Source organism: Panicum virgatum, chromosome 8K (genome assembly GCF_016808335.1).
Source record: "Panicum virgatum strain AP13 chromosome 8K, P.virgatum_v5, whole genome shotgun sequence".
Lineage (NCBI taxonomy): Eukaryota > Viridiplantae > Streptophyta > Magnoliopsida > Poales > Poaceae > Panicum > Panicum virgatum.
The window spans coordinates 21,086,064-21,157,740 of NC_053143.1; the positions used below are offsets into that span (position 1 = coordinate 21,086,064).

General features: G+C 46.3%; 3 protein-coding genes, 2 long non-coding RNA genes and 1 pseudogene across 11 annotated transcripts; 2 read left to right on the top strand and 4 right to left on the bottom strand.

The window, feature by feature from the left end:
- The first annotated feature begins 8,989 nt into the window (after positions 1–8,989).
- Positions 8,990–9,908, top strand: LOC120644185 (GTP-binding protein SAR1A-like). The gene is made up of 2 exons (XM_039920752.1): positions 8,990–9,181; positions 9,300–9,908. Exons 1-2 carry the CDS (start codon positions 9,050–9,052, stop codon positions 9,750–9,752), a joined length of 585 nt encoding a protein of 194 aa, XP_039776686.1. The 5' UTR covers positions 8,990–9,049; the 3' UTR covers positions 9,753–9,908.
- A 9,031-nt stretch (positions 9,909–18,939) lies between these two features.
- Positions 18,940–23,749, bottom strand: LOC120644186. Of its 5 annotated transcripts, none has more exons than XR_005663488.1 (6): positions 23,463–23,749; positions 23,063–23,388; positions 22,099–22,239; positions 21,873–21,937; positions 19,634–19,874; positions 18,940–19,490 (listed from the first exon to the last, which is right to left on the bottom strand). It is a non-coding gene; the product is annotated as an uncharacterized LOC120644186 (long non-coding RNA). The 5 variants fall into 5 exon arrangements; XR_005663490.1 differs by having other exon boundaries at positions 21,873–22,009; XR_005663489.1 differs by having other exon boundaries at positions 22,099–22,373.
- Positions 23,750–32,672: 8,923 nt separating this feature from the next.
- LOC120644188 lies at positions 32,673–34,752 on the top strand. 2 transcript variants are annotated; one of them, XR_005663492.1, is made up of 4 exons: positions 32,673–33,003; positions 33,080–33,289; positions 33,428–34,365; positions 34,483–34,752. It is a non-coding gene; the product is annotated as an uncharacterized LOC120644188 (long non-coding RNA). The 2 variants fall into 2 exon arrangements; XR_005663491.1 differs by having other exon boundaries at positions 33,084–33,289.
- Positions 34,753–39,808: 5,056 nt separating this feature from the next.
- Positions 39,809–56,709, bottom strand: LOC120644191. 2 transcript variants are annotated; one of them, XR_005663493.1, is made up of 2 exons: positions 56,249–56,709; positions 39,809–39,869 (listed from the first exon to the last, which is right to left on the bottom strand). XR_005663493.1 is itself a non-coding variant. In XM_039920755.1 (2 exons), the coding sequence occupies exons 1-2, from the start codon at positions 56,258–56,260 to the stop codon at positions 52,350–52,352; spliced, it is 435 nt and encodes a 144-aa protein (XP_039776689.1). In that variant the 5' UTR covers positions 56,261–56,709; the 3' UTR covers positions 52,229–52,349. The 2 variants fall into 2 exon arrangements, 1 of the variants encoding a protein (XP_039776689.1); XM_039920755.1 differs by lacking the exon at positions 39,809–39,869 and adding an exon at positions 52,229–52,772.
- Positions 41,994–43,254, bottom strand: LOC120644190 (benzyl alcohol O-benzoyltransferase-like). The gene has a single exon (XM_039920754.1). The coding sequence runs from the start codon at positions 43,213–43,215 to the stop codon at positions 42,649–42,651; it is 567 nt and encodes a 188-aa protein (XP_039776688.1). The 5' UTR covers positions 43,216–43,254; the 3' UTR covers positions 41,994–42,648.
- LOC120644189 lies at positions 43,723–45,690 on the bottom strand (annotated as a pseudogene).
- Positions 56,710–71,677: the final 14,968 nt, after the last annotated feature.

Genomic DNA, 71,677 nt, shown 5'->3' on the forward strand with positions numbered 1-71,677 from the left:
GATTACTATAATTTCGCCTGGCTATTATTTGCACTGTCAACCATCTCCCTTCAGTCTGGTTTGGAACATGCATTGTTTGCTTTTGAATTCCAATCTTGTAAACTTAAGAAGTTGCTAGAGGAGCATATAGTATAAGGAGAGACTTTTCTCTGCCATTCTGCAGCAAATTCGACATTATTATAATATTATTTCAGATTTTCAGTTCATGATGCCTCATCAGCACTAATGCTAGGTAGCCTCCAACTCATCCATTGGCACGGATAGGATGTAGGGTGCTGTTTGGCACCCTGGCATGGTCTGACACGGGAGTCGCGGCTCAGGCGTCCAGAATCGATCACTGTGGCAAAATTTGGCCATAAACTTAGGTCTTGTTTAGATCTCAAAAATTTTTCAGCGTTTGACCACAAATTAGGAGTATTAAATGTGGATAACTGATAAAATCTATTTCATAACTCTCGGATGTAATTGTGAGACGAATATTTTAAGTCTAATTGGACCATAATTAGACAATATCGTGCTACAGTAAACAACCTCTAATGATGGATTAATTAGGCTTAATGGATTCGCCTCGTGATTTCCCGTCCATCCGTATAATTAGTTTTATAATTAAATCATATTTAGTTCTTCTAATCTTCGGTAAAAAATTGCTACAGTGAATTTCTTTTAAAATTTAATGCATCTAAACACACTCTAAACATGCCCGGATAAGTTAGGGGTGCTCGGTACAGCTGCTGCAGTAGCCGCTGCAGCTGCAGCCAACCAGCTGGGCTGTGCAGATGCAGCCGATAGATAGCTATGCAGGCGGTCAATAATATAATTTATGAAAATGGTTATGTTTCATGAACTAAATTTAAATTTATTTTTACTTTGTACTCCATACTCCATACGTTTGAAACTGTAATTCATTTTGGCGAATCCAAATTATAATTATACGGTTAGAAGAAATATACAATTCACCATAACACAGATAGTAATTTAAAAGGAAAAAAATCTCGCTCCATGCATGGCTGTTTGTCGACTTTGATTGCTTGATTAATGAGTTTTATAGTTTCTAGTTGCAACGTACACTATAGTTTCTGACTGTTTCTTTTTTCTCAAATAGTCAAGGAAATTATTCTTTATATCATTTTTCATCAAATGGCTGAGTTTGGTACTCCCTCCATTTCAAATTATAGGTTGTTTGACTTTTTGGCCCCCAAATTTAACCACTCATTTTGTTCAAAAATTTGAGCAAAATATCACTTAGCTAACTCGTACTCCCTAGTTGCAAAATATCACTTAGCAAAATATCCCTCCGTTGAGTTGTGGGTGTGGGTGCTCTTGTTGCTGCGCGCTAAGGCGAAGCTGGCCTGAAGCTTCGCCTTTAGCCTGATGCCGGATGATGACATGAAGAAAGGATTGGTGCATAAGAGTGGGCCGGCCGGTAGAATCTTTTACTTTGCTTGTTTCTTCAGCAGGCTGCCAGGCTGGTGGTGATGCTAACGCTCCCTTGGTCGCCAAGGCTCTGCTTCATTTGACCAGGAACATAATTAATCTCGTCAGTGGCCAGTCAAACAAGAGTGTGTTTTTTGAAGCGATTTTCACAATCAAGTGAGTAGCTTTCTTCTGTGGTGTGATGGAAGAAAGAAACCAAAACGGCCGCTTCCGAATGAGACTAAACGGCCGATTATATCCCATCTCATCTCACTACTAAAAAGAACGAATTGGCTACTCGTCAGTCATGTAGAGGTGGTAAAGGGCCCAAAATTTTGAACTAGAAAATCTAAGAGTCGTGTTTTAAAAAGGCTGGGCTCTAATCTTATACAATTTTGAGCTAAATAATTTAAAGATCTTATTGGGCTGTGAAGAGGCTATTAGGGTCATGGCCCATTACCACCCCTACGGTCATGTGATTCGTCCGTGATGCTAGTCAGTATGCCATCCGCGGATTACAGCCGTCGTCTTGTTGCCCTGCACCCGAGAATCTAATTTTTACCGTTGATCTGTTTTGTCGCTCGGCGCTGGAGGCGCCGTCAGTTTCATCTCACACCTGTCACATTCTATTAGATATATTAGAGCAACTTCAGCAGGAGCCCTATTCGGATCCCTAATTTTAAAATAGGGACCGAGAGCAAAAAAAAAATACAGTCCAGCAGGACCCTACTCAAGTGCATAGAGCAGGGAGGCACCCAAATTTCCTCTACCAGCCCCATCTCCCACGGGTGCCAAGGAGTCCCCTACTCGGTCGTACCCAAGCCCCGAGCGTCGCCCTTGCCGAGCCGAATCCGTCGGCGCCAGTGCCACTGCTCCTCCACGCCTTTGTCGCGAGCTCGATCGCCACCGTTGCCCCTGCTCCTCGGCGAATCGGCCGTAGGCTGGGTCGGCGGTGCCGCCGCTCTTCCTCCTCCTCGGTTGCTCCCACCTCTGTGCACCTCCGGCTCGCCCCGACCGCAAACCCGCCCGCGCGCGGTGGAGCTCCCACACCAGTGCGGCCGGCCGGAGCTGCGACCCGGCGGAGCTCCCACACTCGCGCGGCCGCCCGGAGCTGCAGGCGCACGTGGCGGAGCTCCCGCCCGCACGGCCGGTCGGAACCGCACCACAACGCAGCGGAGCTCCCGCCCGCACAGTCGGTCGGAGGTGCACCCCTACGCGGCGGAGCTCCCGCCCGCACGGCCCGCCGGGAGCATCGGTGGAGGAGCGCCGCTCTCATGCTCCAGAGCAGGGCGGAGGCGCAAGATTCAAGCTCAACGCCGGAGCAGGGCTGAGGGGGAGGAGCAGGCGCAAGATTCAAGGACCTTCTCTCGGAGCTCCGCAGCCGGAGGTCCGCCGTCGGAGGTCGGCCGCCTCCGCCCTGATCTACATCGCTACTGGCGGTATGGACTGGGGAAGAGGAAGAAAGTAGGGGGGCGGGAGGAGAGAGAGAGAAGGCCCCACCTCCAAGCAGTAGCAGCAACAGGAATCGACAAGTCGTCGAGCCAAATCGCAGCCGCAGGCCGGCAGCACCTCCGCCGTTCTATAGTCTGTTCACTGCGCCGGCGATGCCTGACTGTCTGTAACGACGATCCGGCGAGGCGGCAAGCAACAGGAGGCACGCTGGCCGTCGGCTGCTGCGCCGCCGCCTAGACCTTGTGCGACTGTCCCGGCCGATAGTTCAAGCTCGGCATCGGCCTTTGACCCCGAAGCAGCGGTCGTCGGGACTGTTTGGAGCAGCGGCCATCGGGCCTGTTCTTGACGAGGCCTGGAAAGAGAAGGGGCCCACATGTCCTGAAAAAAGAAAAAAGCTAAACACTGATATATGGGTCCCACCTATACTAAATAAAAGTAGAGGCCCAATATAGGGAGTATTGCTGGAGTTGAATATAAAAATAAAATTCCAAAAAATTGGGACTAACCCCTATTTAAGAAAGTAGGGACTCTAGGTAAGAGTTGTCGCCGGAGATGCTCTTACACGTCATGGATGTTTAAAAGCAAGTTTTCCCGTATGGAGTACCTAGAAAATTGTGTCTAGTTCCTATTTAACACATGGCCGGTGCCCTAGTCATATTAGTATGATATTATTCACGAAACTAGGATTATTGTTTGTGAATCTAGATAGCCTCTCAATGTTATTTCTTATACGTGCCGTCCATTTATCTCATCCTTAAATTGACATTATTCAGAAGTTATTGGAAAACTAAGTTAATTTATAATTGTAATAAGTCCATTTTATTCCCTGAACTTGTCAAGGAGTCCAGAATACCCCCGAACTACAAAACCAAGAATGGATGGTTCCTGAACTTTCGAAACCGGGCAAATTACCCCCTGCCTGATTTTCACTGTAGTTTCGCTGACGTGGCGGTGGGCCCCACAAGTCAGTCCTCCCTCTCCCTCTCCCTCTCCCCTCTCCTGCTCTGGTTAGCTGCCGCGAAGCCTCTCTTCCTCCACCGCAGCCATCATACCGGCGCTCCGGCTCACTGCCTCCATGGGAGCCGCCGGGTAGAGCTTTGCGATGCCGTAAAATTCGCCCACTACGGGTCGTCGCACGCCGATTCAGCTAGCGGGAGGTTCCTCGCGACGTCGTCAAGCACCTATGCCCCTCACCCTGGCCTACTCTCCTCTGAAATCGACCACCCGGCAGCCCACCTCTGTTCCACTGCTGCCGCCCGCCTCCTCTGGTGACAGCACTCCTCCCGGCCTCCTCGCCGAACTCGTGCGCTCGCCACCTTAGCGCGCAAGGCCCCGCCTCACCAGAGCCCAAGTCGCGCCGCCACCAGGCCAAGCCGCCTCCGCCCCCCCTTCGCCGCCGAGGCACTCTGACTGCCGCCTTGCCTCGCAAGCGCCCGCACCACATGCAACCCGCCGCGCCTCACCCTTCTGCGCCGCTCCCTGCCGCCGGTCGGGTCACTATCGGCCGGGGAAGCCGGTATCCGCCGCGCCTCTCCTGCTCTGTGCCCGTAAGGAAGCAGGGAAGGGGTCGTCGCCCGCCGCCGGGATCTAGGGGGCCGGGGGCCGCCGCCTTGCGCTGCCAGGTGGACCGAGCCCCGCCGCCGGCTGCTGCTGGTGAAGCTGGCCAGCCGAGGACTGGCGGTTGATTGGGCCGTGGTAGCAAAGGAGGAGAAGACTAAACCTCCCTTGGTGGTGATGCATCTGTTCCCCTTTTACTGTCGATCTGGAATGCTGTGACTTTGTTTGGCTTTTTGGCGTCGTCATCAGCATGTCTCGGTCTCGTTTTATAAAATACATGGTTCAGATGTTTTATAGGTGAATGGTTTACCGAGAATCAAGAATAATAGGCACTGCCTCTCTATAGCAAAGTTCTTGCGTAGTTTCCTTTTTAATAAAAAGAAATGGTCTCCTTTGTTTCCGTTCTTCAAGCTTCAATGGTCGTAAAAGTATATATAACTAGGTGACACCTCGCGCATTGCTGTAGGAGTCTAAGCAATTGTATTTAAAATAGCTTATGGAAACATCTATTTTGAAAAGCATACAATAGTAATTGTTCATGTCCATGCCACATATGGATGAGCACATGAGTTGATGAGCATATATAATCTAAATTTCTAATCCTCTTTTGGACAGTGAACCAAATCCATATGTGACAGTGCAACTCAAAATAGGATTCGAATCAAACATGTGGATAATAAAAATCATACATAACCTGTTGATGTAGCGGTAGTTAAATTTGCAGCAACTCATTATATAATATGTAAATATTGACGCATATAGTAGATAGTGTGACGCTAGAATCAGGTAAAAGGAGAAAAAAGGAAGGTGTACAACATAGTAGTACAACACACTTGGTGATTTGGATAACATAAAATACCTACTGCAGTAGATGATGACTAATGGAACCCAAAGAAAATTGGGATCCACCATGTGTTTGAGCTCTGGACCACAGAGAAGCAATAATGACCATGCCAAAGCAACACCAGATTATTCTATGTAGCTAAATCAAGAAGAGGTGCCCTCAGCGCAAGGGCATGACCACCTGGTTGCCTCTTCGTTTTGTATATATAGACCATGGGAGAGAGTTTCCACAAAACTTAATGTTTGTATAATGCGCAAACTTAACTGCTATATGCGAGTGTGGCCTCTTGATTGCGAGGTAGTGGAGTGAGTTTCCATTCCACATGAGTTAATGTTACTAGTTACCCACAGTGGTGGAGGGACATGCTGGATGGGCATGGGGTTAGAGATCCAAATAAACGGGTAGATGCCAACAAAAGGTAATGTTCTAACAGTGATAATAATGTGAGGTGACGTGGCTCAACCTGGTTGCAGAGAAATAGAAGTTAATGCTTCCTAGTGGGGATCATCTTTATAAGAGTTATAGATTCCCTCTACAAGACACAGACCCTGTGCATTCCTACAGATTAGTTGTAAAATGCTACCTTTTATCTTCTATGCCACTGACATAATAATATGTGAATGTTATTGTTATGTCAAATAAACTACAAATATGTGTTTTTTGAGCTCTTTTACAATGATTGTAAAGTACCAATGAGTACTTTCAGATACTTTTATCTTGATTTTTTTCTAGTCCTTGATCTATGAAAAGTATTTATAAAAATTAAATTAAATTAGTATTCGGTCCTACTTTTTGGTACTTGGTCCCACATTTTAGAAGTACCAGGTACTTTATTCTAGATACTTCGGGGTACTTTCTACTTTCACTGCCATATAATTTCATTAGATTCTAGTACTTGGCTCCTATTTTTTCAATCATTGTAAAATTTCTCATATTTTTACTGTAAATTCGTTGGTAAAAGTTATGAAACAATGGAATAATTATAGTAGATGTGTATAATTTCCGGAGTGTTTTGTCAAGTGGCCGAGTGTTATTGGTTTTAAATTGTTTTCTCACATAGCTGAGAATTTTGTTGTCTAATTTTCGATATCTCTGAGGAGGAAAACAAATAATTAAACTGTATTTTCCAACCCAGAAGACCATCATGCATCTAGCAGATCTTAATTGGGCTAGAAAAATCATTGACTATTAAGAAAGAAGATCAATAACCATTGGCCATTCATAACAAACAATTTGGTAGATGTTTTAAATGTAGTTTATGTACACAGTAGGAAGGGAACATATCAGGTGCAAACCAACATTTTCGTGCAAACCATGCAAACTTTAATTTGGACCACCGGATCAACATCCAATAGGTGCACGGGGGGAGTGGGAGGAGGGATTTGCAAAAGTGTGATTCGAGGTGAGGGGTTAATTGTAAAATTATCCAATCTCCCATACCCCTTGGATGTTGATCCAGTGGTTCAGATTGAAGTTTGCACGGAGTTGCACCTGATATGTTCCCCTGCAGGAAAATGTTCCTCACTGGTAATCGCTATGGAACCCGGTTTCTTGGGTTACAGTGATGCTGATTAGGGTCAAATGCAACTAATTGAGCGCAAAATTGGTCTAGACTCTAATACTTTAAAATTATTAAAATGTAAAGAAAAAACTGAAAACTTCATCCATAGAAACTGAAAAATTTAGGAAAACGGTTATCGTTTTTTACCGGTAGACTACGTGTTATTTTTGTAAACAGTAAATCTAAACTGTCGTGGTGCTGCAAACCACAGCCGGGTGGCGGAAGGCACCCGCCCTAGCCCAGAGGGTGTGTACTCGGGGGTTAGCTAGTCCCAATTAGATCTCACTCAAGAACACAATGAACACAGCAAGATTTAGAGTGGTTCGGGCCACCGGAGCGTAATACCCTACGTCCACTGTGTGTTGTATTTCCCTCCCACGAGAGTGAGAGAGTTCGCGAGAGCTTGTGTGTCTGGAGAGCCTATAGTGCGCAGCGAGCGCCTCCCTTTTATATCTCAAGTGAGGCGCGTACATGGCTGTTGGGTCTCCGACAGGCGGGCCCAACGATGTAGTATAAAATAACGTACTGTTCATACATTATGGCGTCTCAGGCAAAGGAGGTCTCTCTCCTGGAATCCCTTGCCTGCTCCTGGAGTCCCTCGTTCATCATGTCCAGGCGCTGTCTTGTCGGGACGATGCCAGGCGTAGCTAGTGGCGTCGCCTGCCACGTAGCTGAACGGGCTGTGTAGCTTGCGGCGTAAGCGGCATGATGGAAAAGTGCCGTGCCGTCGTATCCATTTAATGCTGCAGACGGGCTCTGCGCGGGTGTGGCACAGGCGGCTGCACTGTGTACCTTGGTAATACGCGGTGCACAGTGAGGCCTGACAAAGGCTATCCCGCGTCCCGCGGCGATAGAGCACGCCTCAATCATCCGCATTAAATGCGGTGGGTGGGTGAGTCTCCTAGCGGAGGACTCGCGCACGAGCCTGCGCCCGTGCCTCCGGGACACGTGGCGGCTCCGGACCCCATGCGGTAAGGGGGGGTCCGGATGGACGCAGGAGGTCCCGGACCCCTATGGGGGGTCCGAGGCCTCGGCTGTCAGCTCGGAGCTTCCCTTTCTTAGAGACACGTGGCGTCTCCGGACCCATCCCCAGGCGGAGAACAGGTCCGGGGCCGTTGGCCTGGTGAGGAAAGAGCCTGACCCGTGGGGCCTGGCTACTCCGTCCTTTGCGCGCAGCTACGGATAACTACGCGGGTCCTGCCTTGCTGCAATAAGATTGGGTATCCCTGCTACAGGGTACCGACATAAACCTTTGGACTTGACCAAGGGGAAGAAGTCCAACTATAATATAAACATTTTCCTGTGCTTATTAATATAGATAGAACAAAAAATGATTGCCGAATAAAATGGTGTGTTCTTGTAGTTTGTGGTACATGCAGATAAATTTTTAGTCTGTTCCATTTTCCTACGGAGTGCCATCCTGTGATCATGTGCTCAATAGATAGCTCAAATCCGTCGCAATCTGAATCCAAGTAAACCAGCACCGCCTTGGAAGGTTCCCAAAAAAAAAAGCACCGCCTTGGAAGTTTTCTTGAATATACTGACAATTTTTTTTTAGGATACAGGAGGGGTTATCCCTATCAGCGACTCGAACTGCATGTGCAAGGAAGCTTCCTTCAGCCAGTGACTCAGTGTTACTATTACCAGCTGAAAAGAGCTGATGAATGGCAATTGCAAAGTAAAATTGGAAACCACAAGCCGTCACTAGTTTCTAGAAAAGAAAGAAAAGCAAGAAGCAAAAAAGTGGATGATGTGGCAGGGCAAGACGTGGCAACTGCCAGCTTGGCATGCCGCTGGACGAAGGCAACGACTTGATCGACCTCATCACCGGGACATGTCTACGGCCAACCGATCGGAAATCGACGCACTAGATCGCCCCGGTGATGTGTCACGAACCCCATCGATCTCCCTCACGCACGCGACATCGACTTTTTCTTTCCCCCCTCCTGTCATCTATGGATTGAGATCCGCTGCAGTTGGGGTGGCTGACTTTGAGCCACTGCATGTGGGGCCCACTAGCGCTGGGGCCCGCTGGCAGTGACCCAATGTCAGCAGCCCCAACGTCAGCTGATCCGGTTCCGTCATCTATATGCTTGGATCATGGAGCCATCACCTATATAAGCCTGGAATCCTTGTCAGTTCCAGGGCAAACAGTCGAACACCTCTCGATCGACCAAGATCTATCACCTTGCATTGCCATCCTCCTCGTCTCGTCGCCGGCGATGTCGTTCCTGGTGGACTGGCTCTTCGACGTGCTGGCGTCCCTGGGGCTCTGGCACAAGGAGGCCAAGATCCTCTTCCTCGGCCTCGACAACTCCGGCAAGACCACCCTGCTCCACATGCTCAAGGACGAGGTAGTCCTGCGCCTGCCTCCTGTTTCCTACATTCCTGCTTCCCTACTCCTGGTTGCTTCTTCAATTCGTGGTGCTTGCGGTGCGGGCCGCGGCAGGGGCTGACACATGCACTACGCAGAGGCTGACCCAGCACGCGCCGACGCAGCACCCGACGGCGGAGGAGCTGAGGATCGGGCGGATCAACATCCGGGCCTTCGACCTCGGCGGCCACCGCATCGCGCGCCGCGTCTGGAGGGACTACTACGCCAGCGTCGACGCGGTGGTGTACATGGTGGACGCCGCCGACGGCGCCCGCCTCCCCGAGTCCAGGGCGGAGCTGGGCGCGCTCCTGTCGGACGACGCGCTGGCCGGCGTGCCGTTCCTCGTGCTCGGGAACAAGATCGACGTCCCGCAAGCGGCGCCCGAGAACGTGCTCGCCTACTACCTCGGGCTCGCCGGATGCACCACCGGCAAGGGCGCCGTCGACCTTGCCGGCACCGGCGTGCGGCCCCTCGAGGTCTTCATGTGCAGCATCGTGCGCAAGATGGGCTACGGCGAGGGGTTCAGGTGGATGTCGCAGTACATCAAGTAGGCCTGTGTGGGGGTTCTTGGTATCTCTCAATCGGTGTGTGTGTGCAGGTTATTGCAGTAGTGTTGTGCTATTTCTAGTGTTATCGACCACTAGATATTTGTCTCCATGTTCTTATGAGTTACAGCATAATCTTGCCCCCTTTGGCACTGATCAACACATTCAGATATAATGCTTTAATATGCAAAGATTTACCTATGTAGAATGATTAATTCATTTGGATTGATATGAGGACTCATGTAAGTTGCATTCCATATTCCATTCGAGGAGCATTAACCTCTTTGCTTCTCTCTCATCATGATACATTGTTTGAGTCCTCCGTAGACAAAAACGAAAGACTGTGCTATATAAAATCTCATAAAAAAACTCGGACTAAAATGCACCGCCGGTTTTCGAACTTGGTTCAGGGTGGCATCCAAATCCCCAAACTCCCAAAATGCACATTCAAATCCTCGAATTTGCTAATCAGCTTACGTGTGGTCCAAATTATTGTTACTAAAGTTAAATCGCCATGTCCATGGACCGTTAGAATTTTCCTAATCAACATTAGCAGCACAGAAATATAGAATCTTTACACAAATCTAATACATGATAGATCCATCTAATGCAGAATAGAACAGTGGCACACCATTATACCATTGTTAGCCGTAGCCATGGAAGTAGAGGCGGATCGCATCGGTGGAGATGTTGATGCAAGGTAGCGCAACCTTATCTTCGGGCGCCAACGGTACTGACCCAGACATGAGCTAGCACTCGTGCACCTCTCCAGCGCCTTTAGCGACCAGACTTGCCACTAGTGGCTAGCAGTAGGGTTTTGAACGTGGGCAATGGCTTAGCCATGTCCTCGTCTTTATTGACACTGTGGAGGCAGGGCAGCTCTGTTTGAAAAGAGATTAAAGGGCTGGCTGGTCGTAACCCATTAATCTCATTAGTAACTTTCTTAATCGCTATTGGGTGGTTCAAAAACTTTTCTTAGTGTTTTTATTCGTTAACAGTGAAGATCAGCTTTCTAAAATTTCAACCTTTTCATACTTGATCGAATGGTTAATAGCTAATGTTTTCATCACACTAATATTCACCCTTAGTATGAAAGTAAGTACCTGAACAATGCTTATTCATTACTAGCAATCTCACTTAGACACCTTGTTAGAATGCTTATTCATTAATTAGGAGTTAATAATGGCCCTTAAATTTAGAATCTAAAGATGACCCATCAAACCCATATCAGTATAATGGCCCTTAAATTAGGAACTAAAGACGATCCATCAAACCCATATCTGTAACATGCTCCTCAAACACGTTCGGTGGTAAGTCTTTAGTGAGCGGATCCGCTAACATAGCATTAGTTCTTATGTACTCAATCTTAATGGTTCGATCCTGACATCATTATTTCACAACACGATACTTAAGGATGATATGTTTGGAAGCACCACTCGACTTGTTGCTACTTGAAAATAATACTGTGGATTGATTATCGCAGTATAACGTTATTGGTTCCGTAATACTGTCAGTTACCTTAAGGCCTTGGAACACAATTCTTATGCCACACAGCATGTCCGATTGCTTCATAGCATGCCACAAACTCAGCTTGCATCATGAACGCCACAAACTAAACTCTGCTTATAGCTTTTCCATGAAATTTCTCCTCCAGGTAATGTGCAGATACAACCTAATGTAGATTTTCTATTATCCACACACACCCATCAAAGTCAGCATCAGTATAAAACTTCTGTATGTGGACCTTCCTATGTGAGCATGAAGTCTTTGGTACCATAGTAGTAACGTCATGCCTTCTTATACCTACCTAGTGGACCTTCTTAGGGTTTTTCTAATATATTCCAAACATTCCAGTAGAAAAAGCCAGAGCTAAATGCCTATAGAGTTGTGCATACCTCAAGCTTCCAACAGCTGGAGCATAAGGGATGTCCTCATTTCATCTAATTCAAATTGGTTGTTAGGATATTGGGCTTTACTAAACTTATCGCCCTTGGCTAATGGAACAGGTATGGCCTTACTCCTATCCATATTAAATCTCTTAAGCATTTTCTCAATATAAGCCTTTTGAGACAATCCTAGTACTCCCTTGGTCCTATCTCGGTGTATCTCGATCTCCAGAGCATAAGAGGCCTGACCAAGATCCTTCATATCGAGATTGGATAAAAGAAAACCCTTTGTCTCATGCAGCATACGCTTATCACTGCTAGCTAATAGGATAACATCCACATAAAGCACTAGAATTATAAATTTACCACCCTTTATCTTAGTGTAGATGCAGTTATCTACGTCATTTTCTTTAATACCAAATTTCTTAATCACTTGATCAAATTTAAGGTTTCATTGTCTAGATGCTTGCTTAAGCCCATAAATAGATTTCTTTAGTTCCTAATTTAGCAGAGTTTTCATGTGATACTACTTCCTTGAATAAGTTAGGATTATCAACCTTCCCAACATCATACATGTCCTCAGTTATGTATGTCTGATAACCTGTGAAAAGTGCTGGTACAATAGATTGAGGTGTTGGTTGAGGTACATTCTCAGGTTCCTAAACTGGGGTTTCAAATTTAACATTAGGCACCACTTGCTCAGCTTGTGGTTCGCTCGCATGCTCAAAAGCTACTTTAGCTAGAATAGTAGGGCTAGTACTCTAACAGCAGGACTAACTGAGGTGTTACTATCTCATGAATTGCCAGGATGGGAAGCTGAGCCCGTATTTCTTCAAGATTAATTTCCCTTGTAAAGCTCCCACTGATTCATACATCCTCTAAGAACAAATCTTGTCTGGTCTCAACAAACTTAGTGAAGTGATCAGGATAGTAGAAACAATATCCATTAGACTTGTTAGGGTTTCCGATGAAATGGTAGCTCATCATGTTATTATCCAATTTCTTTGTCGCGGATTAAATGTTTTAGCTTCAGTAGGGCAGTCCCCACACACTCGCAAAAAATTAAGCACTGGTTTCTTCCCAAACCACAATTCATATTGTGCCTATAGTATTAACTTAGTAGGAACCCGATGTTGATGCGAAAATCCCACCAGATGGATCTCCACGCTCCATGTATGCTACGGCTGGCGGGAGATCTGCTGTGCTCCATCATACCGAACCCAATCAGCGCGTGTGTGGTGTGCTCAACGTGCCAGTCAATTTGAGCTGCAATTGACAAGGGGGATAAATGTTAAATTTCATGGGCTATCGGCTAGCCAGTCGATATTGATGGCGTCAGGGAATCGGCTATCGCACAGCCGATTCAGGAGGAGGCAAACTACGCTAATGATGTTGTAACCTGCAGACAACACCTAGATCTGGATCCAATTAGCTATGGTTAGGACGACACGAGAGAAGCCGATAGCGAGCAGATCTAGGCTGGATAACTTGTGAAAAGACTTAAAACAAACTAGATTAAACAGATTAACCTAGCAAGATCTAAGCAGATATTGATAACTTGTGGTAAAAATAATAACAAGCTAGATTAATGGATCAATTAATCTATGAAATTAATAACTTCTACCAGTAAATTGGTGAGCAAGCTAAACCCCGCCGGACGGATTGAACGAGCTTGATAACTAGTGAATAGTTAGACCTTGCCGGACAGATCTAACGTGCTCGATAACTGGTGAACAATTAAACCCCGCCGGACGGATTTAGCGTGCTTGATAACTTTGAGCACTATAGACAGAGGAAGAAGTGATGCTAATGGGGACGTGGGTTCCCGATCTTCCGTCAGGTTCTGCATAACTATTGTTGTGTTCGTAGAGTGACACACCGATCCGGCTTCAGATCAATAAGATCCGACCCTGCAATCGTAGCACCACAACTCCTCTGGTTATCAACAGTGTCACAACCCAGTTGACCTCGCCATGAAAGCTAATCCCTGGAAGCGCAACGAAGAACACAAGCAAGAACTCGAAAGAACGCAGCTCAATTGAAGTGACTCTGCAGATGAATAATTAATCTCACAAGTTGGGGTCTCACAAACCGATCTAGCGGCGAACTGTTCTTGACAGAATAAACTAAGCAAAACCCAAACCCTAACATGTTGTCGGTAGTATCCAATATTGCTCCCCTTCTTGAAATTTATCATGTATATTTAAAACAAAATCTGGGTTTCTCCACATGACATTATTATAGATATTGCATCCCTCAAGTTGATCATATTGTCGCATAGAAAAAGAAGAATTCAGATTTGAACAAATATAAACTCGGTGTACCATATAGTCTCCTTTACAAATATATTTGCCAATAAAATGATATGTACATCTAGACAACTAAGGCAATTCAGCATATTTAAATTTCTCTTCTAAACTACTAAGAGTACAAAGAGTATCAAACTCAAAATAACCCAAAGTATTTAAAGAAGATAACAATTTTAATTCATCTTTTTCAGAGGCAATGGGAAGCAATGTCTTATTTTCAGCACAAGTATTTTGATCCAAAACAAATGAATCAGTTTCCTTCACAAGTTGTGTCATGGTAATAATCATAGCACTTTGTTTGTCACAAAGATCAATAAAACATTCATCGTCTGACAAAGAATAATCAATAGATGGTTCTAGTACTTTATTAGCATCATTGGTGGACAAATTCAGCACATCAAGAAAGCTCTTACCTGAGACAATTGCGTGTTCTTTCTCAATCACCTTGTCCTCTTTTTTTGATACACGGTGCAAAATATTAGTTCCAACAAAAGACAAAGCAATATCTCCATTTTGGACAAAACAAAATTTAGATGAAAGTGTTAAAACATTCGAAACAACCCATTCTCTCCTAAACGGTTCACTCTTTCTTCTCTCATCCCTTTCAAGATTAGCTTCTAAAATTTTAGTAGCATTCATAGGTATAAGAGTAATTTTTCTACCATGGTATTTGAAAGAATATTTATTAGTAATTGTATTTTGCACAATATTATTTTCAGATATGCAAGGCTTGCCTAGCAACAATTGACATACTTGCAGTAGTACAGTATCAAAATCTAAACTACCCTTATAAAAACCAATGGAGAATTCAATATGTGCAATTTCAGTTACCTTTATCCTATCATAAGAATTTACCCATAGGATGTAGTATGAATGAGGGTGTGATCTTGTCGTCAAACCAAGCTTCTCGACCAATTCTAAGCTTGCCAGGTTGTTGCAACTCTCGTTGTTGATGATGACACGACAACGCCGCTCCTTCACAGCAAAATATGTTTGGAACAAGTTGTTGAACTGGTTTTGCTCTGCTTTCTCCATTTGAGAACTGAGTACTTGATGCGCTACATTACTCATGTTGTACTACAAAATGTTAGTAATACGAGAAAGGACAACAAAGGATGATACCTATCAATTGCTATGAAAGTGGATAGTGGTGCCTCTCAACACAGCAAAAGGAAGCGTCTTACCAAGCTCGTACAAGGTTCTTACTACCGCAAAGCACAGGATGTCAACCGGTGGCTGGTTCTTACCTTAAGAGAGTGGTACAACGATTGCAATGCTCAAATTCTTGCAAAAACCAAAGATAAATGTGGAGCTTAGGAAGGCAAATATATATATATATATATATATATATATATATATATATATAGGAAAATTCTATTCTACACTCGCTTGTAGCTACTCTCACATGTGTATCTCATCATATATGATGTATCTGACCCAATAAAGAGTATGTACATGGAGTATGTGATCATACTTGAACATCTGTGATCGTATATATATTAGGTATGTAACCATACATAAAGTATGTAGACATACTTATTTTATATAGTAATAATAAGGTATAATCATATAATATTTTAAAAATAGGGTTGCTTTTGAAATTTTTCATGTATATACATTTGAAGTATGTTAGAATAAGTATACGAACATACTCAAAGTGGTAAATGAGTATGCGGACATACACACGGTGGTATACTGACGATGAGAGTAGCTACAAGCGAGTGTAAAAAAACTCGTGTGTATATATATATATATATATATATATATATATATATATATATATATATATATATATATATATATATACACATGTGTATATATATATATATGTATATATATATGTATGTATATATATGTATATATGTATGTATGTATATATATATGTGTATATATATTAGGTCTATTTAGTACCTTGGGTATGGAATAAGTTGTTCCATACCCGAGCCAGCGCGCACCCGATCCGCCTGGTCCCGGTCGCCGCTTCCGGTTTTCTCCAACCGGTTCGCCCCGGTCTGCGTGGACATCGCCACCACCTCCACCTCCGTCCCCACGCCCAACCGCCCAGCTCCCGTCCGCACCTCCCTGCCGGTCGCAGCTTCCTTCCACTCACGCGGCCCCAATCCCTCCAGGCGCCGCACCCTACCGCGACATCGCTCTCCTTCCCGGCGCCGCTCCCCTCCATCGACGGCGCGGAGATGGGGGGTCGACACCACTCCCCTCCGACGGATCCAATCCCTCCCGGTGACCCCCCCCCCCCCGGCGACGTCGCTCTCCTTCCCGGCGCCGCTCCCCTCCTCCGACGGCGTGGGGACGGGGGTCGACGCCACTCCCCTCCTCCAACAGTGCTCCCTCATCCCTCCCCATTCCGCAAGGCCGTCCTCCCGACCCTGTTCCGCGAGGCCGTCCTCCCGTCGCCGTTCCCGTCTCCGGAGGACGTCTCGACTGCGGCGTCCAATATCGGCGGTGACGATGAATGAAGATTTCCCCCTGCTGCGTGAGGTGCTCACTCATACTCCACTCCGAATCTCCGATTCGATCTGTCTAGCTTTCCCTCGATTTCCCGACCCGACCCGACCTTGCTCGCGTACGTCATCGTCGTTTCAGGTTGTGCTTGCAACATTCTAGCCGGAAGTAGCGGTGGGCACAGAAGCGGCCTCGGCTGCAGTGGCGGCGGCGTTGTTCAGCATGCGGATGTGGGGAATCAGTCAGCTGTGACGGCATGGAGCTGGCAGCTGTGGGGGATCCAATGGCAACGGCATTGAGCAAGCTGCTACGAGGTTTCTGGAGGTGGACAACGAGTTTCACATCACCGAATCGGCAAGTGCAGCAGCGCACAGTGGTGTAATTCCAGGTATAATACAGACAAATCCCATCCAGTTCTTTGATTTTGTGAGTGATTTATTTGATTTTCGATCCCAAGTTTCTGCATCACCTACCTGTTCAACGTGGCTGTAGCTCTTAATCGATTTGATTGAGCCTAATGACTTCACGTGTACATCCAAAGTTTGTAGAGATTGGACTAGCCAACCAAATATTTGGTACTAGGCCAAATCCTGGATCGTTTAATTGCCTAATGCCTTATATATGAGATCATATGTTCGGATCAATATACTTTGCTAATCTAACTCAAGAGAGGAAATAATGGTTCATTGTACTATATTTTGTCCGACAAATATGCCTTGTTCCATCTATATGCTTGTGATACATGCACTATGCCTTTGATTGATACATTCAATGTTCTGCCAGGGGACGGAAGGAAAAATAATTAAAATCTGGGCAGAAGCAGTTTGCACTATCAAACTCTGCAGCTAATGGAGGCATTGCCAGTTCATCAGGTCAAGGGAGATAACTACAATTGTATTTGGGCATTAGTGGATTAGCCTGTATCTCATTCCCATCTTTCTCGTGAACCAATTGCCAGTTTCTGCTGTAACTGTGCAGTCTCACATCCAATATTTTGAGGTACGATGCATCTTAGTCAGTTTAGCAATATGAGCCACGTTTGGTCCACCAGTGTGTGGTGGTTTAGAAATGCAATGCGCACACATTTAGTTCTAGAAAATTCAAGGGAAAATTAGATCATACCATTAAAAGATCCGGACTTTGGAAAAATACCATCAAAAAATTCATCTTTAGAGATGTAGCATTGAAAGTTACTCCGTTATTGATTTCTACCATTCCCGTGAACTCACCGTTAAAACTAGTACAACACAGAGCTTCAGGCCTCATCCGACAGCAGCTCGTCGCCCACCCCAAGTACACATCCTCCATGGACGAGGACAAGAGGTGCCCCCCTCCTCTCGGCGAGCAAGTGGGGAGCAAGCGGCAAGCTGCAAAACCTCTGCTCTCTGCTTAATCCCCTCACTCAAGCACGGCCAATCTCCTTTCTCCTCTCCTCTCAATCCATTTTCCCCAGCGAGATGCAAAGAAGCTAGAAGCTTTTTTTCCTTCCTACTCTCTCCATCGAGTAGTCCAACAGCATGTTTCCTTCTCCACTTCACTTCACGCCAAGCACCGGAACTACCACGCCAAGAATCTCTGCTCCTCCCTGACCCTGCTTGCTCCTGTCGAGGCGTCAAGCTCTCCTTGCCTGTTGCCTCCCTTATCACAAGCAGCTGGAGGTTAGGGATGACAAGTGGGGTCCAGTGTCATAGGGAGAGTGAAGTGTTGGATGAGGCCTGAAGCTCACCGTGAGTTCACGGAAATGGTAGAAATCAACAACGGAGGAACTTTCAATGCTACATCTTTAAAGATGAATTTTTTTATGGTATTTTTCCAAAGTTCGGATCTTTTAATGGTATGGATCCAATTTTCCCAAAATTCAACATTGCCTGGATATATTTGCCTTCAAAGGTTGCAAGTTTCAACGTAATAAATGGAGAATCTTCATCCAAGTCAAACTTGAATGGCTCTTTGTAAGTTGGGGATTCTTCAAGAAATACTTATATATTTTACTTGTTAATATTACTACGTGTGATGCTGCAGATACCAGAGAGAGCTGATGTGGTGCATGCAGATCAGTGACTGGAGAGGACAATTGATTTCCATAAATGCGTATGGAGCGTATGGAATAACTATTCCATACCCGAGCCAGCCAGCCCACCATCACGATCCCGCCTGGCGCGCGAGAGCAATTGGTTTTTCTCCCTCACGGTTTTCCTCACGTGCTGATTTTCCGCGGTCGCTGGTTTTCTCCCTCTCTCGCGCATGTCCGGATCGTCAGTTGCAAAAACTCGCATCAATTCTGAAACTGATCGCTGGTTTTCCTAGCTTTCTGCGATCTGCGCTTTGTATGTGATCGAGGGTCCGGCTACATGTCCCTCAAGAGCGCGACCTGACAGCAGCAATCCGCTCATCTGGATGCTCAAGACCTGCGTGACGGCTTGCGAGCTGACGCCGCTAAGTGCTTGACACTCAAGTGACATTGCGCTATGCAATAATATACACACAAAATAATCTGAAATTGACCTGCTCTCTTACACCCATTTCTGAACAAAAAAAATAAAAAATGGATTTTAGTGCGTACAAGCGACATCGGTTCCTGTGGTTCTCCAGAATTTCTGGTAGAGCTTAGGACATCTTGCATTCTTACATCTTGCATTCCAAACATGCCCTACAAGGTTAACAACACTAACAAAACTTTGCCTGCCATATCACTACTACATGTTACCACTAGACAGTTCCATCAGGCCAACAGCACTTGAAACAACATAGCTAAGAGAGGTTTAATTTCTCTATGCACTTTTACAAAATCATGACGCCATCAAGATATGTTACAAGTACAAAAATACAGCGAATACTATATCTATCCCTCTTGATCTTGCTGACTGCCTCAAGTTTTGCTTCCAATTCGGTTTCCCCAATCGACCTGGATGCCAGAATTAGCTGCTGCAGAGCCTCTTCCAGCCTCCTGATGGCCCTGTTCAAGCTGCCTTCAAACACTTGAGTCATCCCCATGATTTGGTAGATCGACCCTATGGCCCATGAATACACCGCTTCCATTATGTCAGGTCAGAAATAATTCAGAAAGCTTTCCAGTCAATTTGGATCTGTCATTATCAGTTAGAACAAAACATCACTTTTCAGAACCCTAATTCAATATATACGCAGCACATGCCCACATATCTTTCCAAAAAAGGAAAAATAAAACAAGGACAAGCATTTGCTATGATGAATTACTAGTATTAGCTACCTTGCACTCTAGCTGAAGGTTATCAACCCTTCTCGCTGTTTCCTGCAATTGGTAGAAGAGCAAATCAAGCTCCTCCCTAGGCTTCTGGGCATCCTGGAGCTTCTGCCAAACCATATCTTATATGGTAGCATCCTTCAAAGTGCCACAAAACATAAGCTCTGTCAATTTTATCTCATCAGCTGAGCTTATCTCGCAGGCCACCTTGCCTTTCACTTCCACAACATCATCACTCATAACATATCTGAAATAAAGATATACATTCTTGAGAAATTGCAAGGTTGGTGTGACTATATAATATCCCTGACACAATATTCTTTTGAATTGACAATGACAGTTTAGTACTCATGATATAGGACTTGTAAACTTCCAATTCGATTCAAAATGAAAGAAATATCCAACATGACAGTGGAAGATGCTTCTAATTGGTAAATTAGCCTACCGATCATGTTCTGTGTCTGTATTTTGACATCACAATATTAGATGCCAAACATTATACTCTACACAACAAAAATTTGGATTCAATACAGCAAATTTGTTGTCAGAAACATCGTACACTTGTAACAAGTCAAGCATTTGATATGTATGTAGGCACCATCTCAAAAGTTTCAAATCAACACACTCTGAAAAAAAATCACATCAGATTCTTTTCCTGTCTCCAACTCTTAGCATTTAGATGTATTTTTACAAATCTTAAAGAAGTAATTTTCCATCAATCTGAGAACAAGAAAATATTTGAACTCAGAACCACTGTAAGTACTCACAACCCCCAGAAGTAATTTTCATTTTCTTGGTAAGTATTAGAGTTTGGATTAAGGGCGATGTTCAAAGTTGTACTAACTACCGTGAGATTAAGCTGATGAGCCATACGATGAAGCTTTGGGAGAGGGTTATCGAGCATCGCCTAAGAAGAGTGACAAGTGTGACCCAAAACTAATTTGGGTTCATACCTGGAAGGTCAACCATGGAGGCGATTTTCTTAATACGACAATTGATGGAGAGATATAGGGAACAGAAGAAGGACTTGCACATGGTCTTCATTGACCTTGAGAAGGCATAAGACAAAGTACCGAGAAATGTCATGTGGTGGGCTTGGATATGTACAAGGATGCGACGACGTTTGTCCGGACATGTGATGGCAACACCACTGACTTTCCTATTAACATAGACCTACACCAGGGGTCAGCATTGAGCCCTTATTTATTTGCTTTAGTGATGGATGAGGGCACAAGAGATATACAAGGTGAGATCCTTTGGTGTATGCTCTTTGCTGATGATGTGGTGCTAGTTGACGAGAGTAGGGCAGGGGTTAATAGGAAGTTAGAGCTGTGGAGACGCACGTTAGAGTCGAAAGGGTTCAGACTTAGTAGGACCAAGACCGAGTACATGATGTGCAATTTCAGCGCGACTAGGCATGAGGGGGGAGACGTTAGTCTAGATGGACAAGTGGTGGTCCAGAAGGATACTTTTCGGTATTTAGGATCGGTGCTACAAAAGGATGGCGACATTGATGAAGATGTTAGGCATAGAATTTCAGCTGGCTGGTTGAAATGGCGGCAAGCTTCTGGCATACTTTGTGACAAGAGGGTGCCACAAAAGCTAAAAGGCAAATTCTATAAGACAGCAATTCGTTCGGTGATGTTATACGGTGCTGAATGTTGGCCTACAAAAAGGCGACATGTCCAGCAACTGAGTGTAGCAGAGATGCGGATGTTGCGGTGGTTTTGCGGGCACACAAGGAGGGATAGAGTCCGGAACGAAGTTATTCGGATAGGGTCGGGGTGGTACCAATTGAGGAGAAACTTACCCAGCATCGGCTGAGATGGTTTGGACATATCCAACGAAGGCCTCCTGAGGCGCCGGTGCGTAATGGGGTTCTTGAGCGGGTCGATAATGTAAAGAGGGGTAGAGGTAGACCTAAACTGACGTGGGATAAGTCGGTTAAGAGAGACCTTAAGGATTGGAATATCTCTAAAGAGATAGCTTTGGATAGGAGCGCTTGGAGACTAGCTATCAATGTGCCTGAACCTTGAACTTATTTCTTTCGGGTTTCATCTCTAGCCTACCCCAACTTGCTTGGGAAAAAAGGCTATGTTGTTGTTGTTGTTGTTGTAGTAGTATTAGAGTTTTGTTTGCGGGCGAGTTATTGCACTCACGAGCAGGGATAGGTGCAGCGGCAAGAATTAAAAACTGACCATAGAAATAATGGAGGAAAAAACACAGATAAGGTGTTAAATCTTACCGATATATATGGGATCAGGATTTCCTTTCAAACATAACTGAGGTGGTCCCATATTTCATCAAATCCTATAGCTCAAATAAAAATTGCAAACCCAAAATGAAAGTCACGAACCTCCCGATTCACCATGAAAAATGAGCCTATGACAATGAGTGCCAAACAATGGCATGGAAGATTTGCAGACCAAGACAACATATAAATGAATTGAATGGAGGATGGACTGACACACCAGAAGGCTTTATCGGAGAGGGCGATTAAAAATACATGCACAGGTTAAGGAGACGGTGTGCAAGCTTGCTGAGAGGTAGATTGGTCGCACAGCATCGGGCTTAGACTGTTTTGGGATGAAGTATGGTGCCCATCGGATAATCTGCAAAATAGAGGATAACAAAATTATGGCTAAGCCACGTATATCTGAAAGCTGAAGCTTTTAGATTAATTGTGCAGTTGAACATTAGTCCACTAAGCATGTGGCAAATGTAGCTTATCATCAGGTGCATAAATCTGCAAAAAAAAGAAAACTAAGCATGAAGTTCAGTAAACGTAGGTTAAGAAGAGAGAATTTGACAGTAAGATTTCAGATAACTAAGCACACACTAGTTCAGTTAGCAAAGGAATGGGATTGACAATCTAATCCAGCCTTGCCTGCATGATTTGAAGTAGTAGTAGACAATTAGGAAAGTAATTCCCAGAAGAGATTGCTTCGGGAGAAAAAAAAACTGATGCAACAGATAAGATAAAAATGAACTACTGCTGAAAGGATTGTGCTGGTGCAGCATCTCAACAAAGGTGATCTTCATACAGTATACATATCTAGGTTGCATGAACTCATCAGTCGGCAACGTGCGTCACAGCAGGATCGATCATTGCAGGGAGACACCAAAATGATTAAATAACATGCAATCAGTGGGAATTGCATCCATTGAGTGAGGCTCAGGTTGCAACAATGAATGACTATTACTAGTAACCCAATGAAACTGTAAAAGGGAGCTACAGATTGCAACAAAAATTCTAATTGACCATAACAACAGGAATTACCGAGCTAAATCCAAGCAACATGAGAAGCGGTTAATATTGCAGCTACAGATTGCAACAAGCTACGCTCTAATTGAGCTACATGCCACACATATCAACGGCATGGGCAGAAATTAGCAGTAGGAACAGAAAAAAAAGACGAGGAAATTGGAGGGTACCTTCGGCCGGGGGCGAGGGATCACAAGCGCTTCAACCATGATCACGCTTCGAGCTGTGAACTTAATGGAGGATCCGGTCGGCAGTTCAGGGCGACGGCGACGGCGACGGGAGTATGGATCAATCTCACGGAACGCCGACGGGAGGAGGGTGCGGCATCAGGAGGATGCAGCGGCGTCGCCAGGAGGGGATCCCCGTCGGGCGGATGGACGGCTGTCGGGAGGAGGGAGCAGAGCAGGAACGAGGGAGCGGCATCGGCAGTAGGGGAGCGCCGTCGTCACGAGGGAAGCACCGTCGTGAGGAGAGCAGCGGCAGTAGGGGACCCCAGCTGCCACAGCGCCTTATCATCAGGTGCACAAATCTGTAAAAAAGGAACCTAAGCGTGAAATTCAGTAAGCGTACGGATCGATCTCCAGAGACGCCGTCGGGAGGGGAACCCCGACTGGAGGAGGGTGCGGCAGCCGGGCGCGCCGGGAGGAGAGCGGCGTCGCGATGAGGGTGCGGCATCGAGCTGCGCGTGAGGACGATGCCCCATCGGTAGGAGGGTGCGGCGCCGGGTGCGCCGGGAGGATGAGAGCGGCGTTGCGCGGCTTGGGAGGGTGGTGCGGCATCGGGGCGTGGAGAACTGAAATCGGGAGGCGTTGGGGAGAGGGAGCGGCGACAGCAGGGGTGGTGGGGCGCCGTCGGGGAACAAAGGAGACATATCTTGTGCAATCACGAAACTGGTGAAATCACCGTGCAATCCGACTAAAAAGATCTTCAAAAAATTCTGAAAAAAATCATGAATGTACATCTCGGTCTACCCTATCTACATATAAAATTTCATGGTCAAATTCATCTTACTCTAGCAGTTACAAAAAAGACAAATTTGGGCTGCATTTGAACGTTACTGATTGTCAGAAAATTTGTCTTTTTTTAACTGCAAGTGTAAGATGAATTTGATCGTGGAAATTTATATGTAGATGGGGTAGACCGAGATGTACATTCATGATTTTTTTCAAAAATTTTTGAAGACCTTTTTAGTCGGATTGCACGGTGATTTCACCAGTTCCGTGATTGCACCAGATATGTCTCCGGGAACAAACCCGCCGGACGGTTTCTCCTGGTGGGTGGGTGGGTGGAGGGTTGGGAACAGACCGGGCGGACGGCGAAAACCAGGAGCGGCGCTCGGGACCGCGTGCAAATGTGCGGTGCGCAAGGTGGTCCGATGGGATGCTGGTTGGCTCGTTCGGGTATGGAATTTGCTTATTCCATACCACAATAGAGCTACTATATATATATCACACAATTTAGAAACAGATAGTAATGCTAAATAAATATCCAAAGTACTTGTCTAGTTGCTGGCCTAAATTTATTCTTAGGGTGAAATCAGATCAGTGCAAAGGAAGTGAATAAATGAAAGCAACACAGACAACACAGACAATGACAGTCGAATAGAACGATTCAGCTTGCTATATGTGTCCTCTTTTATCGGCTCCTACTCTTTCTTTCTTTTTTTTCACACTTATTGTTTTATTTTCTTCAATATTTTTTTTCAACCAGGAGCACAAGAGAATGAACCACAAAAATTTTCACAGCAATTAGATGTAATCTCTTGTCTATAGAAAAACAAGTAGATGCTCCGATAATTGGATTGGAAATTGTTTGCTCAAAAAATCAATTTTCTAGGGCAAATTTTGGAATTTTAATTTTTTTCAAACTGACTCGTCAGTCACCAATGGAAGGAAGATTTTCTGTAGATGTCTGTGAAAAAAAGTTTGCACAATTTCGAGTCTGTATGCAAAAGTTATGACAGTTTTATGGATGGATCATCAAATCAGGATACCAAGAGGAGTTACGGTTAGGGTTTGATGGATAGGATAGCAACGGATCTATGGATCAATGAATTAATGAATGAAACAAATCTAAACTAGCAACCAAACTCAACCTAGGACACAAATTCAACACCACGGACTCTGAAACTAAATTATGCAAAAGGCTAAGGCGAGGGTTCTAGAATAGGGAAAACAAAAGGTGAAGTCGAAGCGACAACTAGGGCTGATTGTGGACTATGGGACGAAAGCGAAAACAAGGATGGTGGAAGTGCAAACCTGACGGTATACCTGAGCCTCTGATACCACTTAATGGGGATGTGGGTTCCTAATTTTCTGTCGGTTTCTGGAGAACTATTGTTGTGTTTGGAGAGCGACACACCGATCCGGCTTCCGATCAACAAGATCCGACCCTGCAATCGTAGCACCACAACTCCTCTGGTTATCAACCGTGTCACAATCCGATTGACCTCGTCATGAAAGCTAATCCCTGCAAGCGCAACAAAGAACACAAGCAAGAACTCGAAAGAATGTAACTCAATTAAAGTGACTCTACAGATAAATAATTAATCTCACAAGTTGGGGTCTCACAAACCGATCTAGCGGCGAACTATTTTTGACAGAATAATCTAAGCAAAACCTAAACCCTAACAAGGGTGTGGTGGCTGCTAATAAACTCTGTAGGGTCGTGCAAGACCCCCTGGACGCGCCCCTTATGGGCTCCAACTCGATATAAGGCCCAAAGACCGAAAGATGGCGTCAAAGCGCCGGGACAGAAACTGGACGTCAACTTCCTCGGATGATTCCCGTCAACTCTGGATGAATTTGGGCCTGAAACGGTGCCATTGGAAGCGACTTGAAATTATCTTTCCAGCCATATAAAGAACGTCCAAATCCAACTCCGTTTGCGACCTGGGCGTCCGTTTTAGTACTGACTGCTCTTGGACTCCGAATCAGACTCGAAGCTGAATCGGTTTGGGCCTCCACCTTGGCTGGGGCGCCCTTGCTGGTCTCCTAAGGTGGTGGCCAAGGGGAAGGACATCCTTGGCCGTCTTTGAAGTTCTCTCCACATGTTTGAGACATTCTCCAACATGGGTCTGGCTCCCATGTGTGGATTGTACCTACAAGCAAATAATGACATGTACATGTGGAACCAAGTGAATTGTATATGAAATTATTATGCAAATGTAAGAACGAACTCACCTTATAATCAATATTCATATCCGAAGGTGTCATGTCCTCATTAGATGCACCGTCAACCTGGGACTATCTATGCAACTCGACTCAGAACTTGCCAACAAGTGATGAACATACCAACTAAGAAGAGCTCATAAAGCAAAAAATCTACTGCATCTAAGGGTTTGGCGAAGCGGCCGACATGAAAAGTAGATGTGCTGAATGTAAAGGTTTTGGTTTGGATGTGGTTGCTCAACATTTACAAATGCCGGAGGTCTGCTATTTATAACCTAAACCTAGACCTTGTTGCCGATATGGCGAGATTTGACTTGAAATACAAGAAAACAAACTTTCATAAACAAACAACTTAACCCTACGAGATGCTCAGGAGTTCTGGTATGGGTTCTTCTCTTGTTCTCTTGTGTAAGTCTCGAGCATTTGTAATAGATTTAAACTATGGTTACCGATATATGCATGATTTATATTTTGAGTTATCAAACATATGTTTCATGATCTAGTTGCGTTATCGCCTTGTGCTTGCGATGGTTAACAGATTAGCTTTAGAACTCTGGCAACTGTCAGACCTGGGGAAGCAGGACTGCTCACCAGGACAGAATATTCTAGAGTAGGAAATAGTACATGGCAATGCCCTATCTCTTTTGTACCTACCCGAATAGGAGTAGAACTAGTCGACGGTTCCGGAAACTAGCCGAACCCCTCGGACTAGGATCCTAACAGAACTCGACTAGGATTTCCATATAATCCTATTCCCCCAAACCTTACAAGGGCGAGTATGGACCCCTCCAAAACATCGAACAATACCTGAAGGAATACAAACCACCACACAAGACGTAGGGCATTACGCTCCGGCAGCCTGAACTTGTCTAAATCCTTGTGTTCCTTGCACCATCGTGTTCTGATCTCGGCGAGTCCCTACTCATAACCACTCTCCTCGGGATACCCCTCGGAGAACCCGACAGTAAAACACCGACAGCAACTGCTCTAGTATTTGTATGTTTGCTCTAGTATGATGTATGTCCATCCAGAGGGTGGAGCTCCGCGAGGGATACAAGAGTATGGTTTACTAATGTAGACGTGGTGTCTAGATTAGTCAAGTGTTGCTGGATATCGCCATTTCCCAGGGTTTGTAGGAGTAGCCGGCAGGTGGTGACAGTCCTGTCCGTACCCAGTAATCCTCCACGTTCAGATTGGGGGTATGAGGTCCATAAAGAGCCATATGGTTAGGTCGGGTTTCTTCCATCTAGCTAGTAAGTGTCTCCCTGTTATACCAGTTTAATCTGTTGTCAATTTAACCATAAGATAGCATAGATATAGCGAGCCTGGTACATAAGACTCGAGCTACCAACTTCTTCCTATCTCCTTGCCATTATAATATATAGAACTGAGTGTAAACTTGTGTGTCACACTACCTCCTATGCTATCATTTATCTTACCCCTCTTTATGCAATTGAATATCCAATCTAGATCACTTCATTAACTAGCCTATGTACTTTCAACCGCCGCATTCTATGCGGAAGTATAAATAACACCCCGGTATACTCCTGGGTAAAATGCTACAACGATATTCCATTCGCTTGCAGATTTATTCGTGGTTCATGAATTACCTACCACCCCCTTAGCGTCTGCCGGCATCATCGCTAGCGATCCACGGTGGCGTTGGTAGGCGCCAACACTAGGGTCACATAATTTGATTAAGCTCAAAGCAACAACAAGGCACATATGTATCAAGTTTGTATCATGCAGATCAACATACGGCTTTGGTAGGAGAAACACTGTAGCTCGACGATTACTGTAGCTTTAGCACAGTGTTCCCCAAAGATAGTCCCACATTGGAAACCATAGATGAACTAGACCAAGCTTAAAAGCCTGAACCTAGGAAGCTGTTAACTCCGGTTTGAATCTTTTGTGTGAAGCGAGAACCAAAGCGCAAGAGCCGAACGCAGGCCAGGATGCCCTTAGAGCTCGTGTGCTAGGGTATTGGCCGCTAGCGGGCCCATCCGTTCTGGCCCCTTGCTCCCACTTCAATCTGGTAGTGGGTTGGGTTGAGCCCGGTTTTAGTGGGCTGGTTTTGCCATTTGGGCTTAATTGGTTTGGTGTCTAGTGGGTCGACACGTCTAGTGGGCTGGTTTGGTTCGAGTTTTCCGTTTTACTAATTTGGTTCAGTGTGTTTCGGTGGAAAACCTAATCCTGTGCCACTCCCGTCGCTGCGCCGCCGGGGCCGGAGGGCTCGTGCTTGCACCCATCTTGCTGGTGCCGCAGCTCCCTCAGAACTGGGGCCGCTGCCGCCGTGGCTCGTGCGCCCGCATCTCCGTCTATTCGACGTTGTCACCTACACGACCTTCTTCGCGCTCCTTTCCTTGGTTACGAGAAGAGCACCGGCAAGAACCCCGCGGCCAATCTCAAGGCTCTGCTTGGTGTATGTTCTCTGTGCCTTTCCTTTGTTGTTTGCTCATGTAATATATTTTCTGCTAGGTACTGCAATCCACTTTTCCATCCATCTCCATTGCTAGTTCCAAATTAGATGAAGAAGCTCACGGTTGATTTTCATGGAGCAGTGATTAGTGATTACCTTTGTCCTCGTAAGCTGTTTGGACATTCCAATCCTGTATTCCATTGATAAAAAGATCGATCTGGTTGGGGTGTTCATCAACTACTTTTTTTATGTTTCTTTCATTACTTCTAACCTTGCATCTTTTTTAGTCATTTCTTCATCTTCTGGGCAAGTCTGTTCAACTTGCATTGCATGCTCTTAAATATGGAACACCTTAAGTCTGTGTATAGTACAACCTGGATATTCAAATGAGGGATATTAACTGCATTAGCACACATTGATACAAAACTGGAGGGAAGGAAGCTTTAGAATTTCTTTTGCAGCTATCCTAGTGTACAAACATACCCATTGAGGAAGAAACTCTGGCTGTTCTTATGACCTGTGTCTTCTTGCATTTCTCCTTGCCGTTTTGTACCTCATGCTTACAGCATGCACACAGAAACCTCTAAAGGATGCAAGGCATTTCCACTATGACATAAAATTTGTCATAACCTGTTTAAACTACGCAAATATTACTATCTTTGCACACAAAATTACTGGTATACTTGTGGCACTGTTCCTAGTTATGTTTCAGTCCATTATTTTGAGTTAAATGCTTCTGTTATGCCTTGCTGTCCAGATTCTGTTATATCCATATTATTTTGTTTAGTGCCTATCATTACTATTTATACAACTAAACATGTCGTCCAACGCTTCTGAGAGTTCAAGTCATGGTTCTATAGAGGTATTCACAAGCCAAACACCGCGTCGTACAAGGTCTAATGTTTGGGAACACTTCGAGCCAAATCTTGTGAAAGTGGGGGGGTGAACTAAAGGCTATTTGCAAGTACTGTGGAATACATATAAGCACAAAATCAGGCACAAGCAGTTTAAGAGGTCACACTGCAAATGCTTGCCCAGCAATCCCTACTCCTATCAGACAGAAATTTTAGGCCACCCTCAGCAAGCAACCATCATCGGAGCTTCCTTTTGTATTTGACCCACAACTTTGCCGTAAAGAGATGATTAAGTATATCATACATGCTGAGATTCCATTTCTGAAATTTGAAAACCCTTACCTCCAACCATGGCTAAGGACCGTGCAACCAACTTTTAAAGTTAGGGGTCGTCAAACAATTCGTGATGACTGCTTGAAGAAATATGTAGAGATGAAAAGGGAGCTTCAAGCTGAACTTCAGAGTTTGGATTCTCACTTTTGCTTGACATTTGATATTTGGACATCGTCACAGGACTTAGGATACATGGTTGTCACTGCACACTACATTGATGCAGAGTTCAAGAAAAAGATTATTTGGTTCAAAGAACTAGAGTATCCTAATTCAGGCTATGCAATTGAAGAAGAACTGCTGAGATGTCTAACAGATTGGGAAATAAGAGAGAAGATCTTTACCTTGACTCAAGACAATGCTAGCAACAACCACTACTACAAAAACTGATTAACCGAGGCACTTTAAAAAGGCATCGGAGACAGGCACATTAAATAACCGCCTCGGTTAATGCTTGGCTGTTATTTTCTATTAACCAAGGTGGTTACGAGATCCGCCTCGCAAAATTGATTAACTGAGGCGGTCAATATAAAAATAACCATCTCGGTTAATACTTCTATTTTCAGAGACGGTACTCTTATAGTGGTCCGCCTCGATTAATAGACCAGGCCCAAATCCGGCCCATACGAGCCTAGTTACATAGAAGGACTATATAACAACCACAAACCCTAATTCTAACACTCAATCTCTCTCTCTCTCCGCGCGCCTCTCCCTCCCCTGCACCCGACGCCCTCCCCCTCCCCTCTCCCTCCCTCCCTGCAACCAGTGGCGCCCCTCTCCCTCCCTCCCTCCATCCCTCCCTGCCGGCAGCGCGGACCCGGCGCGCGGGGCCCGCCCCCCCCCGGCGGCGGCACCCACCTCCCTCTCTTTCTCCCTACTGGCAGCGCGGACGCGGCGCGCGGGAGGAGGCCCGCCCCTCCTCACCGGCGGCGGAGGCGCGTGGGATCCGGGGGCGCGCCCCCCATGCGGCGGCGGCATGCGGGATCCGGGGGCTCGACCCCCGAGCAGCGGATTCGGGGGCAGCGGCAGCGCGTGGGAGCTCCGGCGGCGGCCCCCCGCCGGTGGATCCGGGGGTGGGTCTCGGCGCCGCGCTCCCCCGCCGGCGGATCCGGGGCAGCGGCATGATGGGCTCAGTGGGCTTTCTTTTTTTAGATTTTTTATTTGATTTACCGAGGCGGGCAGCAAAACCGCCTCGGTTAATGCTTCATTAACCGTGACGGAAGCTCCGCGGTGGTTGCGCTGCCCGCCTCAGAAAAGGCTTTTTGCCCGCCTCGGAAAAGGCTTTTTGTAGTAGTGAACACGACTGCATGTGAGTTGTTGTAACAGATTGCAAGCATGATCTTATGTTTGGCGGAGAACATCTACATGTTAGATGTTGTGACCACATACTTAACATATTGGTTCAAGATGGGATGAAGATAATACATTCCGCAATCAAAATGATAGGTGAGCTATTAAAGCACATTGACTCATCGCCGTCAAGACTCCAAGCATTCAATTCAATTGCAAATGGAAAGGGAGTAGCCTCAAAAGCTGGAGTTTATCTTGATGTTCCAACCAGATGGAACTCCACCTATAAAATGATTAGAGAAGCATCAGATTACAGTCATGGTTAATGGGGCAATAATCGAGTAAAAAAATTAAAAAAAAACAAAAGCCTACCAAGCCCATCTGGGCCCACCGAGCCCATCACGAACTCACCGCCGTCATCCACCGCTGCGTCTGCCGTCCGCCACCGCCGCGGATTTGCCGTCTGTCCCCGCCGCCGCTAGTGAGGGGAGCCGCCGGGGAGGGGCGCCACCACCGGGGAGGGGAGCCACCGCGGGCTGCGGGTGCCGCTACGAGCTCCGGCCGCCGCCAGGGTGGGGAGCCGCCGCGGTCTCCGGGCGCCGCTGGGGAGGGGAGCCGCCGAGGAGGGGCACCATCGCGGGGGAGGAGAGCCGCCGGGAAGGAGCGCCATCACCGGGGACGGGAGCCGCCGCGGGCTCCGGGCGCCGCCGGGGAGGGGAGCCGCTAGGGAGGGGCGCCATCGCGGGGGAGGGGAGTCGCTGGGAAGGGCACCATCGCTGGGGAGGGGAGCCGCCGCGGGCTGTGGGCGCCGCTAGGGAGGGGAGCCTCCGCCCGCGGGATCTGGGAAGGGCGCAGCCGTTGGTCTGGGAGAGAAGGTAGAGAGGAAAGAGTGAGGGGAGGAAAACCCTAAGTCCGGGTTATGTACTACGAGTGACATATCGGGCCGAGATGGGCTGTTGGGCTCTGAGATGGGCCACTGTTATTCGAAGCGGGCCTTGTAGGTTGTCTGCCTCGGTTAATGTATTAACCGAGGTGTTTACGTTAGAAAAACCGTCTCGGTTAATGTCTATTAACCGAGGCGGACATTTTATACGTGACCGCCTCGGTTAATCAATTTTGCGAGGCGGTTTTCTAAAACGGCCTCGGTTAATCAAATGTGACCGCCTCAGTTAATGCTGGCTATTAACCAAGGCGGTTTTTTTTCATGCCCCACCTTCGAGCTCATTTTTTAGTGCCTCGCAAAATAGAATTTTGTAGTAGTGTACGAAACTCGACCAAACCGTAGGGAAACTGAAAAAAAATCAGAATTCGAAAACGCGCCCAGGTAAGACCCTGTTTAGTTCCCACCCCATAAACGCAAAAACGCAAAATTTTGCGAAAGAATCTTACTAATTTGAAGTACTAAATGAAGTTTATTTACAAAATTTTTTGCATGGATGGGCTATAAATCGCGAGACGAATCTAATGAGACTACTTAATCCATAATTTGCAACAATGATGCTACAGTAATCATTCGCTAATTATTAATTAATCATGGATTAATTAGCATCATTAGATTCATCTCGCGATTTACAACCCATCTGTGCAAAAAGTTTTGTAAATAGACTTTATTTAGTACTACAAATTAGAGAGATTCTATCGCAAATTTTTTTTTGCGTTTACAGGCCCAACGAACTAAACACGGCCTAAAACTGCATCCCCGGTCAAAAATCAGAATTCGAAAACGCGCACTCTCTCTCTCTCTCTTCTCTCTCCCACCAGTTCACATTATCTTCTCCATTTTCTCCTCTCAGATCCAGAGTTCCAGACTGAGAGCTCGGGTGGGCGGCGGCGGCGGCGATTGTGGCTCCGGCGAGGCGGCAGAGCGGAAGCTGAGGCTCCAGCTAGCTCCCGTGCGCGGCGTCGTGCCGGGCGCAGTGGAGTGGATCCACGTTGGCTGCAGCTCAGGTGAGCTCGTGCAGGGGCGGCGCGCCGGCCGCTGTCGGCCACTATCCAAATCCACCCACGCCGTCGCATCCCAAGTGCCAAAATCACCGGCACCTGTGAAGGTACAAGACAGCGATGCTGCTCCTGACCCCTCCCTCCATGTTATAGATCTCACCTCTTTTACTCCCTGCTGTGAAGACAGATCGACGGTCCCTGATCCAGATCTTGAGCTAACGCCAACAAGGTATTTTAATCCAACTAATTTGTTTTCGATTTCAATTCCATCTCTAGACTGTTTTCGATTTCTTTGCCATGGAGTTCGTGATGCAGAACAGTAGCTGCAGATATGTTGCGGATGAACATGTGCCATGGATACTAGGCATGTCATCACTCTGTGTTCTGAAACAGGTTCGTTGCATCTTGCATGTTAACCCTGCTTCCCCTTCACAGCTTTTTTTCAATTTTCCTTCGGGATTTCAAGATCCAAAGTGCATCATTAACTCAGTTGTGTGTCTATTGATTCTTCTCAATGTTTTCTTTATGCAGAAGATGAAGCGGCGCGTCGTCGTCGTGAAAAAATTGCAATATTAGAATTGCAAACACTGACCACTCAGGAAATTGCAACTCCCAATGAATGACATGATGGGACCATCTGGGCATATGAAATAGGGGGCTAATGACAAAACTGCAGAGGTCAATGTTTGCGGTTCCATTTTTACAAATTTCTCGGTCGTCGTTCAGGTGCGCGATAGGAGTTGCAGAAGAAGGATCGCAATTCTGAATGGGGAGCAACGAGCTCTATTCAAGTTGATTGATGTCTTTTCTTTTTCCTGTGTAACTAGAGCCAACAGATGTATGAGTTGCGCATATGAATCTTGTTGTGTACTCTCATGCCAATTAAGTAGATTTTCTTCTTGAAATTTGATCATCGTTTCTAAATGTGAATAGTAGAAACAACATCTGTGTGAAAGAAATAATAAATAGCAACAATCATTATATATATTTTCTTTCCCTACGGCACTAGATTATAATGGTAGGGGAAGTATCTTCACAGCTAGGATAGTAACAGCCATGTCACCACTTCCCCTAGAAACTCAATTCCTAGGGAAAGATCGATTCCCTACGGTATTCTAGAGAAACGTAGGGTTCCCGATTTCGTTCCCTAGAAAATGTTTCCTACCAAAATCTCAGGGAATAGTTTCCCTACGGTATTCAAGGCTTTCCCTAGGATTTTTCAACCAAGGGAAATCGAGGATTCCAGTAGTGAAGCAAAGCAGCGAAGTTTCCAGTTCTTTCAGCTATGGCTCGGGACTTCCTTGCAATTCCTCTTAGCACTTAGTCATCCGAATCTGCTTTCAGTTTAGGGGGAAGGATTCTTGGAGACCATAGAAACTCACTATCTCCGGAAATGCTTGAGGCCCTTGTATGCGGGAAAGTTTGGTTATATAAGACCAAATATCCTGAACTCTGTTCTGATGGTGAAGGTATGACATCGCTGCATCTATTTTTGACTACTTCCCTGTTGTTACTACTATTCAGAGTTGTTGGTTACTTGCTTGTTTTTTTTGCCTGATCAATGTTTACTCTTTTACTGTTTGCAGGTCCTGAGCAAGAGTAAAAGTGTCGCCTCACTGAAGACGTGAAAATGTGAGCAGCCAACAAGTTTGAGGGTGTCCAATGCAGGTCCTAAGCAAGAGTAAAAGCATTATGTGATCTTCTGATGTGGAACGGAAGCACAACGTGGCATTGTGCTGAATCTGCAATCTTGGAAAGACCACAAATTTCATATTATAGGGTGTGTTCTATTGTATGCCCTATTATCGATGTGTGTGTTGTCTTCCTGATTTTTTTTACTATTTTTTGGACACCCACCTGAAGCGCATCTACTCCTTAAGACGATAAATTATTGCTTATTTTGAGTGGATGAACACTGAATTACTCATAGGTTTCCGGCAACCCAAGTTAATATCTGTGTAATGATGTCTATGGGATCGATGTGGGCCGGTTTGGTTTGGGTTCAAGGATATGCCACAGTCCGGTTTGGTTTGGTCCTGGAAGTTGGTGGTTTGGGGTGGTGTAGAGTGCGACAACGATAGCAGTAAAGCGGTTTGGCTCAGTTGTGGGCCAAGTTCCCGGACCATTACCAGATTGACGCGGTTTTTTTATTTTTATATTTTTTATTTCCGTTTTTTATAAAAATATTTTTTCGATTTGGAAAATTACAGAAATATACCCCGGTCGCCCCGCTGCCGGGCGGCCGGGACCTGGCCGCCCGGCAGCCGGGCGGCAGGGGCTTTTCCGCAAAAAAAAGAAGAAAAAAATTGCAGACAGGTCCCTGGGGCCGGCCGCCCGGCAGCTGGGCGGCCGGCTCTCCCACCCTTATATAAGGGTTGGCTGGTCCCCCACCCCTCATTTGCATCACTACAATTCCAGAACCCAAGAAAGAGAGAGGGAGGGAGAGAGGCGAAGCCCTGCCGGATTTTCGAGCCGGCGACTGCAGGTAACCAAAATTCTTCTACGCTTTACAAATAGCATGATTGTGTGTCCAGATATGTCGAGCAATTATTTTTGTTGTAATTATTTTTGTTGAAACAGTAGATTAGCAATCAATTTAAAGCCCTTCTTTCTATAATTCGAGGGAATTCTATAATTATTTTTGTTAGAACAACTTCCATTGAGTCTCTGCACCTATCCTTTTCCTTTGGGTTCTAGTTTGAGAACCACTTGTTTTTTTCAAAAAAGGGATTTGGCTCAGGATTGCCCATTTTTCATTCCAGGGTTTCTCTGAATTTGGAAGTTATCACTTAGCAGGTTTCCGTACCAAGGCTCAATACAATCAAGTCCGTAGCGTCTACCGATTTCGCCATATCCCCATTTTCATTTTCTATCATGATTCTGTGTCCAGATATGTCGAGCAAGCTTCGTTTTCAAGTTCATTATGGTGACAGATATATTTCTCATGATGCGTATAGAGTAGATCTATCAGCTTTTGAACGAAGAGAGTGCGGAATAGATAAACCCTTAGAGAGGAGTTTTGGTTCCATACGCAAATGGCTTCACGAGATATTCAATGTGAATCCAAAGACTCATTTCCTAACCGTTCAGACTGTGACAAATTGGGGAACTGAAGGGGATTTCTGGGAGTTGATGCTTATAGCAAACACCGAAGAATGGCGGACTTACATGCAAGCAGCTCTTGACCGCGGGTGGCCTCTTGCAATGCTAATTCAGATTCACCAGAAGGCAGCCCATTTCGGTGAAGGATCAACAACTACATCATCTCATATGAACCAAGCAGTGGAACAAGAAAATGAAGATCAGAACATGGATGTCACAGAACCTGAGCCGCAAGGTATAGCTGATCAGGTAGGAGAAAAAGAAGATCAGAACGTGCATGTCATTCAACCTGAGCCGCAAGGTTTAGCTGATGAGGGTGAGCGGATACCTGAAATTGTGGAAGTTGTACATAATGAAGACCAAGAGGCTCGAATGATGGAAGAATGTGGGGACTCATCAGACGATGAGGACTACCCATTGCTAGGTGAATGGAGAGGCAAGGGTTTTGGAAATCTAGTGATACAGGATATTAGGAGTAATGAGTACGAATACAGAGAGAATGAGGTTATGCAGGGGGCAAAGTATCCTAGCATTGAAGCTGTGAAAGATGCTGTGAAGCTTTGGGCTATATCGTTGAGGAAGGAATTCAGAGTTGTGAAGTCTAGCAGCAAAGAATATGAGGTGAAGTGTGTCAATGGCGATTGTACATGGCGAGTACATGCCTACAAGGACAAGTACAAGACACACTGGGAGTGTTCAATTGTTACACCACATACATGTAGATTAACTGCTGTTGCTCAAACTCACCGTAACATCACATCCACTTTCATTGCCAAGAAGATGTATGGGGTGATTCTGGACAAAATTGATTATGAGCCAAAATTGATAATTAGGGACATCGACGACCGTTTTCAATACAAAATCAGCTATGCAAAGGCTTGGCGGACAAAACAAAAGGTGTTTGAGATGAGATTTGGCACATATGAGGCATCATATGATAACTTGCCTCACATGCTGTCAGCATTGTGCATAGAAATCCTGGAAGCGCGGCTGATACCTACATTGTACCGAGTTTAGATGGGGGACCTGGGTTTCTGCTTCGTGCTTTCTTCTGCCTTGGTGCATGTGTGAGGGCATTTATGTATTGTCTTCCTGTTCTATGTATTGACGGCACATTCTTGACAGGAAGATATAAGGGGACAATACTGACAGCGATTGGAGTTGATTGCAACAAACAGGTGATTCCCATCGCCTTTGCTTTTGTTGAGAATGAGAACACAGAGAGCTGGTACTGGTTCCTTGAACGTGTGAAGATTCACGTTGTTGCAGGAAGGCCTGATGTTTGCCTCATCAGTGACAGACATGCTGGTCTTCTAGCAGCAATAAGGCAACTACATGAAGGAAGTCGAGGACAGCCTCCTCTATGGCCAGATGTTGTGAGTAGGTGGTGCATAAGGCATATGGGTGCAAACTTTTATGAGCGCTTCAAGAATAAGGAACTTATGAATTTGTTCAAGAGATTGTGCACTCAGAATCAGCAGCGGAAGTTTGATGCATTGTGGCAGGTGCTAGATAACATGTGCTCCGAGCTGCTAAAGGAACAGGCGCCAACCTCCCGCCGGAGACGTTCCGGCGGCGGACCTTTCACACAGTGGATTAAGGATGCACCTAAGGAGAAGTGGTCAATTCTATACGACACTGGTGGTCGTTGATATGGGATCGAGACAACCAACCACGCAGAGTGTTATAATATGGTAATGCGTCATGTTCGTGGATTTCCTCTTGTTGGCATAGTTGAATTCATCATATACAGATGCACAAGGTATTTCAGAGAGCGGTACCAGGCAGCTGCTGTCTTACTTAATGATCCAGGTGTGATTTTTTGTAATAGGGTCACTAGCTACATGAAAGAAAAGATTGAAAAGGCTCAATATCACAGAGTGGTCTCCATGGGCACAAAGGATCAAAGGTTTGAGGTTTCATGAAAGGACAGGACAGGGCAGGGTGTCCGCAGACAAAGGGTCATTCAGAATTGCTTGATAACGCCGGAAGGCAAGGTTTTTTTGCAGATGCAAGAAGCCACATCTTCTTCACTTACCATGCTCCCATGTCATTGCGGCATGTTCAGAATCTGGGTTGGATCCTGGGGTTTTTGTTTCACAATATATCAGAAAAGAAACCGCTGTGCACACTTGGGGCCATGAGATATATGGCATAGGCAGTCTGGGATCATTCACTACACCAAATATCCTCCAATGTATATTCCCAATCCAGATGCTAGGAGAGGGGTAGGTCGACGGCAGACACTTCGTATCCGTAACGGAATGGATGAGTCTGAGGCAGGAAAGAATAAAAAAAGATGCAACCTGTGTGGAGCAGATGGTCACACTTACAAGAAGTGCCCTAAAATGCAAGAAGATAATGCTGGTGCTGAGGTTGGACCTTCTGGAAATCCCACCGATGGATTGCCTCCGGATTTTGGAGCCCGTCGCGTCTAGATTTCGTTATGTGTGCATATGTATTTGAACCAGATGTATGGATATGTATTCCGACCTGTATGTGATAATTACATTTCGTTATGTATGGATATGTATTTGCACCAGATTGTAGCATGTAATATTACGAAGGTATTTTTGTAGTAATATTTCTTGGTTGTAGTTCTAAATGTGTAGCATGTAATATGTATTCCGACCTGTATGTGATAATTTCTGATGTTTCTATCAATATTTTCAAAGCTTTATTTGAATTGTTCTGTGTTTTGCTTGATGGTCTGTTACTGGTTGACCAGATGGGATTGCAGAAAAGAAAATCAAGATAAGAGCATCCGTAAAGGAGAAAGGCATCATCATCTGAAGGAAAGTTCATTCGGTAGCAAAAGGAAAAGTTTATGTAATTAATATTCCTTAGAGTTGTTCTATACTTTTCAACCCTCCTTGAAGAATTATGAAAAGAAAAATCAAAGACTCCGCTTTACAAGATGATAAGTGTGCATGCATTTAATAGAGTTTCCACTGTACGCTCCCTGATTATATATATGATGGCTGGAAGAACAATCCAAGAACACAGAAGAGAGTGGTAACTCAAAATTCATATCTCACTGGAAAAACTGGAAAGTGTACTGAAAATAGAAGGGTAGTTACGAATCATAAATTTTCGGTTTGCAATACAGTTTTGTAAACAATGCTACGATTACAAAGCAGAGGCCTAAGGCGTTCGTACTACTAGATACTTGAACAATGAAAACCATGGCATGGGCAACACGATAACCTCGTGTTGTGAGTAAACCTAACATGCCTTAGGAAATGTAAAATGCCGGGATTACATGGTGGTGCTTTACTGAGTGCACCGGAGATATTTTCCCTTCCTAATAGCTTCAGACCCTGCTTCCTTAGTACGGCGGGCCCTCTCTCGCTTCCTCTCCCTATCAGCTTCACGTTCCTCTGCCTTCTGACGTTCCACTTCTGCAATCCTCTTCTGAATCTCTTCCTGGTTTTTCTTGCGCTTCTCCTCCATCTGTTCTTCATGCAGCATTCGTTGCCACCTTTGTGCAGCCCACCTTGCTTGACGCTCCACGTGGTCCTTATCCTGCTGAGATTGCTCGGTGTCTAACCACTGCACGAAATCACATAGAGGCAGTGGAGTCTTTCCCCAAATCATGTTAGAAGTCATTACTAGATCTAAAAGTGACAAACTCTGATAGTGTTTTGTAGTACCTTTGCTCGGTCCTTGCCGTAATGCTTGGGCGGGTCGTACTAGTAATTCTCGCACATGAAGAATCTCTTGCCAAAGTCATCCCCCAAAACCCTTGATTTCATTAGTTTGCACAAGGATCCGCAAAAACACATAGGCATCTGGACTCCTTGGGGGACTGTTTCCGTCACCTTATTCCATGGAATGTAGGTGGATCCTGAGGATGCCATGGTGTTGAGCCCTGGCAATCACAAGTGAGCAATCAGTTTGCTAATATACTATATCAACGCTAATCATTATCAGTAACTACACCTAAATGTACCACTAATCACTCCTAATAATAATTAAACTGATTGCTAAACTATTTTCTAACATTTTCTAAAATTTTTTCTAACATTTTCTATAATTTTATACAATTTCCTAACATTTTCTATAATTTTCTAATATTATCTTGCATTTTTTAATTTTTTAATACTTCTCTAACAATTTTCTAGTATTTTCTAATACTAAATCTAACACTAAATGTACTATATCAACGCTAATCACTATAAGTAACTGCACCTAAATGTACCACTAATCACTCCTAACAATAATTGAACTGATTGCTAATCTACTGTTTCAAAAAAATAATTACAACATAATCTATTTATAAAATGTAGAAAATTTTAGTTTCCTAAAGTCGCCGGCTTCAAAATCCGACAGGGCTTCGCCGCTTTACCTCTCCCTCACCCCTCCTCTCCCTCCCTCCCTCTCTTTTCTTTTTTTCTGGATTTTTAGTAAGCCAAATGGGGGTGAGGGGGCAGCCAACACCTTATATAGGGGCGGGGGGCCGGCCGCCCCGCAGTTGGGCGGCCAGGGGGGCCGGCCGCCCCGCTGCCGGGCGACCAGCCCCAGGGACCTGTCTGCAATTTTTTTTCTTCTTTTGGAAAAGCCCCTGCCGCCCGGCTGCCGGGCGGCCAGGTCCCGGCTGCCCGGCAACGGGCGGCCGGGGTATAATTCTGTAATTTTCCAAATCAAAAATATATTTTTGTAAAAAATGAAAATATAAAATATAAAAATAAAAAACCGCCAATTGACTCCCACTGTCGGCCCAGGTGACTATCAAACCCTTCATGGGCTAGCCTTCGGTTGTGACCCGGGAAGTCGAAGAGCTGGCGTAGTCTTTCTGTGTCAATCCGGCTATTCTGTTGTTCGACCCGTTGCCATCAGGGGTGGGGGGCTAAATCATATGTATTTACTTGATGCAAGACAAATAATTAAAGGGCCATTTGTATTCTTACCCCTACTTTGAAGTGTAATAGTGATTTTTCTCTTATTTTTTTAACTTTTTGATTTTACGCTTTACTATTCACAATTCATTGCGATTTTACCCTAGTCAGCGGTCAAAATAGAGGCAAATACGCAAAGATTAAAGGCAAAATTGCAACAGCTTATCAAAAATAAAAGACAAAATCACAAAGTTAAAAAATGAGAGCAAAATCACAATTGCACTTCAAAGCAGAGGTAAGAACACCAAAAGACCATAATTAAAAGTATGGTCAATCAAACTGTTGTCTTCTGTAAAGCGCCCTCGCGGTAAAGCAAGAGAAGATGGAGCCACCTTGTGAAATTGCGTTCATACGACGCGCCCTCGCGGGCGGCCGGCAATCAACTGCAGATCGCGAACAGGATCTCACGTTGCCTGGGATGTGTGTGGGAGAAAACATGGAAAGCAACAAACCTAGGCCTGGGAGGAAAGCTGTATTTTGCATTGCAAGAGTTTTATCATGGTGATTTGCCATGCGTGATTCCTGAATTTTAGTATGGCGTTGGCGTGGTTGTCATCTCACTAAAAGAAACTTGTTAATTTGTAACGCGCAATCTCTGATGATATCTGAAAACCATCACAAAATCTTTCAGGATATCATGATGTTTTCAGAATATCGTCATAGATTGAGCGTCACAGATTAACAAGTTTCTTGTAGTGCCTCAAGGCCCGGACCATGAATGGGCATGGCATGATTGACTTGCATGCAAGCAAAGATGCATGACGTGTGATTCCGATTGAATGGAAAATAGAGAAAGGAGAGCGTGAGGGAAGCGTGCGCATATGGCAGGCCGCCGATTGCGGAGGGTCTGGAGACGTGGGTTAGGGTGGGTACATAAATTTTCACGGTGAAGAAAGTAATGGCAGAAGCATTATTGCTTTTAAAAAGTGCTGTTTTCTTCTTCTCCTCAAAACTTTCGCACTCCTCAACCATAACAATAAGTTGGTCCATGTGAGGAGTATGGTACGTGGGCCTAACATAAGAAATATTTTCAATTATTTTGGTTCTTTAAAGCGTAGATAGATAAGCGTATAAATCAAGAGAAGTAGCGCAAGAGGGATTCCAACAGCATGCCTTCCTCTTTATGCAACACACGCGTGAAAAGTTATTGACCTATCAACGATTCATTTATTTTGTTGAGAAAACGGAGTAAAATAAACAGAACCCTTGAGACAACCATACAGTAGCATACCACTGCAATCCATCCACATGCGAGTATGCGACGAGATGAAGTTTCCTGTCGGTCGTTAGCCAGCCTGCCACCACGGTGAATTTTTCAGAGCGCTGACCTCTTGACTGGGAACACGTGATGCTGGTGCAGCGGGGGATCACATCTGCTGATGGGTGCAGTTGCTCATCTCTTCCACCAACCTATCCATAGCAGGGCCAGGCAGGCTGATCCGCGCGACGATACCGTCCTCCCTGTTGGCGTTCTTGGAGGCTAAGAGGTAGCTCAGCAGCAAGGGAAAGGACGGGATGGGGGAAGTTTCTGCCGGCCCCGCATACACCGGCTTGCCCCATCCGAAGTCGAGGTCGTGAAACCTGGCCTTGGTTTGGTCTACCAGATAATACGTTCCCGCGGTGAAGGGCGGAGTTCGCCCCCTGCGCAGCATGATGAGGTCAGCCATTGACCGCATGTACTCCATGTCCACCTTGTTTTTCGCTTTCTTCACCAGCTCAATGGCGTAGCTCAGGGGTTTCGTGCAAAGCTCCCTAGCTGTCGATATGGCGACCGCCGCTGCCCCCCGCATTTTCGTAGTAGCCGATGGGGATGCCGACCGCGCCGGTGTTACGGCCACGGGCGTTAACCGCCATCATCAGCTGCATTACCTCGTCGGGGTCCAGGGCCAGCGCCATCGTGCGGAACTTCCACATCCAGCCCGCGATGGTGTCGAACTTTGTGGCACGCTGCTGAAGGTCCGGCGGGAGCTGGGCTCGAATAGCAGCAATCTCTCGGGGACCGAAGAAGAAGTAGCGGTGGCAGAGCGCCGTGTTATCTAATGGAAGCATGATACTACTGGCCTTGGTGTCAGTGTCACTGCCCCTGCCCGGCGCCTCGTCCAACTTGTCGTGCACCGGCGCTGTCTGTTGCTGGTTGCGCCCCTCCAGCAGCTCCCGTTTCCACACCGGGAGGATGGATGGAGACTGTGCACCCCGCGCAAGCTCTGCCACAGCGCCCAAGAACTGCGTCAGCCCCAGCCCATCAACCATGGTGTGGTTCAGTCGGACCGCAAGGATGAATCCTCCACAGGCGAGTCGCGTCACCTGCACACCACACATATAATGGTCAGAATTCCACTTAAGTTTGATATGCTATCGCTACTCGCCGCACCAGAATTATGAACTTCACAAATGAATTTTCTTTCCTTTGATTCTTTCGATCCTAGTTCGGATCCATCCCAATCTCGATCTACTCATTAGAGTAGGCTCTGATACCATTGATATACTCTATTTAAACATCTAGGAGTAGATCAAGTAGGAGTGAGCTTTACAGAAGAAAAAATGTCACTGTCTTTCACAGTGCCGCCGTGGAAGTAGTCGAGGATGGCGGCGGCGGCGTGGAGCAGGGGCGACGGACGACGAAGGAGCGGTGCAGCGACGGCGGGCCGGTGGCACTTCCCGTCGCTTCAGCACAACCCCGATCGTCTAGGGTTACCATTGGTGGGGCAATGGGCGGTGATCTTTTGGCTACCTGCCACTGACCCCCACCTCTTTCTTTTATATGTGTGCTCCGCGACGGGGGCCCACCAGCCTTCCACGGGTTGGGCGCCCCCGATCAAGGCGCGAGTCAAGGCCCGTTTGGTCCATTGGGCCCAAACGGTGGAGATCAACACTAACAGAAGTTTCCTTTCGGTCGTTAGCCAGTCTGCCACCACGTTGAATTTTTCAGAGCGCTGACCTCTTGACTGGGAACACGTGATGCTGGTGCAGCGGGGGATCACATCTGCTGATGGGTGCAGTTGCTCATCTCTTCCACCAACCTATCCATAGCAGGGCCAGGCAGGCTGATCCGCGCGACGATACCGTCCTCCCCGTTGGCGTTCTTGGAGGCTAAGAGGTAGCTCAGCAGCAAGGGAAAGGACGGGACGGGGGAAGTTTCTGCCGGCCCCGCATACACCGGCTTGCCCCATCCGAAGTCGAGGTCGTGAAACCTGGCCTTGGTTTGGTCTACCAGATAATACGTTCCCGCGGTGAAGGGCGGAGTTCGCCCCCTGCGCAGCACGAAGAGGTCAGCCATTGACCGCATGTACTCCATGTCCACCTTGTTTTTCGCTTTCTTCACCAGCTCAACCGCGTAGCTCAGGGGGTTCGTGCAGAGCTCCCCGGCCGTCGATATGGCGACCGGGCTAGCCAACGCGTTTCCAAAGTAGCCGATGGGGATGCTGCCCGCGGCGGTGTTGCGACCATGGGCGTTGACGAACACCACAAGCTGCATCACCTCGTCAGGGTCAGGGTCCGGGGCCAGCGCCACCGTGCAGAACTTCCATGTCCAACCCGCGATGGTGTCGAACTTTGTGGTACGCTTCTGAAGGTCCGGCGGGAGCTGGGCTCGAATAGCAGCGATCTCTTGGGGCCCGAAGAACAAGGAGCGGAGCCGGAGCGCCGTGTTATCTAACTGAAGCATGAGACTGCAGTCCTTGGTGTCAGTGTCACTGCCCCTGCCCGGCACCTCGTTCAACTTGTCGTGCACCAGCGCCTTCTGTTGCTGGTTACGCCCCTCCAGCAGCTCCCGTTTCCACACCGGCAGCACGGACGGAGACTGCGCACCCCGCGCAAGCTCTGCCACGGCGCCCAAGAACTGTGTCAGCCCCACTCCGTCAGCCATGGTGTGGTTCAGTCGGACCGCAAGGATGAATCCTCCACAGGCGAGTCGCGTCACCTGCACACCAGACATATAATGGCCAGATTTCCACTAAAGTTTGATATGCTGTTCCGTGCCAGAATTAGGAATTTCTCAAATTCTATTCGTTTTTCTTACCTACTAGTTAAAGACAGGTTCAATAGTGTCGAAGGCAAGACGAGCATTCATTACCTGGAAGAGCAGGAGGGGAGTGTTAAGGATGGCGGAAGAGCCGGGGACGTCAAAGATGAGCTCTTCGAGGCACGGGAAGGGCGGCAGTAGGGGAGAACAAAAATGCTCAAGGCCAACATCAGCGTCGGCCTCGACGAACAAAACCCCCTCACCGGTGCAGTCAACAGCGTGCTTCCATCCATCGTGCTCTCGGAGCCGTCCAGCGAACGGGTAGTAGGGCACAAGGGCTTTTGCGAGAGCCTCCCGTATAACCCGAACGGGGTCCTTGCCGCCCATGGACTCGTTCCTCCGGTAGAACTGGATGACGGGGATTTGGAACCTCAGACTGGCCTGGTTATCGATATCCGAGAGACGCTTCAGCTCACGAGGCGTACAGGCCGCTGGTGCCACCAGCACCGCCGGTCGCTGCGCACCGTGAACTTGGGCGCCGCCGAGGAGCTTGCCATATTTCTGTGGCTGCAAATGCACGAGAGATCGATTGTCCGTAAGTGTCTGTGTTTGCTTACTTCTATGTTGTTATGGATGTATTTGGTTGTTGGCTAGAGACTAAGCCTGGTTAGCTCAAGACTTGATTAACAGATGCTATAAGGTCATATTTGGTTGCATAACTTAGCATGGCCTGGAGGCTGGACTATGTGTCGTGTTTGGTTGGCTGGCTACAGTGATACGATAACTTTGGACTAGACCGGAGGCAAAGTTCCCCCACCAGATGCACCTCTCCTGCATACTAATTGCTTTTTTCTTAGCTCAAGCTCGCTGGTATTTAAAGCTCGCACAATCAGTATGTAATCCTGTAACGAACATGGCACCATTTATGCCATTTCGAGTGATTTTGGTGATCGAATGACAACACAACACTTGGACTAATATGATTGTTAAGATGATCATTCTCAGGCTTTTAGGTTCAAGTGATGACAAAGAGAAAGAGAAGGTAGGCGTAGCAAGGCCCAAAGGGCCGCCCCTACGGGGGTTCCGCTACCCGGTTAGCGGACGGGGGTCGAGGGGGAGCCGCCCCTCGCGGGTCTCAGGGTAGCGCCCTGAAAGCTCTTCGGTCAGTAGCACCGGAAGAACCGACGCCATGGGCATCGGAGCATCCGATGGTAATCGGAAGAACCGACGCCATGATGTTTGGTGCAGGATGGAATCGAAGCCAAGTCAGCCTTTAGGCACCGGTTGAACCGACGGTCCAAGAAAAGGGCATCGGTGCATTGGCAGTCCTTTGTACCAGAGACGATGTCAAGTGCCCAGAAGAAGTTTCTTCAGCACCGGTTCAACCGACGGTGCATCGGTGCATACCACCGGTGTAATGACGTCAGCGTCCAGGAGAAGATTCCTTCAGCACCGGTTGAACCGGTGAAGCATCGGTGCAAAGCATCGGTTCAACCGGTGGTCTCTGCGTCAGCCGTCAGGAGTCCAACGGCTACTTCGTGTTATGAGTGACCGGATGAACCGACGCTACCCCGCCAAGAGGCATCGGTTCTTCCGGTGGTACGCAGATTTTCAGCTAACCGTTGGAGCAACGGCTACAAGACTTGGTGGCCTATATATATGCCTCACCCCGGCCATTTGAAGATTGCTGGAGTCCCAAGACACCTCATACACATCCAAGAACATCTCCAAGCCATACAAGAGCTCATAGATCATATCCTTAGCTTATAGCACTAGCTTTGTAAAGTGTGAGTGCTAGATTAGCTCTTAGTGAGTGTGATTGCAAGGCCTTGAGCCTTTGTGCTGTGGTTCTCTAGTGAACCAAAACAAGAGCTTGGTGCGCCGGCACCTTGGAGCGTGAAGCTCGCCGGCAACGTCATCGACCCTCCGACTTGGTGTGGAGCGGCGAAGACACTTTGTGCGGGGGACGTGGAGACCCCCATCCTTTGTGGAGAAGCTCCTTAGTGGAACCCGGGGCCAAGGTGACCGTGATTGTGTTCACGGAAGAGACTTGGTGGCCGAGTAGCAATACTCTTAGTGAGTGCTACAACAACATGGATGTAGGTGTGCCTTTGTGGCTAACCGAACCACGGGATAAACACCCGCGTCAAGAGTTTGCTATCTCCTGTCCCACTCTTTAAGCTTCCGCATTTCAAACCAGCAATTTGTATGCCTTTACTTTCATAGAGCAGTTTCTTGATAGGAAAGGCTATAGGTTGCTAAACTCTTTTGGGATAGGGTTTTCACACTAGAACAACCTAGTTGCACATCTAGATAGCATGTTTTAGTTTAAGTTTTGTGCAAACTAGTTGGAGCCATAGGTCTAAGTTTTTATTACTGCCTAATTCACCCCCTCCCCCTCTTAGGCTAGAGCAACCGATCACTTTCAATTGGTATCAGAGCGGGGACTCACTTGTTTCACAAACAAAGCCAATTCTATTGGCAAAATTGTGTTTACCGGCTCATAAGATCGGTAGGCTTCACCGCCTAGTGAGTTAGCTCTTTTAGGGGAAGGGATGGATTCTCTAGGACCTCCTCCACGTTTCGATGGCACGGGCTTCCAACGATGGAAGATTCTAATGCAATCGCACCTCCAAGCAAAGGGCCTAAATGTTTGGAGAGTTACTAGTGAAGGAACTAAAAGCAATAATCAACAAGAGAGGCAATACGATGCTATAGCTAAGTGTGCTATTTTAAACTCTCTTGGTGAAAATGTGTTCAACCGTGTGTTTGCTTGTGAAAATGCAAAAGATTTATGGAAAACTATTAGTGAGAACCATGAAGGCACAAAAGATGTTGCAAATAAAAAATATCATGTTCTCATTGATAAACTCAATAGTTTCAAGCAACTTGATCATGAAAATGCCGAAACTATGTACTCACGGTTGAATATTCTTGTGAATGAGATTAATTCTCTAGATGTGAAGAAAATTCAAGATTTGGAACTCATTCGCAAGATCCTTCACTCACTTAGAAGGCCGGACTATGATTTGGTGACAACAATTCTTTATGAGAAAGATCTCAACACAATGACACCAAACAAAGTCCTAAACAAGGTGATCGCCCATGAGCTACGTCATGAAATCAAGCCAAGAGCGCCACCTTCTTCACCAACACATAGTGCACTTGCATGCAAGCAAGTCAAGAAGTTGAAGAAGATGGCCATCAAAGGTAGCTCAAGTGATGAGGAAGAAGAGGAAGCAAGAAGCTCCTCAAGTGAAGATCAAGAGCCAATGAACCCCAACCTCTACAAGCATGTAAAGAAGATGAACAAGTGCTTAAAGGAAATCAACTCAACGGGGTATTTGGTCTTCCTCAAAGATGGGCCTCACCATCAACATATGAAGGTTGAGAAGAAGTTCAAGAAGAACAAGCAAAAGAAGGAGAAGCCCAAGCATGAATCATTTACCATATTTGGTGAATGGGTTAGTGGTGGTGAAGAATCAAGTGCTAGCACAAGCGATGAATCAAGCAAGAGATTCACCACCCGCACCAACTTCGGATCAGCATCAAACACTTGCCTTATGGCCAAAGATATGGATAGCGATGTAAGTGATGATGACTCCAATTCTCCTTCAATTGATGAACTTCTTGATCTTGTTCATGAGCATCAAAAAGTCATTAAGAGACAATCAAAAGAAATTAAAAACCTTAATGCTCTCAAGGATCTAAATGCTTCTCTTGCTACAAATTTTGATGATTTAATGTGCAAATTCAATTTGCTTAGCAAGGAGCATGAAGAGCTCAAATTAAAATTTGAGAGCATTAGTGATACTAATGACTCTTTGGAAATAAAGCAAACTATCCCTTGTGCAATTTCTATCTCTAGGGTAGATGCTTCAACTTCTTGCATTGATTTAATTGATAATTCTTGCTCTAACCCTTGCAATGAGAAATGCAATGAGAATGTTATTGTAGAATCATGTGATGATCTTATTGCCAAGGAGAATGATGAGCTCAAGCAAGAAGTGGAAATGCTCATGAAGGACTTGTATAGATTAAAGGGTAAATGCATGGAGAGCAATGTCCAACCTTCTCAAGATAACCGTGAGAACATGGTGAAAAAGCTTGAGAAGGGGTCCACCGTGACTTGCTCTAAGTGCCACAAAGAAGGCCACAAGTCCAACAAGTGTCCTCAACCAAGAAAGAAGCTTTCGGATGAGAAGAACAAGAAGAAGCTAACAATCAAGAGTTCTCTCATCTACACCAAGCCTAACCGTAGGAACAAAAGCAATAGCATCTCCTATGTGATCAAGAAGAAAACAAATGGCAAGGTGATTGCTCACAGGGTTGGGAAGCAAGAAACGAGTTGGAACCGCCCCATTTGGGTGCCCAAGGATGTCATCATCAATATGAAGGGGCCTCAAATGGTGTGGGTTCCAAAGGAGACTTGAAGCCCAAGATTGGCTTCGGGGGATTTGGAGGCTTAGCTTACAAGTTGAAGTAAAGGTTCAAGCCAAAACAAGCTAAGCTCACAACTTGGACATTTGTTGCCCAAGTCCCCCATAAGGTAATGGTAGCTAAAAGTTTCAATTCAAGCATCATGTAGCTCCATTGCTCTTGCTAGGTTGTTTGCATTGCATCACCTAGTGTTATATATGGTGGGTTGCTTATGTCATGACTCTAACCCATGAGCAACCTACATGGTTTGATAAGTGTGTAGAAAGCTACACAAAATCACCCTTCATGGTACATGGACTTCATGAGGTATGTATTTCATATGTGTACCATGAACACAAGCTATAGGGTAAACTTCCTAATTGTGTCAAAATTAATATGCATACATTTGCTTGGTGATTCAAACACTAATTGCACACATTTAGGGGGAGTTCATCCTATGGCTTGTGATTTTGAGACTAACATGTTTTCAAGTTTATCTTTTGTAGTCTCACATGGAGTTAACACTCTAAGAAAATGTTTCTCACGATCAATGTGAACAAATAACTCTCTAAGAGTGGTTAAATAAATTATATTTTCATGCATATTGAGCCATGCTCTATTGAACTTAAGTGCTCATATCTAAGTTCGTAGGCTATGTGCTCATACATTTGCTTAACCTTGGTGTACCAAGTGCTTCTTGTTTAAAGACTTTCAATTGGTTGCAAGTCACTTTCTTTTGGTACATACAAGGTAAACAAAGTCACCCCCGGAGGTATGCAAGGTTCTAAACTTATTAAATTGGTATCTTTTGTCATTTTCTATTTACTTTAGAGCTACCTCCGTGCATGATATGATCTAAGCTTTCTAGTTATTACTTTTAGTTGTGCACTTGATTTTCACATTATCATTTTGTGCACATACTTATGGAAAGCATAGCTCATGTCATGCTAGTTTCGTGATTTTGTGATCCACCATAGTAAATTTTCAATTTGTATCTTCATTGATATCATACAATTGGATCATGAGTCATGGAACTAACTCCCTAAGCTACTAATATTCTCTTAAGCTATATTGTTTTACAAGACCTTTGTTGGAGCAAGACCTTTTAGGTGATTTGATTCCAAAGGGGGAGAAATGTGGATCAAAGCAAGGTATTTTCTCAAGGAGGAGAAGCATATCCCAAAGGGGGAGAAATACCTAAGTGAATCAAGTCATGAGGGAGAAGTAGCAACATAAGGGGAGGTTCAAAGGGGGAATCATGGTTTTAGGGGGAGGCCAAATCATCATTGGATGGTGGTAAAAATCCAAGCAAGCGTAAGTGGTTCTCAATTGATTTCAATTGGTATCTAGTGGTTAAATTTGTTAATTTTTGCAATTCTATGCTTGCTTTAATTGTGTTGTCATCAATCACCAAAAAGGGGGAGATTGTAACGAACATGGCACCATTTATGCCATTTCGAGTGATTTTGGTGATCGAATGACAACACAACACTTGGACTAATATGATTGTTAAGATGATCATTCTCAGGCTTTTAGGTTCAAGTGATGACAAAGAGAAAGAGAAGGTAGGCGTAGCAAGGCCCAAAGGGCCGCCCCTACGGGGGTTCCGCTACCCGGTTAGCGGACGGGGGTCGAGGGGGAGCCGCCCCTCGCGGGTCTCAGGGTAGCGCCCTGAAAGCTCTTCGGTCAGTAGCACCGGAAGAACCGACGCCATGGGCATCAGAGCATCCGATGGTAATCGGAAGAACCGACGCCATGATGTTTGGTGCAGGATGGAATCGAAGCCAAGTCAGCCTTTAGGCACCGGTTGAACCGACGGTCCAAGAAAAGGGCATCGGTGCATTGGCAGTCCTTTGTACCAGAGACGATGTCAAGTGCCCAGAAGAAGTTTCTTCAGCACCGGTTCAACCGACGGTGCATCGGTGCATACCACCGGTGTAATGACGTCAGCGTCCAGGAGAAGATTCCTTCAGCACCGGTTGAACCGGTGAAGCATCGGTGCAAAGCATCGGTTCAACCGGTGGTCTCTGCGTCAGCCGTCAGGAGTCCAACGGCTACTTCGTGTTATGAGTGACCGGATGAACCGACGCTACCCCCGCCAAGAGGCATCGGTTCTTCCGGTGGTACGCAGATTTTCAGCTAACCGTTGGAGCAACGGCTACAAGACTTGGTGGCCTATATATATGCCTCACCCCGGCCATTTGAAGATTGCTGGAGTCCCAAGACACCTCATACACATCCAAGAACATCTCCAAGCCATACAAGAGCTCATAGATCATATCCTTAGCTTATAGCACTAGCTTTGTAAAGTGTGAGTGCTAGATTAGCTCTTAGTGAGTGTGATTGCAAGGCCTTGAGCCTTTGTGCTGTGGTTCTCTAGTGAACCAAAACAAGAGCTTGGTGCGCCGGCACCTTGGAGCGTGAAGCTCGCCGGCAACGTCATCGACCCTCCGACTTGGTGTGGAGCGGCGAAGACACTTTGTGCGGGGGATGTGGAGACCCCCATCCTTTGTGGAGAACCTCCTTAGTGGAACCCGGGGCCAAGGTGACCGTGATTGTGTTCACGGAAGAGACTTGGTGGCCGAGTAGCAATACTCTTAGTGAGTGCTACAACAACGTGGATGTAGGTGTGCCTTTGTGGCTAACCGAACCACGGGATAAACACCCGCGTCAAGAGTTTGCTATCTCCTATCCCACTCTTTAAGCTTCCGCATTTCAAACCAGCAATTTGTATGCCTTTACTTTCATAGAGCAGTTTCTTGATAGGAAAGGCTATAGGTTGCTAAACTCTTTTGGGATAGGGTTTTCACACTAGAACAACCTAGTTGCACATCTAGATAGCATGTTTTAGTTTAAGTTTTGTGCAAACTAGTTGGAGCCATAGGTCTAAGTTTTTATTACTGCCTAATTCACCCCTTCCCCCTCTTAGGATAGAGCAACCGATCACTTTCAAATCCTCTTAAATCAACATAACAAAAAGAAATGATATGTCCTCGACCAATAAAAAAGTCGATGAAAAATCTCAGTACATGATGAATATAAAATCTGAGTACACGAGCCGAAGAGATGAAGACTAGATTGGATTGGATGCCAAGCTCACCTCGCGCATAGGTGGGTGGATTGCCACGCGGATGTGAGGGGCGATGGCTTGTGGTGGATAATGGGACACGGCCGCGGCCGCCGCAGCCCGAAGGGTGCCGAAGCCAGCGGGGCATAGATGGCGCTGAAGTGTGCTGGCGGGGAAGGCGCGGAGCTGCCCGGCGTGGGACCGAGAGGGAGGCTCGCAGCGGAGGGGAGGGAGGAGTGGCCAAGTGGAGGCATCCGCGCCGCCGATTTCTTGAGCTAGCAAGGTTTGTGCAAGCCTAGCTTCTTGGAAACGCTCGATCCCCGCATTTCCAGCAAGCCAGTTTCGGATCCTCCCTCGCATTGCTGAAGCCTGGCTTAGAGAACCAGATGTATCAAACCTGCGTGCCGCTAGCCTGTCCAGCCTCTTAGCCTGGCAACCAAAGTGACCCTATATAGTAACAACTGATGGTCCAGCTTGCAAGGGGGAAACGATTACTATAAATCATCAATCATTGAATTGATAAACTGGCGAGAGGTCTAAAAAACGAGCCATGCACTGCACGTGTCGCATTGAATAGTAGAAAATCTCTCGAATTCAGCTAGGCACATGTGTTCATCATCACCAATGAGTTGACGGTCAACCCAAGGCTTTTTCTCAGCCCAAACATACACTACTACATCTACCACTATCACCGCCGGTTGTAAAAGTGCATCACTGCCCCGCTGGTTTTGAGTACCGTTGGATTTAAGTCGATGGTGATGATCGTAACTATCACCGTCGGCTTATCATCTGTTTGGATTGCCATTCTCAGAAAGTAAAAAAAAATAGTTTTTGCCCTGCTCCTCGCCTCCTCGCGCCGCCACCCCTCAGCTTGGCCGCTACCTTGCTGCTCACCTCCTCTAGCCACGGACTAGCTCCTTGGCTCCTCCTCCTGGGTAGACCCTGTGCTGATGCCTACTATCACCGACGATTCCAAAGCGTTGATAGAATATCACAGCCAGTTTGGTTTAAACCAGTGGTGATGAGACGTTTGCAATAGTAGGTTTTGTAGTAGTGATATTGGTAGAATTTGGTGGTCAGCTTGTCATGTACCTTTTTCCTAATTTTCCAAGCAAATACCTTAGACTCTATTTGGATCCAAGTGCTAACAGGTGAAAGTAGCACTAGCTCCTCCAAATGGGAGTACTAATAGGATGAACTAAACTTTAGCCAAGACTAAAAAACTTTAGCATGTGTATAAGTGATAATATGTATCCTAAAGTTTAGCAGCCAACTTTAACTCCTCCCAAACAGGACCGTAGTGATAGGTATGGTTGACTGTTGAGAAAATGTTTGATCCTATTCATAGTAAGGCCATGGGCGGATGGCATAGTATGAAGCGGATCCTGGGTTTTAACAAAGTGTATGCGGAGATAATTTTTCATATACAATTCGGTCCAATCTCTACAACTAATAAATCAAAGGAGGCGACCGTGCGTTGCTCGGCACCGTCGTCCCCCTCCGCCTGGTGGTAGTCCCTCAGACGATCTTAGCCCGTCCGATCTTATGGTCCCTCAGCCAGTCCGCGATCTGTTCCGTTCCGAGCTCGCGTGATTCCGTCCGATCCTGTGGTCTATCAGCCCGTCCGATCACCCCCTCCGCGATCTGTTCCGCGCTCGCATGATGAACGCCACCGTCGCTGCCTTAAACACTACCCTGAACGTCGCAGTGTTGGGCGGACCCCTACACGGCCACACCCGAAGATCACACACCTCCCTAGCTTCCTTCCCAATCCCTCCAACACCACCCCGACCCCCACCTTGCCAGAAATAAGCTTTCACGGTCGCTGGCCTCCAGTTCCGCCCGAGCTCCACCTCACCGTCGAACTTCCATCTCCAGCCACCGTTTCGGCCGCCTAACAGCTCAAATCGACTGTACGTGAGACTTTGATGCTCATGCTCTCCTCGTTCTTACACGTTCGGTGAGTTTCCATGCTCGTTTTGGGCAACGCCGCCGCCGCCATGCCGCCGCCCAACGTAGGCTGCCTCTGTGCCAACCCTGTGCCGGGCCACTGGTGCGCCGGCATGCTCCGAGCGCGCCGGCCGCGCTGTCGGCCGGCCGTGCGCCGGCAGGAACGGCCGCGCCGCCGCAGCGCCGGCCATGGCCAAAGCCGTGGCAATGGCGAGGCTGCTGGCCAGGCCGCCCCTCCCACTAACCAGTGGAGCCCGCTGGTCAGGGGAGATTAGGAGTGGATTTTTATTTAATTTGTTTGATTTTGGCTGAAATTTATAAAATTCATAACAAATCAATTGAAAATGCTAAAATTACAAAACAAGTTTTGTTTGATTGTTTAGATCCAGATCTACCACAAAAAAATATCCATGCATGTTCAATGTCCTTTTTGCCTCTGTTAGATATTAAATTTTCTTAAGCCTGTTTAATTAATTTATGTAGATCTGTTGGTCCAAAATTTTAAAATTTATGCTTTAGTTTTCTTTATGTATATGTAGTTCCGTGTAAAAATTTAATGTCCAAAAGACACTGTTTGATATGTTAATTAGTTTCTCAGCACGCCGCCCCGAGCACAGCCTCCCTTCGCTCATGGTAGGCGGACGTTGGGCGCAGTGGTGGCCGCCGGCCGCCGGCAGGACGTCGGGCGCAGTGGTGTAGGCTGGTTGCCTGCGAGCTCCTCACTCGGTTTCTTAGCACGCCGTCCCGAGCGCAGCCTCCCTTCGCTCATGCTGGGAGGACGTCGGACGCAGGATCGCTGGCGCAGTAGTGGAGGCCCGTGCAGCCGAAACACGCCAGCGATCTCCTGGTCTTCTCTGCCGTTGCGCCTCAAAGGTGTCGTCGTCGCCGTCGAGGTCTTGGGCCATCACGGCGGCTGCTGCTATGCCTCACAGGTGTCTTCGTGGGCGGCGTACTCCACACGACACTTCGTTGCTGGCGAACTCCACACGACACTTCGTTGCTGGCGAACTCCACGTGACACTTCGTCGCTGGCGAGTTGCCGTCCGTTGCTTGTTCCACACTTCCACTCCCCAGGGAAGACCTATTGAAGGGCTGACGCTGCGTCTGGAGCTCACGGTCCATCCTGAAAGCTTTGTTGCCGCGATTGATACGAACTAGTGGTTAGCTTGTTCATCCAGCGAATCACTATTGGACAGAGAGCACGTGAGCGAGCATCTCGTCGCACATGCTGGAACGCTTCATTGTCTGTCTCAGACGAACTCAGAAGGCTGCAGGTTGATCAGGGCCAGCCACCTGGGCCTCAACGGGCGCCCGGCGAACGTGAAACCTCCGTAGCCAGCACGTGCGCAGCGTCTCATGACCTTAATTAATTCCAGCGTGCTGCATCTTATGACCTTAATTAATCTCAGCGTGTGTAGGACCGGAATGGCGACCAGAGAGGGTGAATGAGAGCTTCAAATCCGATTTCAAGAAACTAGAGAGAAAGTCCCGATTGCACTCGACACATCTCAAAAGGCGAGTATCAATACCGCGTAGCTCAGGACGGCTACCGGCACTAGAAAATACTCCCACAAAGAAGTTGGAATATGCACGCGGAAGAACGTCAGAGAAAAGTGCAAACACTCTCACACGCGCACACGCATGAAAGAATGTAAGAGAGAAACCGTCCAAGAGAAAACACCTTAAGAGCTCAAACAAAAGGGTTAGCGCACAGGTAAAACAAGTAGCTAGAAAAACTGAAAATAAAACTAACTAGCACTAACACAAATTAACCACTTTTTATTTTGTTTTTTGTTTTTAATTAGACCCAACACGAGCTAATTAACCCAAAGCGCTAAAAATTAAAACTAACTAGATCAAGGTAAAGACCTACTAACAGAACACAAAGACAAGCTAGTCTAAACACTAAATAAAATTAAACATTAATAAAAGCGCTTACTTTGGTAGAGGAATACCTTGTGTGGCATTGCTACGAACACCTTGTGGTCGTTGGTGAAACTTGCACCAGGCAGCCAGCTTTCCACCCATGAGTTTCCCACACACGCACACCAGTTCCAACCTCCTTCCTGCGATGCTGCGCCAAAAAACTGATTGGCTGGGAGGAGAGCACCAACCGCTTGCTTCGTGTCCAGAGCCAGGGCCGCCTGCCCCTCGTGCAAGCCGGCGCTGCTGCCTCGGTCTGCCTACGCCTGCGTGCAGAGCGTGTGCCTGCCAGCCGCTGCTGGAGGCGCATGCACAGTTCGCAGCCGGCCGCCGCAGCACGCCACCACCTTGCAGCGACGCGCGCGGGACCTGCACACAAATAAATGCAAAATCCAAAACACAAAGGGAAAAACAGGATAGAAAGAAGGCACACGAAAATCATTGAGAAGAAACTTGAATCAAAACCCCGAGGGCAAAAGGAGGATACGGCCTCTATTCCTTAACGATCCAACAACAACATAGCCTTTTTCCCAAGCAAGTTGGAGTAGGCTAGAGATGAAACCCGAAAGAAATAAGTTCAAGGTTCAGGCACATTGATAGCTAGTCTTCAAGCGCTCCTATCCAAAACTATCTCTTTAGAGATATTCCAATCCTTAAGATATCTCTTAACCGACTCATCCCACGTCAGTTTAGGTCTACCTCTACCCCTCTTTACATTAGTGACCCGCTCAAGAACCCCATTACGCACCGGCGCCTCAGGAGGCCTTCGTTGGACATGTCCAAACCATCTCAGCCGATGCTGGGTAAGTTTCTCCTCAATTGGTGCCACTCCGACCCTATCCCGAATAACTTCGTTCCGGACTCTATCCCTCCTTGTGTGCCCGCAAAACCACCGCAACATCCGCATCTCTGCTACACTCAGTTGTTGGACATGTCGCCTTTTTGTAGGCCAACATTCAGCACCGTATAGCATTGCCGGACGAATTGCTGTCCTATAGAATTTGCCTTTTAGCTTTTGTGGCACCCTCTTGTCACAAAGGATGCCAGAAGCTTTCCGCCATTTCAACCAGCCAGCTGAAATTCTATGCCTAACATGTTCATCAATGTCGCCATCCTTTTGTAGCACCGATCCTAAATACCGAAAAGTATCCTTCTGGACCACCACTTGTCCATCTAGACTAACGTCTCCCCCCTCATGCCTAGTCGCGCTGAAATCGCACATCATGTACTCGGTCTTGGTCCTACTAAGTCTGAACCCTTTCGACTCTAACGTGCGTCTCCACAGCTCTAACTTCCTATTAACTCTTGCCCTACTCTCGTCAACTAGCACCACATCATCAGCAAAGAGCATACACCAAGGGATCTCACCTTGTATATCCCTTGTGACCTCATCCATCACTAAAGCAAATAAATAAGGGCTCAATGCTGACCCCTGGTGTAGGCCTATGTTAATAGGAAAGTCAGTGGTGTTGCCATCACATGTCCGGACAAACATCGTCGAATCCTTGTACATATCCTTAATGAGGGTAATGTACTTAGTTGGGACTTTGTGCTTCTCCAAGGCCCACTACATGACATTTCTCGGTACTTTGTTATATGCCTTCTCAAGGTCAATGAAGACCATGTGCAAGTCCTTCTTCTGTTCCCTATATCTCTCCATCAATTGTCGTATTAAGAAAATCGCCTCCATGATTGACCTTCCAGGCATGAACCCAAATTGGTTTTGGGTCACACTTGTCACTCTTCTTAGGCGATGCTCGATAACCCTCTCCCAAAGCTTCATCGTATGGCTCATCAGCTTAATCCCACGATAGTTAGTACAATTTTGAACATCGCCCTTATTTTTGAAGATAGGTACTAATATACTTCTCCTCCATTCTTCCGGCATCTTGTTTGACCGAAAAATGAGATTAAAAAGCTTAGTTAACCATACTATTGCTCTATCTCCTAGGCATCTCCACACCTCAATGGGGATACCATCCGGGCACAACGCTTTACCTCCCTTCATCCTCTTCAAAGCCTCCCCGATCTCTACCTCCTGAATTCTCCTCACAAAACGTCTGTTGGTATCGTCAAAAGAGTCATCTAACTCAAGGGTAGGGCCCTCACTCTCCCAATTAAACAACTTGTCGAAGTACTCTCTCCATCTATCCATGACGTCCTCATCCTTCACTAGCAGTCGATCTGTCCCATCCTTAATGCATTTGATTTGGTTGATGTCCCTTGTCTTCCGCTCGCGGATCCTAGCCATCCTATAAATATCCTTCTCCCCTTCTTTCATGCCTAGCCACTGATACAGGTCATCATACGTCTTACCCTTTGCTACACTCACAGCTCGCTTTGCAACCCTCTTCGCTAATTTATAGCCCTCGATGTTGGCTGCACTCTTGTCAAGGTGGAGGCGCTTGAAACACTCCTTCTTCTCCTTAATAGCCCTTTGCACCTCGTCATTCCACCACCAGGTGTCTTTCCCCTCCTGTTTGCCTCCCCTACTCACGCCAAACACCTCTGAGGCCACCTTCCGAACACATGTTGCCATCTTTAGCCACATGTCATCTGCGTCTTCTCCTTCTTCCCAAGGCCCCTCACCTAGCATCATTTTCTTAAACGCTTGTGCCGCTTCCCCTCTAAGCTTCCACCACTTTGTTCTCGCAATCTTGGCACGTTTGTCCCGGTGGACACGTACCCGAAGACGAAAGTCTGCCACCACAAGCTTGTGTTGAGGGACAACACACTCCCCAGGTATCACCTTACAATCTAAGCAATCACGTCTATCCTCCCTCCTAGCAAGGATAAAGTCGATCTGGCTCGAGTGTTGTCCACTACGAAACGTCACAAGATGGGATTCCCTCTTCTTAAACACAGTATTCACTATCAACAAGTCGTAGGCTAACGCGAAGTTCAACACATCCTCCCCCTCTTGACTCCTGCAACCGTACCCAAAACCCCTGTGCACTCGCTCGAACCCTACATTAGTCGCACCCACATGGCCGTTGAGATCTCCTCCTATGAAGAGTTTCTCGCTGGTAGGCACGGTACTAACCATGCTATCTAGATCTTCCCAGAACTGCATCTTGGTGCTCTCACTAAGGCCTACCTGAGGGGCATAGGCACTGATCACATTCAAAACCGAATCTCAAACTACCAACCGGATTAGGATAATCCGGTTGCCTTGCCTTCTAACATCTACGACTCCATCCTTAAGGCTCCTATCAATCAAGATGCCTACACCATTCCTACCCGGAGTTGCTCCTGTGTACCAAAGCTTGAAGCCAGTATCCTCAACCTCCTTCGCCTTCTGGCCCTTCTATTTAGTCTCCTGAACGCATAGAATATTTACACGCCTCCTAATTGCTACATCAACTAGCTCTCGCAACTTACCCGTTAGGGACCCTACGTTCCAGCTACCTATACGAATCCTAATTGGCTCGTCTAGCTTCCTTACCCTTCGCACCCGTCGAGGGAAGTGCGAAGACCCTTGCTCATTTTTCACTACACCCGGGCATAGATGTAGCGCGCCATTCAGGTGACAACCCGACCCTTGCTCACTTATCATCGTACCCAGGTCATGATACGACGCGCCCTTGGGGGGATGGCGACCCGGCCCTTGCCCATTTATCACCACACCCGGGTTCCGATGTAGCGCGTCGCTAAGAGGGTTACGCCCCAACGAGTTTCTTGTGGGTTTCAAATCCATTAGAGTGGCTATTTTTATGCTGGTTTGCCAAAACCTAACGCAACCCTCCTCCTTTATCCGGGCTTGGGACCGGCTATGCTGAGACGACTCAGGAGAGAGAGAGTCTTCCAGTCAGCATAGGCGGAGTTCATTCCTCAACGATCCGTGATACAAAAATTCAAGTCTTCATCACCCAATCCCTAACCCTAGGTGGAAGAGGGGGAAGGGGAAAGAAGTGGCAAGAGGGAAAGAGCGGGAGCACGGGATCCTACCCCTCATCTCTTATTTCCCACTAATCCTCTGCCGAATGACGATTTTATCCCTACACTACTACCAAGACTTATTACATGCCGGGGGTATTTTCGTCCATCTTTTTCTCGGAGCATCGGACGGAGACGCCACCTTCATGACTTTGCTTCGACTCGACGCAAACTTCGCGATGGCGCCACGTGCCCTCCACCTCGGCAATCCAGCCGCACCAGACGCCCCCGGATTATGAGGCCAAAACCGGGAAACCTGCCTGCGCGGTGGTTTTGAGGCCCAAACCACCCAAACCGTCCATCTCCGCTTGGCCGTCACGCGACCTTCTCGATATCAACGCGTGTCCAGTCTCCATCAAGCCTCTGATACCTTCATCTTGCTTGACTCAACCGACACCGTCTTCATCTATCCATGTACTATTGCTCTTTAGTGCATCACGTGGATCGCCCGTGACTCCGCCCGGACTCCTCGGGTCCCACAGTCCAAGCCTACTCACGTTCGCCCTTCACCGCCATTGGTTCATCGGCCCGAACATTTTGCTTGACCTTCCCCACATCCGTCGACCGCCAGGTCGCATCCCGTGCCTGCACATCACAAGCCAAGTGACATCAAGTTCACACCATGTTATCAATCACTCATCATCTAGGGTTGACTACCATTGGTCCTCAGCGTGTCGCACGCTTTATGACCTTAATTAATCTTAGCATGTCGCACCTTATGACCTTAATTAATCTCAGTGTGTGTCGCGCCTCGTTCCACCGCACCCAAGCGTGCACCAGTACCCACCTAGTCTCACGTGTGCTACGGTGCCACTGTGTATTGATAGGGTAAGAGTTCGGAAGTTTTCTCGACTTGTATGAGAAACTCTTCTTCTTAAGTAGCCTGGGGGCCATCTTACCCCGCAGGTCCAGTTTTTTTTAAGCAGCAGCAAATAGATTGGTTCTCTGCTTGGAGTGGTACTCGACACCTGGGGACGTGATGTGATTGGGAGAGGTTGTGCGCACGGCATGCGAGATGCAGCCCGATGCGTGCTCGGGGGCTGGGCGGCTAGCGGCGCTCGTCTCCTGTGCTGCATCGCAGCAATGTGTTAGCCTCTCCTTGATAACTAGATCTAGAGCAGAGAAAGAGAAGCACAGCAGAGGAAGGAGCAGAAAGAACACGGAGACAGGATCAAGTTTTCTTGTTTCATTAGTGATGCCGAGCAAGACGCTCGCCTTTGGTATTTGTACTCCGTTACAACACACGCTACTCATGGACCCATTCCGGCCCAGACACACACATTGCTTTGCCTGTTACGTGACCCACGACGTGGCCCATTAGGCGTCCCATTACCCGTGGTGCTCACACCCCCTTCTCCTTGAGACCCTGCATGTCCCCAGGCAGGAGCAGCAGGAAAACGTTGGCCCAGAGACTCCAGATTTTCCCAAGTTGCTAACTCAGCAGGCAGAGTAGACCACTTGACGAGTACCTGAGCCCCTTGAGACATCATCCGGCGTTGCATAATCTTCTCTGGAATTTGCCAGCCCTCTAAAGCTTCAGGTAACATAGGCGACTCAGAAAAGCCAACACCCAAAGCTGGTTTCAGTTGCGAGACATGGAATACAGGATGAATAGAAGTTGCAGCAGGAAGGGCTAGCTTGTAAGCAACGTCACCAACAAGAGCCGTAATGGTGAATGGACCGAAAAAATTGAAAGAAAGCTTCTGGTTGGATCTAGGCAAAAGCAAAGACTGAACATATGGTTGCAGTTTCCAGGCCCGTTTTTAGGCCCGTGCGACCGCACAGGGCCCCCAAATTTCAGGGGTCTCGAAAATATAATGAGTATACTAGGTATAGTTATATTGTAGGCTTTGTTTTAGTTGTCTTTTGGCCCAATACGAAGCAAATTGTGGCCCAAATATGTTACAGAAAAGAAAACGTGCCGCTCAATCATCGTCTTTCGATCCAATCCGCAGACCGCAGTGCGATCGTTTCCGCTTCCACTGTCACTGCTTCCGCCCAGTTCATAGTTTCGCACAGGGCCTCCGAATTTGCCGGTATGGCCCTGGGAGTTTCAAAAACACCCTATCACCCACATTAAACACCCTCTCTAAGCGATGCTTGTCAGCTTGCCTTTTCATACGATCCTATGCCCGCAACAAGTGTTGGCGCAACAGATTGTTCATCACTTCACGCTCACGCAGCCAGCTGGACAGTTCCCCCACAGGAGTAAGATCTTCGGAAGAGATGTCAAAATGCCGCGGGCCATAACCGTACAGAGCTTCAAACGGCGACTTGCCGATTGCTGAATGGAAGGACTAATTATACCAGAACTCCGCTACTCCCAGCCACTGATTCCACTTACTTGGACAGGCATGGACAAAGCAGCGTAGATATGTCTCCATACATTGGTTGACGCACTCGGTTTGCCCATCAGACTGTGGGTGGTATGCTGAGCTCATCTGTAACTTGGTGTCAGTTAAACGGAACAGCTCACGCCAAAGGTTGCTTGTGAACACGCTGTCCCGATCAGAAATGATAGCCAATGGCATACCATGTAGCTTTACACATGTTGCATGAATAACTTAGCCACTGTGAAAGCTGTAAATGGGTGCTGAAGGGGGATAAAGTGGGCACATTTTGTAAACTTATCGACCACTACCAGAATAGCATTAGCACGACCAGAGTTGTGAAGACCTTCCACAAAATCCATCGAAACAGTGTGCCAAGCAGAGGGAGGTACCTGCACTGGTTGCAACAGACCAGGTAACTTAGCACAGTCAGGTTTGACCTGCTGGCAAATCACACAGTTCTGTACAAAAAGATGTACTGTTGTCTTCATTCCTTTCCATGCAAATAGTTGCTTCATCCTTATGAAAGTCACAGGAATACCGGAATGCCCCCCAATGGCACTAGCATGCATGGCCTGCAGAATGGACTGCTGAAGAGGAGGATTGTTGCCTATCCACACCCTATTTTTATATCTCAATATACAACTGTTATTGCAGGAAATTGACCGAGACTGTTGATGGGCCTGGACTGTTAATGGGCCGGTTCGGATCGTCCAAGGGAGTGGCGGTTACGGTCCATGCCAGGAGCCGATGGGCTCCTGTTTATCTGTATCTTTTTCTTTAGAGATAGATTAGCTTTTCTGTATGTTTAAATTAGGGTTTGTTAGCTTGTCCGTCAAGACCCATACCCGATGAATAAAAATTGGCGGCAAACATTCCCACAGCAGCGGTTGTCTCCAACTCTCTCTCGGTGCATCGCCAGCCTTAACCCTATTAGGGTTAATCTCGAGGTAAGCGCCATGCGGCTCTAAGGATCTTCCTTAGAGCATCACGGCTCAATGCCTCGTACCTTTGGTGGATCTCGTGCTGAAGCCTTTTTGATGGCGAGATCTGCTACTTATCCTGGTGTTTGCAGCATAGCTTTAGTAGATCGATCGTGCTTTATTGTTGCCTAATTGTTGCATTCATCATGTCGTCCTTGTGCATCGAATCGGCTAGTTTCCTATTCATACAGCATGTCATAGAGCCGATTCGTACAAGGATGACGCCTTGCTTTGTTTCGTTTAGTAGATCCGATCCGTTACTGTTTGTCCTTAATCAATAAGGATTCGCTCAATATCTGCTATATCTAGCCCTGATAAACATGTTGGATGATTCCTATGGCATCTTAGACACTGTCTATTACGCTCATCTGGCCTAACTCGTGGACGGGATGTTCCTATATAGTGGTGAGAGTTGTAACAGTCGTGGTTCGGTTTTATTTGACGTTCACTGAGCAAGTATCTTTCTACCAAGAGTTTTACTCGTTTCTATCTGGATTTGTAAGATCCTTTTCGTTCTTGGTTTCGGATCGGAACGCGTTGCCTAGCCATTTGTTACAATCCACGACATGCGCTGCAACACGTGCATGCGACCTGCCGATGGGTTAACGTGTGCCGATCACCCTGCCCGATATGTCTTAGATCGGATCTATCTGTGTGGATGGGTTTCTTTGGAGATCCTGGCTATGCTCACATATGCTTAGATTGTTCTATGTTGTGCGTAGCAAGAGCCGATCTGGATAGGTAGATTTATTTATATCATGTTCTGGAGCAGATTTTATCCATTACAGATGCGGTTTACATGTTGTTTATCGATCGCATCTACAATCGGCAAATATGCCGATATGCATCTGAACGCCTCTGGATCAGCTGATCATGCTGATACAGAACAGCTGGGCTCACAGTTTGCCGATCCGGGCGATCGGCAGGAATTTGACGCTTTATCTTGTGTGACGCAGGGAAAGCGGGAGACAGAAGCTTCATCACTCACCCTTCCTAGCTGTAGGTCAAGCCAGGTGGCACGCCCTCAACACCCAGAGCAAGTCCAAACGAGCCGCGCCAGGCGAGACGAGGGTAGCAGCAGCCCGATCTCCCGGCTGGTCGCATGTTGCCGACCGCCGGACCTTCCGCCCGCCCGGTTTTCCTCGAGGGCAAAAACCACTATGGAAGGTGTAGTTTTTTTTTGAGATCATATGGAAGGTGTAGATGATCACTGATCCTGGGTTAATACTGAGCTTAGTGATTAGGTCCTGGGCATGTGTATCCTGCTTGTAGCCTTCCAACACATCCTCCAACCACATAGCTTTATAAGAAGAAATAGCAGGACACTAGGCATCATGCACTAGTTTTCTTGACAGAGCAACAGCAACTCTGTTAGAATATCCTGGTTTGTAGATGATCTTGTACTGGAGGCCAAGTAATATGGTGAAAACTTTTTTGTTGCCAATGAGTGTTTAGCCTTTGTTCATTCAAATGCACCAGACTTCTTTGATCAGTATGAATAAAGAATTCAGCATGCTGCAAATATCCTGCAAATAATTATCGAAAAAGAGAAACGTGAAGAACAAGAAGATGGACACTAGAATCACAGCAACAAGTGATGAATTCCAGAGGACAACGTGAGGATTCGGGCCTCACTTACCATCTCAAAAATCTCCACCAATTATCATCCCAAAAACTCAAGGAAAAAGGAAAAATATCTGAGGGAGAGACACACAAGTGAGAGAGAGAGCCAAAGAGTTAGCTGCCCCTTCCTCTCTATTTAACACAAATCCTCTACCGAAAGACTAAAATACCCCTACAGATAAATCTAGGATAACTACCCACGCAGGGGCAAACTGGTCCAACTTTTTATACGAGCATCAGACGGACACGCCGCCTTCACAACTTTGCTTCGCCTCGATGCAAGCTTCGCGATGGCGCCACGTGCGCTCCACCTCAGCAATCCGGCCGCACCAGACGCGCCCCCGGTTTTGAGGCCCAAACCGGCAAACCTGCTGCCACCCGGTTTTGAGGCCCAAACCGGTAAACCTGCCACCTCCAATGTCGATGCGTGTCTGACCCCCGCCAAGCACCAGGACACCTTCAAGATCTTTCGCGCTCCCGCCGCACGAGCAACCTACTTGAACTCGCCATCGCCTTCCTCCCTGACTTGGCCGACGCCGTCTTCATCCTTCCCTTGTGCTTCCTTGTTGGTCCATGCACCATGTGGGCCGCCTGTGACTCCACCCGGCCAGTTCGGGTCGGTCAGCCCAAGTCTACTCGCGTTCATCCCCGAACCTTTCACTTGGCCTTCACCTTGCACCATCAACCGCCACGTTGCACCCTGCACCTGCACTTCACAACAGAGGCAAGCATTAACATGCAATGGTTGTCAATCACTCATCACAACCTGGGGTGACCACTACTGGTCCTCAATCTCCCCCTTGATGAGTGCATTGACAACACCCAACACAAATTCATGATTGAGAAAGATTAAAAAGAAAAGAAACCTAAAAGAACTTCATTCAAGAAGATCCAAAAACCAAATGAAAAGGAAAGAATAGGATCTCTCGAAATGAAAAGTCTCAGTTCCCAAAAGACAAGGGAAATGGCTTGACAGAACTGAGACGAAAACACATGACCCCTTAAGAAAAGGCAGAAAAGCGGCTCAACACTGATCATGTGCAAAATCAAAGCTCAAACCAAACGTTGTCTCCTCAAGAAGAGGTAAAAGCTCAACACAACCAGCACAAGAGCAAAAAAGGCAAAAGTCAAACTCATAGCCACACAAAGCTCCCCTTGAAAATATGAACTCCCCCTGAAAGCATGCCACAAATAAAATCATGATCTTCTCCCCCTTGTTGGAAATGCAAACATCAAGACCCTCAAGAATGCATGTCAAAAAGTGTACAATCTACTAAGCTTCTCAAATATATCACAAAGCACTAACAAATGCTATAGGTGAATTAATATATAAGCAAGTAGATTATTGAGAGCAAAAGCAGTCACCAACATGAAGATATTATGATATGAGTGTAAGGCGAGGCAGATTTTAGGCGATTATAAAAACATCACCACATGAGCAACCATCTAGTCAAGAACTACTCAAGCAAGAAAAGACCTAGATCATGAGAGCTCGTACGAGGAAGACACATTCTCAACAAGAGGTCATTGCAAACACCCATGTAAGCATCACAAGTCATGTCAAAGCTTGTTGAAACCAAGTGCTTACTTCTTTTGGTAGACGCCATGTAACAACTAAGCAGCAGAGAATATCATCATGAAGCACAAAAGACTTGAAAAGCATTTCATCACAATTATTCATTTTTTTTGTTTTTATCTTATGCAAGTGAACCAAAAACCATGAAGTGCCTTTGCGGCACAAAGAAGTCATGCTTCCCCTCGGGTGCATCATGGGCTAAACATTTGCAATGACACCTTGATCATATATCCACTTGCAAAGAACATGAATTCCAGGCATAAGCTAAACATGGAGCTAGGATTCAAACAAAAGAAATTCATAACCAAATAGCTACTCATGGGTGATAAGCATTTCAAGTTGTCATAGATCAAGTTAAGCAAGTGATTCAGAAAATAAGCATGTGATACATATCATCACGAGCATAATCTGTCCAAAGCCTCATGATCACCAACATATGCACTAGTTCACAAATAGCATAAGTAATTGCTCATGATATATAGGAGAAGCTCAGCTAGTGCATAGTGTACAAGATGCAATATGAAACATATGCAATGCAGGAGTATATCACAAGAAGGATACAAAATCAAAGAAAAGGCCAAAACTAAAAGTCAAGTGTACAAAAGCCAAAAAATCAAGAAGAAAGTATACAATATGATACAATAGCAATGAACCCAACTCAAAATGGTACAGATGCAATTACAAAGCTAGAAGAGGCAGGGCTCAGCTCAAGAAAGCTGATGAGGGGTCAAGCCAATTCTTGGAACCAACTTGGAAAAGCTCCACAGTAAATGAAGAACATCCAAGGACCCAATTGAGTACCATGAGAAAGATACCAATTAAAGGACCAAAATAGATACCAAATAAGATATCAAAAGTGGATACCAAATTCAACACAAGTCTTTAGCCCAAACCCTCTCTCAAAAGAAGCCAAACTCCCCCTCAACCAAAGACATCTAGCCAAAACAAAACTAGAAAAATGAGCAAAATGCCACCCGAAGACAAGGCAAGCCCAAAAACAAGATAAAGAACGAGGCATGTTAAACAATGTCATGATGACATCAAATGAGAGGGGTTAAAGTATTGCAACAAGATACCAATTAAATGAGGGCTTGCAAACATGTCGACTAGTTGCAAAAAGTCTATACAAACATGGCGACCAAAAAAGAAACCAAATGAACAATATGCCATTTGTACAAGATGAAGCGTATAGCAAATCAAGAAAATACATTCAATAGGTGTCCAAGTGAGCATAAGAGTGTACAAGGGTAAAATACAAGGGTAAAACTCACCAAGCATAGTGTACAAAAGCTTCTTGAAGGCCATCCAAAAGGGTATGAAGAACCATCTAGTCTCGATCAAGCAAAAGATCAAGAACCATCAAGCACATGTTCTCCAACCCATCATCCTGCTAAAAATGTGGAAAAGAACGAGCAAACGACTCCACACTGGGTTAGAAAATTGTGTTGAGAACCAATGTCGAGCCATTTGTTCAACAGTCGGCTTAGCAATATCAAACATGTCTCACCTCATTTAAGGACTACGATCACCATGATAGGAAAAACATGGTCCATCATACCTCTGAGACCCAAAGCCACAGGTATGCTGTCCATCATCATATTGAGCATGACTAGGAACACACCGGGCAAACCTGTGAGAAGAAAACGATCGAACACCACCACCACGACTGGACTAGGAGCTGTTCTAGGTGCATGTACACCATGAGCAGGGTGGTACATGTCCTGGTTGCTCATCCACTCACGCTCATGCCTCAAAGCTCTTTTCTTTCGAAAACAGAACTCCTCAAGGTGACCCTCTTGGTGACAAAACTCATAGTAAAACCTCAAGTTTCATAGGCTGTGGGTTCACTCTGGGTTGTGAGCTAGCTCTCTCAAATCTCATTGGTTGTGGTGTTTTGGCTTTAGGCTTGGGAGGATGCTTTCTGGGAGGATATGGGAGAGTATCTATTTTGTTCCTCAGGTGATTTGGTTTTTCCACCTAGATGGCTTTCTTTGGTGGCTCTTTTGGTGGTTCAACGAACACACCATCTGTGGGGTTAGAAGACTCTCCACTCGGATTAGGTGTCTCAGGTGAAGTACGGTAGCTTGTTTCTCACTAGGCATTTTCTTACTGCAATCACCAACTTTCTCATACAGCCAGTTGAACTTGTTGTGCTCAATCACATTCCCAATTCCAAAACCATCAGCCCTTTTGAATTGCTTAATCATGATACCCAATTGAGGTTCACTGCTTGACACCCAACTGAGAACTGTGCGCAAATGAGTGTTTTCATCCTCAATGTTTTGATTAGCAAGTTTAAGATCATGCAATTCAGCAACAAGAGTAGGACAAACATCACAATCAGGAACATATGCTTTAGTAGTAGAAATAGATTTTTCAAGATTCTTGATCCTAACACAAGCATCATCATATTGACTCTGTAAAGCAGGACAATTTTTACAAACTCCAAGCAACATAGGTCTAGACTTGACTTCCTCTAAAATGTTTCTAGCACTATCAATTTCATCAATCAGAGAAGCATGTTTGGTTCGCAAGGAAGCTAGACTAGCCATATGAACGACATATTCATCACATTCAGAGATATCTTCAACAGAAGGAGCAGATTTAAGAATGTCAATTTGTTCCAAAACTTTTTTAAGTTCAGCTTTCAGCTTGGATCGTTCTCGAACAGCCTTCTTGATCAACTTATCTTGCTTGAGAAGGCAATCATTCTGATCATTCACTTCTATGAGAAGTTGCTCGCGGGATTGACTTACCTCAGCTTCAGACTCGGAGTCATCGTCCTTGTGTTCTGTAACACCCGGTTTATAAAAGAACATAAACCGAGCAATCATATACGTGCCAGGATCAAGTCACACGTATATACAACAGAATGAACAGTATATCATAGCACATATCACGAATAAGACATAATAAATCGAAATACGAATGTTATTTATTACAATAATGACAAAAATGTCTGATACAGCGGAAGCGAAGTACAAAATACGATAAAAGCTCTCCGAAGCTGAAGCAGGGCGCCACAGGGACGTCGACTGGGAGACGAACACCTAGAAGTCCTCGTAGTCCTGGTAGCGCTGTTGTCCCAGGTTGTCGCTCTATGAACCGGTCCTTATGGAGAGTGGCCAACCAAGCACTAAGCACCGTGCTGGCCCCCTAAACCATGTTTCTAACAAAAGCCAATTTTAACGAGACGTGAGCCACTCAAGCCACACAGAGTGCCACTCTCAGAATTAAATTCAAGTAAACCATTAATCAATTTAATTAAAAAGGACCAGAGTATGTTGTAGCGCAGCAACCTAGCACAACTAACCAAAATGCAACCCAAAGGTATATATAAAGGATATAAAGTGGCTAGGAAATCCTTATAGGCATACAGTATTAAAATGCAGTATGAAAATGTATTTAAAAGTGATAGGTTGTTCATGTTATACTTGCCTTCCTCGTACTGCTCTGGCTGCTGCTCAAACTGCTCCGAAGACGGCTGCTCCGGGTACTGGTACTGGGGCTCCTCAGATGGATCAACGTCTACTCACGAACACATGGCCAAAACAATGCACAGTAATAAGCATACAAGCAAACACTAACAAAAACTAAGAAACAGTACATCAATACATAAAAACAGCAAGTGTTGGAGGATATGCTGAGAGCTTGTGCTATTCAGTATGGTACTAGTTGGGATAAGTGCCTGTCATTTGCTGAGTTCTCATATAACAACAGCTATCAGGCCAGTCTGAAGAAGTCTCCCTTTGAGGCGTTGTGCACTTATCCCAACGCCTCAAAATGCCTGATAGCTGTTGTTATATGAGAACTCAGCAAATGACAGGCACTTATCCCAACTAGTACCATACTGAATAGCACAAGCTCTCAGCATATCCTCCAACACTTGCTGTTTTTATGTATTGATGTACTGTTTCTTAGTTTTTGTTAGTGTTTGCTTGTATGCTTATTACTGTGCATTGTTTTGGCCATGTGTTCGTGAGTAGACGTTGATCCATCTGAGGAGCCCCAGTACCAGTACCCGGAGCAGCCGTCTTCGGAGCAGTTTGAGCAGCAGCCAGAGCAGTACGAGGAAGGCAAGTATAACATGAACAACCTATCACTTTTAAATACATTTTCATACTGCATTTTAATACTGTATGCCTATAAGGATTTCCTAGCCACTTTATATCCTTTATATATACCTTTGGGTTGCATTTTGGTTAGTTGTGCTAGGTTGCTGCGCTACAACATACTCTGGTCCTTTTTAATTAAATTGATTAATGGTTTACTTGAATTTAATTCTGAGAGTGGCACTCTGTGTGGCTTGAGTGGCTCACGTCTCGTTAAAATTGGCTTTTGTTAGAAACATGGTTTAGGGGGCCAGCACGGTGCTTAGTGCTTGGTTGGCCACTCTCCATAAGGACCGGTTCATAGAGCGACAACCTGGGACAACAGCGCTACCAGGACTACGAGGACTTCTAGGTGTTCGTCTCCCAGTCGACGTCCCTGTGGCGCCCTGCTTCAGCTTCGGAGAGCTTTTATCGTATTTTGTACTTCGCTTCCGCTGTATCAGACATTTTTGTCATTATTGTAATAAATAACATTCATATTTCGATTTATTATGTCTTATTCGTGATATGTGCTATGATATACTGTTCATTCTATTGTATATACGTGTGACTTGATCCTGGCACGTATATGATTGCTCGGTTTATGTTCTTTTATAAACCGGGTGTTACAGAGTGGTATCAGAGCCGTATCGACTGTAGGACGAAGCCTAGATAGAACTGGTCGAGTTTTAGGACTTCTTCTCTCCAATCCTTGACTGCTGAAACTATTTTACTATTATACCCCTTGACTTCTATGACTTTTTACCCGTCTTGCCTTGATTTCTCTCTCTGAAGAATAGTTTTCGTAGATTTTGGCCTGAATCAGTCATCTGACCACCATGAGTTAGCTAGGTGACCCTTTAATAATAAAATGATAGCACGTTCTGCGACGCGTTGTGTTAGTCGAGTCTTGTGTTAAACT

Excerpts from the sequence above, each read along its gene's own strand:
- LOC120644185 (XM_039920752.1), top strand. The coding sequence starts at position 9,050 with ATGTCGTTCCTGGTGGACTGGCTCTTCGACGTGCTGGCGTCCCTGGGG. Across the intron at positions 9,182-9,299 it reads TCCACATGCTCAAGGACGAG|AGGCTGACCCAGCACGCGCC; the intron begins GTAGTCCTGCGC and ends TGCACTACGCAG.
- LOC120644190 (XM_039920754.1), bottom strand. The coding sequence starts at position 43,215 with ATGTGTGGTGTGCAGGTGACGCGACTCGCCTGTGGAGGATTCATCCTT.